At 45.1% G+C, this 70895-nt stretch overlaps 4 protein-coding genes and 1 long non-coding RNA gene across 12 annotated transcripts; 4 read left to right on the forward strand and 1 right to left on the reverse strand.

Moving 5' to 3' along the window:
• Positions 1-3389: 3389 nt before the first annotated feature.
• Positions 3390-21552, forward strand: LOC100191235 (uncharacterized). 6 transcript variants are annotated; one of them, XR_004853093.1, is made up of 11 exons: positions 3390-3611; positions 3709-3866; positions 16066-16353; positions 16568-16697; positions 19113-19220; positions 19324-19426; positions 19501-19626; positions 19978-20019; positions 20493-20686; positions 21024-21156; positions 21245-21498. XR_004853093.1 is itself a non-coding variant. In XM_020543828.2 (10 exons), exons 1-9 carry the CDS (start codon positions 3559-3561, stop codon positions 21112-21114), a joined length of 1251 nt encoding a protein of 416 aa, XP_020399417.1. In that variant the 5' UTR covers positions 3390-3558; the 3' UTR covers positions 21115-21156; positions 21245-21552.
• LOC118476147 (uncharacterized) lies at positions 9196-15755 on the forward strand. Its single transcript, XR_004855515.1, has 3 exons — positions 9196-9843; positions 10421-10423; positions 10873-15755. It is a non-coding gene; the product is annotated as an uncharacterized lncRNA (long non-coding RNA).
• Positions 21553-21586: 34 nt separating the features above from the next.
• Positions 21587-23054, reverse strand: LOC103643601 (SPX domain-containing protein 3). Of its 2 annotated transcripts, none has more exons than XM_008666765.4 (3): positions 22459-23054; positions 22283-22379; positions 21587-22120 (listed from the first exon to the last, which is right to left on the reverse strand). In XM_008666765.4, the coding sequence occupies exons 1-3, from the start codon at positions 22582-22584 to the stop codon at positions 21747-21749; spliced, it is 597 nt and encodes a 198-aa protein (XP_008664987.1). In that variant the 5' UTR covers positions 22585-23054; the 3' UTR covers positions 21587-21746. The 2 variants fall into 2 exon arrangements, with proteins under 2 accessions (XP_008664987.1, XP_008664986.1); XM_008666764.4 differs by having other exon boundaries at positions 22493-23053.
• Positions 23055-26794: 3740 nt separating this feature from the next.
• LOC103643602 (protein TIFY 11d) lies at positions 26795-35107 on the forward strand. 2 transcript variants are annotated; one of them, XM_020546797.3, is made up of 4 exons: positions 27558-27823; positions 27913-34040; positions 34133-34399; positions 34555-35107. In XM_020546797.3, the coding sequence occupies exons 2-4, from the start codon at positions 33793-33795 to the stop codon at positions 34688-34690; spliced, it is 651 nt and encodes a 216-aa protein (XP_020402386.1). In that variant the 5' UTR covers positions 27558-27823; positions 27913-33792; the 3' UTR covers positions 34691-35107. The 2 variants fall into 2 exon arrangements, with proteins under 2 accessions (XP_008664988.1, XP_020402386.1); XM_008666766.4 differs by having other exon boundaries at positions 26795-34040.
• A 16211-nt stretch (positions 35108-51318) lies between these two features.
• LOC100194094 (uncharacterized) lies at positions 51319-53001 on the forward strand. The gene has a single exon (NM_001139148.1). The coding sequence runs from the start codon at positions 52004-52006 to the stop codon at positions 52556-52558; it is 555 nt and encodes a 184-aa protein (NP_001132620.1). The 5' UTR covers positions 51319-52003; the 3' UTR covers positions 52559-53001.
• The last annotated feature ends 17894 nt before the right edge of the window (positions 53002-70895 follow it).

The following is a 70895-nucleotide window of genomic DNA, read 5'->3' on the forward strand; positions in this document are numbered from 1 at the left end:
AACCATGGTAGCCTATAAATACTTTGATTTACTATCCATTACAGACCTACCATGAAGAGAGTTGTGCTAGCAGAAAAGAAAGCAAGAAGGTGGATGCGGCATAAAATGAAGGCCCTGGCAATCTGCCCACTTCTTCTCATTGTATATACTTCAGCATCAAAAGTAGACATTGTGCTCAAGCAACTAAGGAAATCGGTTGTATTCCACTAAGAATAGTTGTCGATCGCTTTGTATCTACCTGTAAGAAAAATTAAATAAATCAGGTGTAAAGGCTGATGTATGGAAGAGTCAATATACCAATCGCAAACAGTGAATCTGTATGAAAAATTGTTCGCTCATACCACTTTGGATGTTATAGCAAGAACTGCCATTATGCTTGTAGCAAGAACATTGGCTACCAGGGTCCTAGTGGGCAACCATTTCAAGGATCTCTATTTGCTAATTCCCTGGCCATTTTCTCTTGTTTAGTATGAAATATCATGAAAGTATGAGCAAGTTATACTATAGTCACATAGTTGTCATGTGCAGGTGGATGTTCAAGCTCAGTGAATGGGCACATTTATCCACGTATGATGTTGGTTTGCACTCTGGCTCTACAGCTTCACATATTCTGGTGTGTTCAGTTACTCCATATGGTACATTAACTTAAAAATTTTGAGTGATACAATATATGGCAGTTGTACTGTTCCCTTCATTAAACAATGCTGTGATGTAAGGTTTTCGACCGACGAACAAAGAGGATAGTCGAAGAAGTTATTGACGGAAAAATTGTATTGTCCATGAGGGCTTTATACCAATCAAAAGTAGGACTCACTCTTATCAATACAGGTATGTTCGATCAAATAATATTAGCTTGTTTTATGTTTCCATTTTAATTTAGATAATCATATGCTGAGGTCGAATAGATAGACTCACCTAAAACAATCTGTATTATCCTCACTACTAAGGATGGAACCATGGAATCATACTAAAGAATGTTAGAGCAATCATACCTGTATTGATAAGAGTGATTTCTAGTTCCAAATTAACCTGGAAATTTCAGAGAATGGACATCACGAGACGCTAGAAGAGAAGGCAGAAACCATATTCTAATCAGTGTGAAGTACAATGCATCAAGAATAAATTACAGACACTTACATCTTCAGCTAGCTTCATGTTCTTAGTGTGAATACAGAGAACCTCGGATCCTTCTCTTTGCTGCAGATACAGTGCAAGGCCTAAAAATGAGAAAGGAGAGGTCAGGCGAGGAGGATCTGGGTGGCCGTCGCGGGGAAGAACAAGGACAGCGTAGGACTCAGCCATTAGATTCCAATAGCCTCCACCGATTGAGTGGTACAATAAGTCCTTAAACACCTTTATTCATGGTCAACTCACATCAACCAATGCATTTAACCCTTGACATGAGATGAGATATCAAAATCTCGTTCCGCGAGGCTGACTGCTTATCACATTAGTCATTACACAATTTATGCTCCCGAGTCAAAACATGGAATGTAAATATGGTCAAGAAGAGATTATGCTTGCTGTGACTACTACGCCATGAATACAAACTTCAATTAGATCTGAGTTTGGCCCTGGCTCGTTCTCACAAGTCAGATCCGAGAGAGGATGAGAACTAAATAATTCATGTTTTAGTCCCAACTATGTAAAGTCAATATTAGCTCATTTCGATGCACCCAGCACCGGGGAGCTCGGGAAGCTGAACAAAAAACACGATACAAACCAACCCCACCACCACTCAGTATAGAGAGCCACCCCGCTACCCAGACCCAAGCCCTGGCAGCTCCAGCCTCTAGGGAACCCAAGCACCGCCATCCGCCGTGCGACCCTAGCACGTACGACACGGGATCTCTCCGCAACCCCCAACCCCAGATGACCCAGATCCGGGACTTACTGGAGCGTGGGGACGATGCGGAGGGGTGCTTGACAGATCCACCGGCTGGCTGTCCTCGAGCCCCGGCTCCGCCATCCAAATCACGCACGCAACCTCGGCGGCTCCGTGCCACGAATCCGCGCCGAATCAGAGGCCTAAATGGTGGATCCCGCTGAAGAAGGATCCGTTGTGGTGCGGCATGTGTAAACTCACCCGATGTGGCCGTGCGGTTCGCGGCGGAAGAGGAAGAAGACATAATTCTTCCATTTCACCAGTCCCTGTACCATGTGTCAACATAATTCTTCCTTTCTTGGTATCCAAAAACCATAGATCTGGTGTATTGAGACTATTGTCATGCGCGGCGGAAGAGGAAGAAGATGCCCGCGAAGGCGAGGAAGGGGAAAAGGAGGTTGCCGATGAAGGCGACGAACCCGGCCGGGCCGGCAGACTCGCCCTCGGATACGGAGATGTCGACGTCGTTGGTGGCGAGGATGTCGATGTGGTCCGGGTCGTTGGGGACCACGACGGTGGCGTGGTGGCCGTCGATGACCGCGAGCTAGAGCAGGCCCCCGTCCTTGGAGAAGCACACTCGCTCGACCTTGCCGCGCTTGACGGCGGACAAGAACTCGCTGTAGCGCCACTGCACGCCCTCGGAGAGGTCGGAGGCAGACGCGGAGAGCTTCGGGGCCATGAGGAGGGAGTCGGAGAAGGGGTTGGCGGTCGGCGCGGGCGCCTCGGCCTGAAGCTCGGGCGCTGGCGTCGGCCGCGAGCGCAGGCGAAGCCGCCAGCGCCAGGAGCGCCGCCCCCGCGGGGAGGAGCTTGGTGACAGGGAGCCGCAGCGTGCGGAGGCTGGAAGGTTTGGGATTTGGAAAGTTAGCGAGCGGCGGGTATGCGGGCGCTTCGCGGAGGGCGTGCGGAGCGGTCGCGGCGAGCGCTTCGCGGCGGGGTTAGCGGCTGGTAGGCGGGGGTACGGAGACGGGGGCAGTCTACAATAAGCCCTTAATAGTTAGTAGAGATAAGGAAATAATCCGTTGACATGCTGTCATAGTGATATCATCAACGACCGAAGGAATAAAGAAAGGATAAAAAAGAACGAAAGGGGAGTTAGGCTTGCACCTGTGTTAGTTTTGGAGAGCAATGGGCCAAGCGGCCATGGGAGGTAATGGTGGAGCTTCTCCTTTTATTTTATTTTCAGTTTTCTTTCTATTTTTCAATTTCAAATCCACGCTTTGCAGTCAAGTGTAACAAAAAATACCCATAATTATGCAAAAATAAGTATTTATATGTATAAAATTTTATAAGCATGGAATTTACATAGTTATATAACCTAATAGAAGTAATTTATATAGAATAACTTACTATCCTATTTATTATAGTTTAAGTATATAGCCAATATTTTATATTTACTATTTATTAAATTTTTTAGAAGATAATCTCAATTTATAACTTTGTTATGATACGTTTAAAATTTTAAATTTTTAGAAATTAGTTATGGTAATTTCAAACTTATTCTTTTGCTCCACGCATCGAGGACCTAATTCTAAATTCGTAAAATCATCACGCGCCGTCTTCAGTCCTCTGCCTCCTCGTCGGAAAGCCCTAATCCCACTCAATCCTCTCGCTGCCGATCCGACCTCAATTCCGAATCCCTCCCCCATCTCCCGGCGTCCCCAACGCCCTCCGCCATGCCGGACGTGCAGCCGCTCGTCAGCGACTTCGTCCTCAAGCTTAAGCGCCGGTAAGCTGCTGCCTCTCTCCGTCCCTCCCCGTCCGATTCAATCACCGTTGCTGTAGCTGTAGTGTGCTTGGCGTTACGTGTCTGTGTTGGGTGGCAGGAAGGTGGAGGGGTCGCACGCGGTGGCCCGGCAGACGGCGGAACTGCTACGGTCGGTTGTGTCGCAGCATCGGATGGGTAGCAGCGCCAACCAGGCAGCCGCGCTTGCCGATGCTGTACGCGCTGTGGGGGAGCAGCTCATCTCCGCCAATCCCATTGGTAAATACTCCAACCTTCGTTTCATTGTGGTGTCATGCTATCTTGTTCAAGTTTGCCCATTTTGTGCATTCTTAAGCACATCTCGTTAATTAAGTCCTCAAAGGCTAATGGGATGGCAAATTCTGTATCGTAGCAATGTTTTGTTGGCTCTGTACAATGTTAATGTCCATGCACTGTGCCTGATTTGTAATTTTCGCATTTACTTTTCTTTTAGTGTCAGAATTCTATCAGGGTGACCTGAAAACTGTGTTGGTATCCAACTGGTATTTGGTATGTTCTAAATTATCTTCTCAAACCAGACTCCATGAAAATCGTACACAGTCATACCCTTGTTGCGGTAATATGTTAATATTACTTCTCTCTGTGTTTGTCCCCAAATCACAACTGAACCTTCTTATTCAAAGTTTCATTAGCTTTATCGAAGTTACATTATATTTACTGCTATTGAATTTATTTCGCTCTCAACTGTTGCTCTCTTAGACTGCCACCCCAGCTGCTCATGACTGTAGATGAGTATTGCCATCTGCTGCCATTACTTATTATTGTATACTCCATCCATTCCAAATATTAAGTTGCTCTGGCTTTTCTAGGTAGATAGCTTTTGCTATTCACCTAAATATGCATTATAGATACATAGTAAAAACCATGTGTATAGAAAAGCAAAAACGACTTACAAGGGTACATTATAGATACCTATGTATTTGTACTAGATTTGATGGCTTGAATGCCATGGATCTTGACTTTGATGTGACTTCTCAGCTTTTGACCTTGGATACACCACATTCAATAGTGTTGTATGGCACATTGCTATTGAGCTTTGTGTTTTGTGACCAAGAGTTGACCCATAGGTGTATTGCATAATTTAAGAGAAACAATATGAAGCTTTTAATTTTTCTCATGTTAGATACTTAGATCTTTACATGTTTACCTAGGTAGGTCAGTATATTATGTTTGCACTTGAGTGTAATGGGTGATAACAAGTAGGTTCTTAGCTGAACAAATGTAGGTTTGTTTGAATTTTGTGTTGGGGACTGTTCTTGTAATATTTTTAAATGAGGTATCTGATCAAGTTTGTGAGTAACATAGTTTAGGGGGTGTTTGGTGTAGGGACTAATTTTTAGCCCCTCCATTTTAGTCTCTCAATTTTATTCCCTAAATTGCCAAACACAAGGACTAAAATAGAGATAATTCCTCTTTTAATCCATGTGTTTGGCAATTTAGGGACTAAAAGGGACTAAAATGGAGGGACTAGATACCAAACACCCCCTTAAATGACTTGATAGAATTATCTATTCCTTCTTGCTCGCACATGCTGAGTGGAATAAATGCATTCCCATGGGCAAATACTCATCTAAGTGAATGGTGCATATGTTGATGCCCCAACTTCATCTGAAGTTCCTGGAAATAATCTTGGAGAGACCCATAAAAAAAGGAGCCCTTGTATTATGCCAAAGAAAGATTGAAGTAAAAAGATAAACTTCCAGTGGAGACAGATATTGCATGGACCCGATCCTATCGCTTGGTGACTCATCCTTGAATTGACTAGCCACACACCGGTTGAATTGAGATTAGACATATGTATCAAGCAACATATGGCAGAATTTCAGTTTCTTGCCATTTATACACCTAGGTGATATGTCTGGTGACTCATCCTTGAATTGACTAGCCACACACCGGTTGAATTGAGATTAGACATATGTATCAAGCAACATATGGCAGAATTTCAGTTTCTTGCCATTTATACACCTAGGTGATATGTCTCACTTGGGTCCTTGTGTCATCACCATGTCAAATTGTGATTGATGTTATCTTGTGTATCACTAAACTCATGTGAACATGGGGTTAGCTCCCAAGGCCCATGAACTTTTCCCACTTTCTTAACGTCTACTATGCCCCTGTTTGTTTCGGCTTTTCGTAGCTTCTGACCACCAAAAGCTGCTGCGGACTGCCAAACACTCAGCTTTTCAGTCAGCTTCTATAAAATTTGTTTGGGTAAAAACCATTCAAAATCAACATAAACATATAATCGGTTGAGTCGTCGCAATAGTAGTAATCCATCACTTTATAGATCATGAGCCCCATGGACAACTTTATCTTCCTTCACACGTAATTCTAATGATATTTAGATTCTCTACACAGCCAGATTCTCCCCACAACTAGATTTTCGGAAAAGCTAGTCAGAAAAAAGCTGAACCAAACAGGCCCTATATCAATTTCTTTTGCTGGGAGATTATTTTGCATTGTCATATCTCGTTGCGCTTATCCTTGATGAGCTTAACTTTGTCTACCACCTTGAAGGAGGCAACATCCAATCACTGCAAATTGCGTTATCCCTCTCCTTCAGTTGAGTCAATAAGCGTTGTCAACACCGACTTGGGTTTACTAATCCTCTACATGCATGGTTATTAAGGCGTCCGTGAAGCGTTGCCTTAGCGTCGTTTACGCGCTAAGGCGTGCAAGCAGGGTGAGGCTGTAACTAACCTTGATTAGGCGAGATGACTACCCCTGTGGGTACTGTAGCATATATATAGGCAGACAATAATATATGGGCCTTAACACCCCCTGTCAAACTCAAGGCGGAAGTGGAGGATTTGAAGCATTGAGTTTGATTAGATGAAACTGATGTTGTGCCCTAGTTTGTGCTTTTGTGAAGAAATCCGCAAGTTGTAATTCTGAGGGCACATATTGAAGATCAATGATCTTCTGATGACAATGAGATCTAGTGAATGAGACATCAACACCAATGTGTTTTGTGAGTTCACGCTTCACTGGATCATGACAAATTTGTATAGCTCCAGTGTTTGTCACAGCGAAGAAGTGTAGGCGAGTCACAAGAGACGCCTAGATCAGCCAAGAGCCAATGAATCCAGATAATCTCAGCAGTAGTAGTAGCCAGGGCTCGAAGTTCTGCTTCAGTACTAGATCTAGGTACAACGGCTTGCTTCTTGGATTTCCAAGCAACAGGGGATGATCCAAGAAGAATACAGTAACCAGTGGTGGAACGACGATCTGTAGGATCACTGGCCCAGGTAGCATCGGAGTAAGCATGAAGCTGAAGTGGGGAATTTGAGTCATAAAATAAACATTGTGTTTTTGTCCCCCTTAAATATCTAAGGACACGAAGTAAGTGCCCATAAGGAACTGATGTAGGAGCAGAGACAAACCGACTCAAGATGTGAACCGCATGAGCAATATCTGGCCTGGTGACAGTAAGATAAACTAAGCTGCCAACAAGATGTCTATATCGAGATGGATCCTCCAACGGTGTCCCATCAGTCGAACAAAGAGATAAGTGAAGATCCATAGGCGTGGCAACAGTGCGAGTATCACTAAGACCAGAACGATCAAGAAGGTCTTGTATGTACTTGGCCTGAGAAAGATAAATACCATTTTGAGTCTGCAAAACCTCAATACCCAAGAAATAACTGAGGTCCCCCAAGTCAGACATTTGAAATTCCTTACTCAGATACGCCTTCATATGAGCAATATGGTCTGGATCATCGCCTGTAATCAACATGTCATCAACATATAGTAATAGCAACGTGCGTCCTCGTGAAGAAACATGAATGAACAATGCAGGATCATGATCACTAGAATAGAAACCACAAGCCTTGATGACAGAAACAAATCTCTCAAACCAAGCATGAGGAGCTTGTTTGAGACCATACAAGGCTCGACGGAGACAACATACATGCCCTGATGGAACCTCTATCCCAGGAGGTGGATGCATATAGACTTCCTCATGTAGATCACCATGAAGAAAAGCATTTTTGACATCCATCTGAGAGATAGTCCAAGAAGATGAGGCTGCAACAGCAAGTAAAGCTCAGACAGTAGTCAGATGGGCCATAGGTGCAGAAGTCTCATCATAGTCAATACCCTGAGTCTGTTGAAAACCTCTGGCCACAAGACGAGCTTTATATCGCTCAATAGACCCATCAAATTTGGTTTTAACCTTGAAGACCCATTTGCACGTGATAGGTACAACACCAGCAGGTAACGGAACAACATCCCATGTACATGTGCGATGAAGAGCATTTAATTCATCAGTCATAGCAAGCTGCCACTCAGGTATACCAGAAGCCTCTTTATAAGATGATGGTTCAGCAATGACTGCACCAGCACGGGGAAACCCATAATGTTCTGGAGCTGCAATATTGCCACGATCACGAAGATGATACCCCTGATTCAAAACAACATGAGAGTCATCATTGTTAGTACAAGTATCAGTAACAGGATCATCATCAGGACTGGCCGTGGGAGTAGAGCGAGGACGACGAATGTAAGTCTGAGTGACAGGTGGTTTGGAAGCGTAAGACTGAGATGGTGTGGAAGTGGAAGGTGGTGTGATGGGAATAAGAACATCTGGGGTAGAAACAATAGGTGGTGATACTGATGAAGTTTCAGAAATGGGAGGAAGGCTCATGAAGGAGGTAGACTCTGTGGAATAAAAAGAAGAATGAGTGGAAGAGTTGTAAAAGAAGGGTCGGTTTTCATTAAAGCTCACATCTCGAGAAATACGCATGCGATGAGAAGATTAATCATAACACCGATAGCCTTTATGTTCAGGGCTGTATCCAAGAAAAACACACTCAACAGATTGAGCAGTCAATTTAGTACGTTCACGAGGTGATAATAGGACATAACACGTACATCCAAAAACTCGAAGGTGGTCATATCGTGGAGGAGTTCCGAAAAGAACTTCGCCAGGTGTTTTGCCAGAGAGTTTGGATGACGGTTATCTATTGATTAGGTAAACCGCAGTAGAAACTGCTTCACCTCAAAAGTGTGAAGGGACAAAAGAAGATATCAACAAAGTGCGAGCAGTTTCTATAATGTGACGGTGTTTGCGTTCAACCACACCGTTCTGTGCATGAGCACCAGGGCAAGAAAGCTGAGCAAGAGTACCCTCTGAAGTAAAAAACTAGCGAAAATTATCAGATAAATATTCACCACCAGAATCAGAACGAAAGGTTTTAATATGAGTGGAAAATTGAGTGTGAATCATGCAAGCAAAGGTTTTATAAATAGAAATCAGCTCAGAGCGGCGTTTCATGAAATAAATCCAAGTGTAGCGAGAATGATCATCAATGAAAATGGCATAGTATTTATAGCCACCTTTTGACACAAAAGGTGCAGGACCCCAAATATCAGAGTGAACCAAATCAAAGGGTTCAACAGAATGAGAATCACTAGTAAAATATGGAAGTTGTATTTGTTTTCCAAGATGACAACCCTTACAATGAAAATCAGACTCAACCGAAGTATGACCTAAGCAACCTGACTTTATTAGAGTAGACATTCTAGATCCACACAAATGACCTAGACGATGATGCCACTGGGCAAAAGACGCAACAGAAGCAAGGGTAGCTGGAAGCACATGCGCTGGAGATGTAGCCAAGGAAGGAAGCCGCAAAGAGTCCAAGATGTAGAGGCGAGGAGCGGCTCTACGGCGACGGCCAATCCCAATCACTTCCCCTGTGCGAAGGTCCTGTACAAAACAAGATGAGTCATCAAACCCGACAAAGCAATTATGATCCGTAATTTGACCTACTGAAAGAAGGTCCATAGATAGCTCAGGAACAAAGAAAATATTAGGTACTGTAAAGTGTGGATCAGAAAGAGAGCCCTTATGAGTAATGTGGCATACAGTACCATCAGCTGTCTGCACTGAAGCACCATCTGTGACAGGTGTAGTAGAAGCCAACTTTGACTGATCAGATGTGACATGAAAGGAGGCTCCTGAATCAAGTACCCAGGCCGACTCTGAAGTACAAGCGGACGAAGTGGCAACAACAGCAACTGAGCCTCTAGTAGATGGTCCTGGACCACGACCACGAGCAGCACGTCGTGCACGGAAATCAGTCAACTTCTCAGGAAACTTGACAAAACAAAGCTCGGATCGATGATTGGTCTTGCCACAATGATCACAAGGCTTAAAAATATTCTTAGGTTTCTGGGCAGCAGCCAACACACTGTGAGGATGTCATGGGCATCATAGGGAGCGAGAGGCAACAGCCAGGCTGGGATAAGGCTAGAGAATAAGATTGAGATGAGCTGGGATAAGGCTAGAGAATAAGATTGAGATGAGAGAATTGTGGAGAGTTGGTTAGCAGTAGATAAGTCCAAGAAAGTAGGAGTTAGTTGAGAGTTTGTAGGAGAAGTTGGTTAGCCATAGGGCTATTTATAAGCCGCATGGCAGCAGGGAATAAATCAAGCAAGATCATTATCAAACCAATCTCTCTCCCTTGCAATGACCCTCTCAAGCGCCTAGGGCTGCTACCCTAGAACCAAGCCTGCGGCAGAGGGGTATAACCTCGCCGGAGAAGACAGCTATCCCCATGGACCGAAGGTCCATGACACCAGGGACTGTACCTGGCGGCGTGCCAGGAACCCTCGCGCTGCCGCCTGAAGCCGCACCGCTGCTTGGAGTTCCTTCTCTGTCTTCTCCTTGTAGCGGTGGAACATCACAACGAATTGGTCCCACTTCTCTTCGAGCCGAGTGAATGCATCTAGAGTTGGAGAGGGCGGGTGGGAGGGCGTTGCGGCAGCAGATGGTGCGGCGGCTGGTGGTGGTGAGGGATGGGCGGCTGGTGGTGGTGAGGATAACCTGGAGCTGATACCAGGTGTCATGGACCTTCGGTCCATGGGGATAGCTGTCTTCTCCGGCGAGGTTATACCCCTCTGCCGCAGGCTTGGTTCTAGGGTAGCAGCCCTAGGCGCTTGAGAGGGTCATTGCAAGAGAGAGAGATTGGTTTGATAATGATCTTGCTTGATTTATTCCCTGCTGCCATGCGGCTTATAAATAGCCCTATGGCTAACCAACTTCTCCTACAAACTCTCAACTAACTCCTACTTTCTTGGACTTATCTACTGCTAACCAACTCTCCACAATTCTCTCATCTCAATCTTATTCTCTAGCCTTATCCCAGCTCATCTCAATCTTATTCTCTAGCCTTATCCCAGCCTGGCTGTTGCCTCTCGCTCCCTATGATGCCCATGACAGAGGATTACCACCAGTAGAGGACAGAGAATTAAGACGAGTCTTTTCAGCAAGTAAATCAGACAACGCCTTAGCCATAGTGAGAGTGTCAGAGCCCTGAAGTAAACGAGCACGAAGAGAATCAAACTCGACCCGAACACCCATAACAAATCTGTAAGTGAAGAACTTCTCAATAAACTTATGAGCCGGACATGGATCAGTAGTACAAGCAGGCACCATTGATGTCAAAGCACTCATCAGGCGATCAAAGGCTGAGTAGTACTCATCAATACTCATATCATTTTGCTCAATAACATGTGTCTGCTGCATGAGGGTGTGTAATAGAGCACCACTGTCCTGAACAAAACGCTCCTTCAAATGAGACCAGGTGGCTTTAGCAGTTTCAAATTTAGATAAACTCATAATCATAGACGGTTTGACGCTGTTCACCACAGCTGCCATCACTTTACCATCATTAAGTTGCCATGTTTTGATATCAGCAGCATTGCGACGATCATCAGCAAGAACGGGTGCCGCATCAGTCAAATGGAAGAGTAATCCATGTCCCCGGAGTGCAGTCTCAACACAGAAAGCCCACTCCGGATAATTTTGACCATCAAGAGTGATATTGACCACAATAGCATTTGTCGCCATATTGAATTGAATCAAAATCAAGGATAAGAAGAGACCTGAGACCAAACAAACCAGAGCACAGCGGCTGGCGGGAGCAGCGACGTCGCAGATCCGCGACCGGTGTAGATTTCCGGTGGGAGCAGCGGATCTGCAACCCTGCGTGCAACGACGGCAGGCGGGGATCCGCGGAACTTGTCCCAGGCGGTAGAACGGCGCAGGCAGAGATAGAAATCCGCCCCTGGCGCACTGCCTCTGGCAGCGGAAGGAGCCCTGCCCCTGGCGCACTGCCCTTGGCAGTGGAAGGCGCCCTGCCCCTGGAGTACAGCGGTGGCGGACGACGCTCTGCTCCAGGCGGCGGACACCCCTGGCGGCGGATCCAGGCGGTGGACACCCTTGGCGGCGGATCGCGGCGACTGAGAGATCCGCCCCTGGCGGCGGACGACGCTCTGCCCCAGGCGGCGGACGGCGCTGAGATGAGAGAGATCCGCCCTGGCGGCAGATCCATGGGAAAGCGAACAAGGAAGGCCGCGCGCCCCTGGCGGCGGGCAGCACACGACGGCGGACAGGAAGCTGGCCGGATCTCCTGGCGGCGGATCGAGGAAGAGGACCGCGATGGCGGACAGGAGGCTGGCCACGATTGGCAGCACAGCGACGGCGCCAAAAAATGGATCAGGGCCGGATTTAGACTATACCCTAACCCTAACCTGCTCTGTTACCATGTAACTAACCTTGATTAGGCGAGATGACTACCCTCGTGGGTACTGTAGCATATATATAGGCAGACAATAATATATGGGCCTTATGGGCCTTAACAGAGGCGTCTACCTCGCCTTGCTCAGGGGCGTAAGGCGTCCGCTGTGGCGTGAGGCGGCTACCTCGCCTTGCTCAGGGGCGTAAGGCGTCCGCTGTGGCGTGCGAGCAGCGTGGAGCGTCGTTAGGGCGTCGCCTTGGGGGAAATAAGGTTTTGAGGGGTTAAGTGCAGTGGAGGCGACAACGTATAGTCTACCTCCCGGCGGCGCGCAGTCGCGGCGACAGCCGTACGCAGCGCGCGGGTGGAGCAGCTCCGCTGGGGCGCGATAACTAGTAGGGCATGGCCTCGGCGGCGCTTGCTCCCTCTCAGGCGGTGGCGGCCCGCCCTCTTAGGCACGACGACGTGCAGGGAGAAGTAGAGATGCGGGGAGGGAGAAGGGAGGAGAAGCTGCTAGTGGCTGAGAGAGAATTGCTGGCGTCTGAGAGAGAGGGAGAAGAGGGAGAGAGAGATTGTGCTGGGTGAGGACGTGAGGTAACCCTAAATTTGTTGGGCTGGGCTGTGGGTTTCTTTATTTTTTCCTTTATCTTTTTTCTGTTTCTCTGTTCTATTAGGCTGAAATGGTCCTAGGCCTTACAGTTGTGCTAGCTTGTTTATTACCTCGAATTAGTGATATATAAATAATATTTGGTCTAATTTTTTATATTTATATATATAATTAAGGCATAGCCTCGCCTTACACCTTTTCGCTTAAAAGGTGAAAAGGGGGACACTCTCCTTAACTTGCCTTACCGCCTTAAGGCCAACTCCAACAATGCCATGCATGCAGGCGTGTATAACATTGTTTTGCACTGTAGATGCACTGTTTGCAGAGAGGAGTTTGAAATAGAGAGTGTGATAAGGAGTGGGATAAGGAGTTTGCTGGAGATAGTCTAATAACTATGTCTACATGCCCCCGCCAAGGCCTTCAAATGGGACATAAAATTAGATATACCAATCAGATTCAACACAACACCTTATAGCCATCGGTTCACTTATCCAAGATCTATTTTAACTTATTAATGAATTTGATTTTAATGAGTTGATTATTCCTTAGGTTACATAGCTCTAGCCTGACAGTTCTCATGAAACAATATACAAAATAGAGTTCAGGCAAGGAAGGTGCAATGTCGGGCCCATTAATTAGAGTTGGGATTCAAAATCTGAAGTGTTATATTTTTTCTGTTTTGACTACATATAAAATCTATTACTTAACATGTATAAACCATATATCACCATATTATGATATTAGTAAGTGTTTTGGCCTATTTAGCTTAATGTTTTTTGTTTTGGCTTCTAACTAGTGCTGCTTGTCGAAACTAGAAGCTAATTGACCTAAACCGTCCCAGGCCAAGCCGAGTGAAGAGTGCACGCGGCCTATAGCCCCAAAGGTTGAAGTAGTGCTGATGTATCGTTGCCTCACCACAGCTGACAGCTGGTTCGCCATCGCTGCCTCGAACCTAGAGTTTGGATTTTGAAATGGGAACATGGAGGAGAGAAACCGTGAAACGCCAAGCAACAGGAGCATGGTTTTTAAAGCGGTAAGGCGGTCCAAGGCGTTGGACCACCGCCTGGACGCCTAGCAAGGCGCCTAGGCGTTAGACCACCGCCCGGACGCCTAGGCGTCGCCTATGCGACGCCTAGGCGACGCCTTAAGAACAGAGAACAGGAGTCATGTGCTTGACTAGAGTCAAACGACGAGATAGGGGGAATTGGAGGGAAATTGAGCCACTGGGCCTTGTTGAGCTGATGAGAATAGAACGAAGAGTACCAGGAGGCTATTGTTTTGGGCTCAACTCATGAATACCCCCTATCATTTTAACTCTATTTTTAATTTTTACAATACATATTATATGTACGGTTTTTTTTGACAAAAAATAATGGGTATTCAGTTGAGTACCCTTGAACTTGGGAAGGTGTATGGAGATTTGGCAATAACGTAGGATCTGATAAGGAAGAATCTACTTGACAAGGTCAAAGTCATTGATCGGATTAAACACACCTTGATTGCATGAGCCGATGCCTGTAAAGTGCTACATCCTACTATTTTGAAGAAGTTGAAGTCCCATTTGAAGGCATTGGTGGAGCATTTAGAGTGAGTTAACACTAGTTGCTTTGGAGGTGAAGCCTATTGACTCAGTTGAAGAGGCACACGCCACACACATCCATTAGTGGCAACTTGGTGTGGCTTGCTTGAGTTGATAGCTGAATTGAAGCGTCTCTAGGATTGGCTTGCTGGCCTGGAGATGCGACACCAAAAATCTCCTAGTCGTGGTTTATGAGGTGACAAGGCGTGCCTAGGGTGTTGGGTGTTGGGGTCACCACAACATGTGTGCGCATGGTGTCCGCCATACGAGATTAGGTGTCGATTAGGCGTGGAAAGGTGTTGGCCGAGTGCCTAGAGGCCTGCGGTGTACGCCGGAGCAACAAATCGAAAGGAAGGCGGAATTGGGCGAGGAATCAAGCAGACGCGATGAAAACTGGTGGGAATTGACCGCAGGCGATGAAAACCTATGAGAATTGTCCACGACATAGAAATTGTGCGTGGTATTGGCTGCGTATAAAGCATATCAAGCGGCAAATTAAGTGCACACATGCATCTGTCGCGACCAGGCCTCTTCACGGTGAGATGGATTGGAAAGAGAGGGTGGGGGACCTGAAGCTCTCGGCGGCGGCGCCCCCACCAGTTCTATGGCTGCTGGGCTGCTATTCTGCACTGCCTAGCTATGATTTGCCTCTCCGCTGGCTGTCAGCTCCTCCCGCTCGACTCTGCCTGACTACTCTTGATTGAGTCATTGTCAGCCATCAGGTTTCTCTGCTCCTTGTCCGCTCCCTGCCTCCTTCCCTGCTCTCCTCCCCAACTTGCCCTCTGCTGCCTTTTCTCTCTGCTAGTTGCTATGCTGCTTATTTTATTGCTTTGCTCTATCTCTGCTCATGGATTTGTCAGTTTTCCCTCCCTTTATTGGATGCTCTGATGTGTATTGCTCTCTGCTCTGTCTGCACTGTCATCACCGTGAGCGTTCGTGGGGACAGGGATGGGAGAAAAATCTTCCCCGTGAGGGTTCACGGGGACAGGGACGGAGAATCTTTCTCCCCGCAAAGGTGGGGACCCATTCCCTGATGGGGAATTTCCCGCTGTCATCTCCACAGCATGTGTGTATGGCATCACCTAGTCGATGTGATGGGGGGGGCACACCTCGCCTCAACACCTAAAAAACCATGCTCATAGCAACAGAATTGGACATTCAACATGTGAACAGAAGGCACAGGCTGCTAGTGAGAAAAAACGTTAATGAACATGTAAGGTATATACTTCAAGAATGTTGTAACCTATGATGACAATTTCAAGCGAGATTCTAGTAGCATTGATAGGATGGTGAAGCATGCCGACGAGGGGCTAAGTTGGACTTATCAACTAGGAAGAGAAGTGCCAAGAAGCTGAAACACTTGATGTTGTCAGCATGTTGTCTTTATGTCAATTGTTCCCGTGCAAAGGGTTTGCATGTTCTGGGAGCAAAATGCTACCACCTTTCAAGTTGGAGGGTTGCAATGCATTTATTTTTTGGTAATTAGGTGCCAATTTGGAAGTTAGTTGAGTAATCTAGTAGCTGTATGCTGCTTGGATGTCAGATAATAAAGATGCTGTCATCACAGCATGTTTGTAGCTTTATTGGAGGGTGACGCTTTTAATTCAGCCACATGCAAGTGGGTGATATATAGCAGTAATAGACATAATACTTACCTATCCACTATCCTTTCACAATTGTAGTACTAGCTTTTAATCATTTTTTTTGCAGAGCTTGCTGTTGGAAACATTGTGAGACGTGTTTTACATATAATAAAGGAGGAGGATATATCTTCCACAGCAGTTGGAATTGAAGGTCTTTCTGTTACTGTTGACAGTGATGATGAATATGACAGTGAACATGATGATCGCCCTGCATTATCTGCTGCTGTTCTTGCTGCACATGCTAGAAATGCCCTTCGTGCACCTTCATTGCAGACTCTGCTAGAAGACATTCCTGTGAGTCCTGCAATTTCCGGCACTGCATCATCAACCGGTGACTCAGACGGAAAAAGTAAATGTATGTTTGCATCAGTTATTTCCTGCTTGTTGCCATAATGTTCTCTTTAACATCTAAATATTCCACCTGAACTGGTAGTCTTTGTTCTTTCTGTATAATTTGGAGAAACATGTTTTAGGAATAATAATACTGGAGTCATTTATGTTAACCTTGTAAGGGTTTTATGCCTTTTTATGTCTTTATTGGCACTGAAGTCATGTTTGTTTTACTATAGCAGCTGGAGATAAAAGCTCAACTAGGAAACTGAAGCATGATGTCATCGCAGCCATTGGTGACCTTATTGATGAGATTGACTCATGCTATGAGCCGATCTCTGAGCAAGCTGTGGAACTTATTCACCAAAAGTATGATCTTGCTTTGGCTAAGATACATGAGTATTGCTTTAAGCTAGTATCAACTGCCTTTTTTTATTTAAGCTGCTTCAATGGTGGTAGACTGGTAGTGTTTTCGAGTCGATAAGTCTGAGTAGAGTCTTGCAGCTATCGACTAGTAGACTAGTCGAATATAAGTCAATGATTATATTTTTATAATTTTCTATATATACTAAGACCAAAAAACATACTGAAATACAAAAAAAGGGTGAAAGAAGGGCATTGAACCTGGAATATGCAGATATTCCTGCTCCTGTCCTTGTAGCACCCTGAAAAGGACAAAATCACAAAATTATTAAGTGTTTTCTGTTGAGTATTAAATAAAAAACAGTAGTATGTCACCTCAATCGTTTACTCTCAGATGCTTTGTCATTCCCTTTTTTTAAATTCTAGTCATTCTTATTCCTATGCGAGAGAGAATTCTTGGTGACATGACGAATTTTTTTCCTTTTTAGTATATGAAGCAAAAAGAAAGAAAAGATGGATAAAGATTATATTCTTTAATTATTTCTCTATGTTTTATTACTTAATCTATGCATCTCCAAAATTTTGTGTTCTATTGGATTGGATTTGTTCGAGAAGCAAGTCATAATGCATATTAAAACAACAAATTCAGATAGCATATATCAACAAATTAAGGTGGTGTTTGGTTTCTAGGGACTAATTTTTAGTCCATTTATTTTATTCCATTGTAGTCCCTAAATTACCAAATACGGAAACTAGAGGCTAAAATGGAATAAAAATATAAAATGGAGGGACTATAATATTAGTCCCTAGAAACCAAACACCCCCTAATACAACAACATCTAGATCTCAATGTCATGTTACAATCATCCAAAATTCGGTAATAATCCTTATGCTCCAGTAATTTCAGTCGGTAATCTTTATTTTGAGTCTCCATGGTCACGGGTCTAGATGTTTTTTGTTGTTGGTGTTAATTTTCTCCTTTTTTCCCTATAGCCTAGTGTATGTGGGTTTGTGTGGAGTTGTACGAGGTTTCTTCTTGCCTCACCTTTTCTTCTTAATATATTGATACACAGCTCTCCTGCGTTTTTGATTTTTTTTTGATAATAAGCAACATCTAAACTCAAGTTCCAACTTCTAAATAGAACATCTCTTTTATTAAAACCTCAACCGGTCAACCCTTTTGAGGGCACCTCCGTGCTCCACGTGCTTTCGGAGGCTTCTGTGGCCTGACGCGTGGCTGACGCTTGCGATTTGCGAAATGCCAACGCTGCTCGCATGTCCGCTTTTTTCATTGAAGATTAGCCTGTACAACGGTCAGGCTACGGCCCACGAGACAACTTGAGAAATTCATCCCGTATCCTTCTCTCTTCCATGGTTCCCACCTCGGCTACTGATGCTTTCTCTCGCGCGAGACACGACACTCATCGATTTCACAAAACCCTAGGCCCCAACCACCACCTAGACACGGTGACGCTGGCGTCGTCTGTCCTCGACAGGGTGACCCTCTGGTCCAAGAATCCTCTCAGCCAAAGGCAGCTGCCCCCGGAGGAACCAGCTGCCGCCGTGGAGGAACCAGTGGCCACCGCGACCGAATTGGCAGGGGCATCCAATCCATCTCCTGTCGCGGCGGCAGCCACTGGAGATGCCTCGTCTGGTCCTGCGCTCGCCACCACTCCTCCCGCTTCTCCTGCCATGTCCACAACGCCTTCTCTCGTCAAAATAAAATCTAGAGAGTGACCAGCATTACACATTCCATGTCACAAAATAAAGTCTGGACTCTGGACATTGGACAAACACCATAAAATAACCTAAGTTTTGTTCTTATCTTAAACATCCAATTCATCAGACATATGAAACCCAAGGCTTGCTGCGCTAGAGGTCTTCATATCATCATCACTGCTGTTCATCTCATCATATGTAGCTTCTCCAACTTGAGTAGTGGTGTCAATGATATTTCGGTTCCTTCACTGGCAGCTGTAAGTTAGCCTCATTCCTTTGGAAGGACCATCACCATGAGCTTGCCTTGGGAATATCCATATGGTTTATCATGTAAATTACTGTTACATCTAGAAAAAGCATTGGTGAAAAGTACTGCATCCAGTTATTAAAAGAAAATTTATTTCATGCAATAAGCTAATAAGTTTTTCAATAATTTATTGATTTTATAATGCAAATAAAACTTCATTATCCATGAGTAACCCATTGCAATATCCTTTGCATATTGCTTGAGATTAATGTGCCTAAAAAACGTTTGCCTTTGGATATGTAAGCATTATATGATTGACCGGTATCTGAAACACAATGGTGTGAAGTCTTAAATATTCTGTTAATTAGATATGGAGGTTCTCTATAGATACCTTAGTGCCAGCTGAAATATATTGCTTTCTTACTGACACATTAAGTGTTTATCACTTGCCACAGTGAGGTAATCCTAACTCTAGGTCGTTCGAGAACTGTCAAGGAGTTTCTGTATGCTGCGAAAGAGAAGAAGCGATCTTTCCGTGTATTTGTTGCTGAAGGTGCTCCAAGGTTTGTGCATTATTTGAACTTTACTGTAACCTAATTGTTTCTCGTGCACGGTATACTCTTGTCTGACACAGTGACAGTGTCGAAATGTTTATGCTGGGATCAGATATCAGGGCCATGTTCTTGCAAAAGAGTTGGTTGAGAAAGGTGTACAAACTACAGTTATAACAGATTCAGCAGTTTTTGCAATGATCTCTCGAGTTAACATGGTATGTTTGTAGTCGTTGTTGATTTGCAAATTCTGTCTTTGCATTATAATTCCAATCCCTGATTTTATTTGAAGGTCATAATTGGAGCGCATGCTATCATGGCAAATGGTGGAGTCATTGCACCAGTAGGGATGAACATGGTTGCACTTGCTGCTCAAAGGCATGCTGTGCCTTTTGTTGTGGTTGCTGGTAGTCACAAGGTTGATTTCTACACATCCCCCAGTTCTTTTGCAACCTAAGTAGCCAAATAAGAATCAGGGTCTACATCTACATTTTACTGTTATTTCTAATGTATGTGTCCATAATTTAATGTTCAATACTTCAATAGTGCATTGTCCCGAGTTAGCCCACTTGTTACATCGTCCTAATTTAATGAAGAAAAAGTGGACTTGCAGCACTTATGAGGATGCTGTCAAATTTCATATTGTGATGATTCCCATCATAGTATTTTAACTTAATGTTTTCTTATTTCTGGCTTTCTGCGATGTACTGTTATCTACAGATATTTCACTCATCTCGCGAAATCTCTTTGTTGCTTCCATTTTCCACAGGTGTCATGCTTAACTAGACGCTTGATATACAGAGTAGCATAGGTATATATCATAAAGTGCATTTTACTGTTATCATTTCTTTTTCAGCAAACATGATTAATTCTGAGGCCTCTCATCAAGAGCACTATTTACTTGCAAGTGAATTATTTATCAGCTTATAATTTTTTGTAATTTCTTAATTAATGCTCCCTCCGTACTCCAATTCACATTTTTTGTCATAAATTTTTTTCCAGTTATTCATTGGCAAAAAGTTAGCATATGTTTATTGATATCGAAGTACATTTGATGAAAAACCTGCTAGTAGCTTTCTTCCCTAGAAGTCTAAATACTTGTGTGCATAGTAGGGATCAGTTTGGTAATGTTGACTGAACACATATGAGAACCAAGGGTAAATAATATTGGAATAAGGTGGCATTCACAATTTTTGAATGCCCACACAACCCAGAGGTATCTGATGGATTTGAAGCACAGAATATTTTTCTAACCAATTTAATTGTTTTCTTCCTCATGCGCAGCTGTGTCCTCTGTATCCACACAACCCACAAGTGTTGCTGAATGAACTCAAATCGCCATCTGATTTGCTCGATTTTGGCGAGTTCTCAGATTGCATGAATTTCAGTACTCAGGATGGCAGCCCCTTGCTAAATGTTGCCAACCCAACATTTGACTATGTGCCACCGAAGCTTGTGAGCCTATTCATCACTGACACGTAAGTTCCGTGGGCATTTTCTATGATCTGGTAATAGAAGAGAATGGTTATATGCACTTGGTGCTGCATGTTTCAGCAGTTTTATTTTTTTGCTGTCTGATGTGCCGGTTCCATGCAAGTTTCCTTATGAGAGAACTATATCGACATAAACCTCTTTTTTTTAGAGTGTGCATAATCGTATGTATCTGAACTTCTGATTAAGAATTGTGAGTACATTTAGGACACCTTAGTTTCCTACCTCACATGGACATACACTATTATCATATCCATAGACTTCAAGCACCTACATTCAAATCATTCAGTTCGTTTTCCTGATATAGTTGTATTTGCCTGGCAGCGGGGGGCACAGTCCGTCTTATATGTATCGGCTTATTGCTGAGTATTACTCAGCTGATGATCTGGTAGTGAGACGGAAGGCAACATCTTGAAAGAAGACGAAAGCACTGCAAAGTCTCCTTGGTGGTCTGATGGTAGGATTTTCCATCTTTGTTTGAATCCGAGTGTTGTTCTTGTACTCATCATGATCTGTTGCCTAAAGATCGACATTGCTGCCTTCAGTGCAGTCATGGAATTGTTGGTGGGTCCAGTCACTGTCAAACAGCAGGAGATCGATGGAAGCATTCTCGCGTTTGGGCGTAAACTGTCGAGGGAATGGGATGTGACGTCATGGAATTGTTGTCGTACTACAGGAGAGGTTCATATACATGAATATATGATTGACTGGTTGTGTAGAGGGTCGCTGTTTCTGATCTGGGCCTTGGCTGGCCCAAATTTTGTCTTATAAATTCCAGCAAGCTGTTCGGTGTCACGTATTCGCTGAGCCCCTTTTCTATTTCTATATACTGTATATGGTATTACGCCTGTCATGCTTCTTTTTTGGCGATTCAACTGCGTAGATGCTGGAAAAGTAAAAAAAGAAGAATTCGACAGAATTTCTAGGCTTATACAAATAGGTGAATTTGTAGTAGGAAGCGAAAGTATACATGTCTCTTATAGTATGACAATCTAGCATGAGTAGTAACTGGCCGTCGAAGAGCACAGCGGAAAATCTCTCGGATAGTCAGATGGACACTTGACCGGCGACCTGGACGCACACGCGCCGCAGGAGATCGGACTCCGGCGGGGCCATCGGTGGCAGCGAGAAGTGACCGTACGTGGAACTCCCGCTGCGGAGCTCGCCCATGGTCACCAGCGCGGCCACGGTGTTCCGGAAGATGCCCTGCCTGGCTGAGGCCACGGGGGCCGTCCCCGCCGACGAGCGGGCGTGGCCTGTGCTGGCCTCGAACACGGCCTCCATGGTGGCCTCGCAGTCGCGGACGAGCCTGGAGATGAGCTCCGTGGCGAAGAAGGGCTGCCGGAGCACCTTTCCGATGAAGGGCAGCCGCAGCAGCCGCCCGGTGCGTTTGTCGTACTTCTTGAGGATCTTGGCCAGCCCTGCGATGTTTAACTCCACAATTATTGTCCATCTTGCATAAGAATAAACCACAATCCTAACGCACAGCTAGCATAGTTGAGTTTACTGTTTTGCTGCTACAGCGCCACAAGACAGAGAGGGGGCACCGGGCAAATTATGCTGGGTAGATAGGTGGAAGCAACCTGTGTAGTTGATGGCGCTATAGTTGAGCAGCAGCACCATCTCCCCGTGCAGGTCGACGATCGCCTTGCGCGCGTCCTCGGCCGTCTCCTTCAGCTCCTGCGCGGTAGCAGAGACGGTGGTGGTCAAGACGACGCGCAATAAATAGCGCGCGCACTCGCATTGGCACCACACGCACGTATGATAGGAGGGACGTCAGGACGTGCACGTGCCCTGTGCCGTATGACGAAGTCCTCCTCCCGCTCCAGGAAGAAGGCGTTGAACCGGTCGACCTCGGCGTGGAGGAGGCGCAGGAAGGCGGCATCGGCTGCGCGGCCGCCCCTCCTGCTGGGCGAGGAGGCCGGGACGAGGCGGACGAGCCTCTTGAGGCGCTTGTACGCTAGGAACTTGTCTCTCCAGTCCGGGAGGCTCTCCTCCACCTGCTTCTTGAGCCTCTTGCCAAACTTCATCTCTTCTTGTTCCCTCGATCACAATGCTAGCTGGTGGTGGCTCGATCAACGCATGCAACAGCTAGCTCTAGGATGTTCTAGCTGGACAGAAGATATCTTATGCAAGAGCGAGGCGAATGGGCAGTGGGGGGAAGATGCAGTCGAGACTGAATGAATGGAGAATTAATGAGTGCAACTGCAAGGTGGGTTTAGTACGCCGGAATGGAATATCTCACGGCATATGCCATGCATGGAGGTCGGGTCGGTGAGGGGGAAGGGAAGGTGAGCGGATTGATGGTACGGCGCGCAACGTCAACGTGACTGAACAAGGTTTGTTAGTCTCCAGCCTGAAGTCTGAACCAACCGTGGCCCGGTGACACAGGGGAGAATCATTCTTCAGACAAGGAGTAAAAGTAAAGCGTCAGAGACGGCTATGAGCTATATCTCCGAAAACATCCAAGAATATGTGCAAGGCATATTCCATACATGCTTGCCAGGACGTACGAGGGTGCCTTCGAGGGGGGTCGCTGTCCCGTTGATCAAGCTTACATACTACTCTCTTGCATTGCATGCGTGGAAGGCCATGGGATCTTCAAAAGTGCACACATGGCATTCAACGGAACCTTCCTATTATATTGTCACTCTCATGGAGTCATAGCTAGTAGTAGTATTAATTGCTTCCATCGATCCTCTAGATATTTTCTTCCAAACTAATGCTAGTAGTACTGTGGTGCTTCGTTCTACACACATACTATTGCCTTCACGTGCTCCTCTAGCTCCTTTTTAAGATAATAACAAGAATATATTCAGTCTCATCCTCTAGTAGATCGAGGAATCAGATCATATTATTATAAATAGTCACACCACACTGATTGGAACAATTATACGTACTAAAATTCGAACCATTCCATTTTTTAAATAAAAAAAGGCTATCTAAAAGTTGCAAATAAATGCACAACCGCATCCTTCGTTATGTTCTTCAAACCATTATATTATATTTCTTTCTTGAACACGCACGGGAGCTACGTATCATTTCAAAGAAAGAAAGAAATAACACATTCCAAAATAGACCAACACAACCCCCCACACACACTCACACACAACACTCAACACAACACAACACGACACAACATGCATGCCACATCCCCAAGAACTCCCCAACTTGTGTCAACCACATTATCTGAGAGCAAGGACAAACATTTTCCTCCAACCATACACCACAACCTAAAATAATCATCGGCCAGAATGAGGGCCTTGGAGATACTAGGCCGCACACTCTTGAACACATTCATTACGGTGGCGCCAAATACACCAAGCACCTAACACCACTAAGGAATTCAAACTAGCTTTAAAATCGCCATGCACCATCCCAACCGCTTTGCTCCACCACTCATCAAAGTTAGTTTCATCATTGCCAGGGGAGAGGGTTGGTAGCCCCCAACTTTTGCAGCAACAAGAACAAGGATTGTATTGAAAAAGACACATGATACTAAGAGGTGGTGGATGATTTCCCCTTATTGATCACAGAAGGGGTCAACACACAGGGTGAGGGAGGCCCCCTTTTGGCCAAACGGTCCACTGTCCAACACCTATTATACATGACCAACCATAAGAAGAAGCTGCACTTGGCCAGAGCCCAGGTCTTCCAAATTCTCTCATGGCCCCCAAGGAAGTTGAGCCACTAAATAACAAGTCATATGCTGACTTAGCCAAATAATGACTAAAGCTAGAAAACCTCCAAACATGTTTATCAGGGGTTCCTGCATGACGCACCACATAAGAAATAGCAGCCCACAAGGTCAAAAAATATGAAATGACCTCCTAGGTGACTAAACCTCTCAAATCTCTGATCCAAGCCATGTCATCAAAGGACTCTGCACCGTTCTCTTATTAGAGATCCTATGTGGAACAAGCACATGAACATGGAGAGCCATATCCTCCAACCTCTAACCCATGAGCCACCTGTCTCGCCAAAAGAGGGTACTACGACTGTTGGGGGCCTCCTATGTCGAAGATCACTCATTTAACATGTTGCTTCGGCACAAACAAGTGTATTTCAGGAACAGTTTCACTAGCGGATGAAGCTAACCTTCGACCAAAGCAGAGTACAAAGAAGCTTCGTCTGTGCGCAAGTAGCGAAGATGGCAGCCGAAGTCTATAACTTCGGACACGAGCTAGCCAGAGGGGAAGCTACCAGACAATGAAGGTCAAAACCTGCATAACCAAGGACAGAGAAAATACGTTATTTTCCTAATATCATTTGTAAACAGTGTGTGTAAAACCTTAATGTGCATTATTGTAATTCTGTATAAAGGCGGTTCATCTCCCCTATAAATAGATGAACAATGCCCTGCATAAAGTACCTTTTCGAGAGCCATAGCTTCGTGTTGGTTAGCTTTCGAAGAACCTTCGTACCCTCTTCTGTCAAGGAGTCGAAGGTATGCTTGTAAATTTATCTAGTATTATGGGAGATGGAATGAAAATGCTAAGGCAAGGAAGATGAGTTCCCATACATCATTGTATTGTGCTATACACATCATTTCAGTTTACATTTCCACCTGAAGACCTTCGTCCTCCTCATTAACACTCTAAAGAAGTGTTAAGCTCAGGACGAAGGTCCATGTTCCTAACTTGTGTTGTCTTGATTCTCAATGCCTCTAGAGGATTGAAATCAAGTATCCAACATTGGCGTCCTCCTCCGGTGATCTCATGACCACGACGAGCCATCAAGCTTCGTCAGCTTCCATGGAGAAGCTTTTTCTCCCCATCACAAAATACCAAAATAATAAAGATGACATAATGATGAATGTCTTATTGATGAGATTTAACTTTTATATAATGACTCTAGTATTATTGATGCAGCCAACAAATTTTTAAGAGAATTCGAATATCCAACTAGCCTTGAAGATCCATGAAAATTTGTTAACTTGTGCAGGTACATGTCAAATCCATCGTGTACACGGCAACTATCAGGTGGCAAATTTAGTTGAAATTCGTAGATTTTATTACTAACGACAAATTTAATATTTTAAAAAAATCCATCGATTTTTTGAACAAATTATTTTATTTTAATGAACAAAAACTCTATAATTGATGTGTTCTCTATCTCTCTATATACCCACATATAGTAGGGACCAAGGCCGCATGTCCCCTCGTGCACTCAACCCGTTGGCGCGCGCGGTATTACGTACACTGACCTACCGACAAATGACGTCACTCTGCATACAGTATTTGTCTATATACCAACCATAGAACGACAAACCTAAAGCTGTCAAATAATACAGTCGATTAGTTAGTTGCAGCTATATCTATATATGTACAATAAATCATCATTACCCAAGCTACTTTCTGTTTGATGTATAATAATCGCCGATATCACACGAGGAGAAGAGAAGTTTGATGGAGATGACTTCCTGGACTCGCCTGGCCGGTGCGCCCCTAGCTACGTACGCACTCGACGCTCCACGGCATGTATTCTTTGTCGCGCGCGGCACGTTATCCGTCACGACAAACTACGCTACGTGTGCGTGTGCTCGCTGTGGAGCCAAGCGCTGTTCCACGTCACTGATCCCGGCTTTTGCTAACAAGATACATGTGTGTTTTTCTTATTATTATCAACCACGTCATGCCTGCATGGATGGATATATATGCATGGGATGGGAACCAGCTGATCGGCCATCATCAGCGACACAACGTGATCCGAGGAGGGGTTGCGCTTGTTGGCAGCATGTGAGTGAAGCACTACTGCCTGGCAGTGAGTGCGAGGCGCCGATCGAGAGTGAGGTATCTATAAAAGTGGCTAACTGAAAAAAAATATACAAGAGACGGACTTTTCATGAAGAGCCCGTCTCTTGCACTCAGGAAAGACTCGTTTTCCGGTAGTGTTCAGACTTTCTATACATGTTGTATCAAAATTATATCATGTAGTCTCTTATTTATCTCTTGTATTTTGAAAACTGAACCAGAGTCTTAGGGTTGTATATGCTCTATGGACTAGCTTTTGGGAGACGTTAGCATATATATACTCTGTTAGTTGAGTATATAAGACGAAGGGCAACGCCGCTTAACTCATCCATTCACACCAAAGTAAGCAGTGTTTTATGGCTTTTTTTCTTCTAAAAAGAGACAACTTTGCGCGTATCATCTACGCGGGTCTGTTTCTCTGCCTTGTACTGCACCGAGTATTTATCATTGAAAAGTTAGTTAACACCGGGACCACAGTTTGTAACATGTGTCCAACAGGAGTACTCCATCTTTGCTTCGCGCACCCCATCGTCGTCCATCTCCCACTCCCCAAATGCACCTTCCTGTTTCTTTAACTCTACAACAACTTTTTTTTACAAATATACTCTCTCACAAATAGTAATCGTATTTTATCAGAAGAAAAGTCACTTTTTATATAATTCTGGATAAACAACTAGTCGAATTGCACGAAAGCTTAGAGCATGGAACTTGTATGAGTTGATTTATGTTAAAAGTATCTATATAAGATGATATTGAAATTTAAGCCGCCGATTTTATATTATAAGAGAAATTAATGCTTAAAATCTATTTTGTAGGACTTTTCTCTAGTCTAATACAATTACTATTCTTAAACGGATTCGTAAACATAGGAAGTATGCGTCAACTTACCATACACACACATGCAATTCCAAACTTTTAACTCAGTAGTTTAGTTTTTCATATACCGAAAATTAGGCACAACCTACTCAGGCTTTTGAGGTTTATGGAAGGATTTCCATATTTTGCAAGTGGATACATGCTATGGTTGTTTGGTAAGTTCTAGCTTCATATTCAAGATGGAGTTGCCTTATATATACATGTGATGGCAAAGGGGTTGCACTATGTTTGCAGTGGCAGAGCCAGACCAAATCGAAGCCTAGGCACCACTGGTGGGGGGGGGGGGGGGAGGGGTGGCGATGCCGGGCCTAGGCCAGATGATGCAGGCGACCATAGCTGGCTCACATCCCCTCTCCATCGACCATGCTCAAGTTCGTAGACAGGTGCCTTTCACCCATCGCCACCGTCCCTAGCACTCGGGAGCCTATCATCGGTACCCTCCCCACTCACGACGACCACAAGTCCAAGGGGGTGAGACAACAACATGCCACCAAGGTAATTGTTCTAGAGGTACACAACCACTTCTTGCGTGGCCATTTCTGATGCAAATCATAGCTTCCCTCGCTGTTGTCAATCGAGAGTAGGACCTTGGTATCAAGGTGATGCACGAGCGGATGCCCTTGTTTAGACACTTCTAGCCGCACGACGAGAGATTGTAGTGATCTACAAGGTTCAAGTCTGGTGTCTGGCCCTTGCTAAACTTGAAGACGAAGGCGAGGATGACGAACTTGTAGTTCCTGGATACACACATATTTAACAGGCACCAATGGAGCCAATCTTAGGCACATGCCTAGATAGGGCAAGCCCTGCCTCCACCTATGTGTGTTTGAACTTGTTGTCTTGGTTGTTCGCTGGTACACAAACATTATCACCATTGGCTCCCACTGCAGCCAAGGATGAAAGTGGGTGGTGATGATCATATTTAGAACCTCCAGATGGAAACCGGAGGTGGAAATCAATTGAAAAGTGGAAAATAAAGCCATCTCCAACAACTATAATCGTCACCTATGCCTTATATCGGTTGTGCCTACGTCACTAGTAACTAAAGCTAAAATCGACACTAGGAGAGGAATGGGTGGACCTCCACCTGATCCACCACACATGATGTTGCATGTCCGTCCAATGCACTTCTGCTAGATTCCATCATGCAAGGCGGTCATCATGCATAGGGGTCATCGTGTCAGGCATTCTATTGGGCCAATGTCATAGGGAGGAAGAGAGACGCCATGATAGGGAGAGTTCGTCCTTCATATGAGAGAGAAATGTGGGGAACACAGAGGATAGAGAGAAGGTGGTATGACCAAGGATCTACATGCTTCACACACATACATTTTCAATGTGACACGCAAGCGCTTGCACATGTTTCACCCCCTATTAGCCACCTAAAGAGAACACAGACATTGAGGGGAGATACATACACATGCTTCTTTGAGCACATCTTTTCATTGTAAACTCTTTTCATGAACTAGATTTTGATGACTGATTGTATTCCAAACAAGTGATCATATATTATTAAAATGTTTTTATAAAACAACGGTGAAAATGCTATTAAAGAAATACTATTTATGTAGTAGTGTTTGTAGAAGTTAGAAGAAAATAAGCATTGGTGTACATATCTTTGCAAGAGGTATGAGGCAGAAGTTAGAAAATGATGGGCTTGCAAGAGAACCACACATGTCGAACTTCTTTATCGAGTGCTTCTTATGGAAGTAAATGTTATCCTTTGTTGTTATGTATATATGTCTTGCCTTATAAAACACGTGAGCATTTAACCATCTTAATTTATGCTTGGCCTTGTCGTGGGGATGTGTCAACAAGATACACATCACGACATTCTCATGGGCCTAGTTTGTGAGGGTGCATGAAGCCCACTTTTATCATTGGACACTTACCACAACATGAGACCAACAAAATTATGATATACTTAACAAGGCTCCCATCATGGGATAAGAAACCATAAAATATTATGGCCACTTTGTATATATTTAGTGATCTCGATTAATTTACTATGTTGACCAAACATAGACTTATGCACAAAACCTAACTATTAACCCAGCCGCTAGATAGTTAAGTAGAAAACATTTGCGAAATAGGGAGAAATAATATTAGTAAATGAAATTAGATTTAAAATGACGCGGAACTGGATTTGGTGGAGTATGAATTGTTGTACTCAAAATTAGGACGGAAGGAGGGGTGGAATAGGAATAATCTCATGAATTTTAGATTACTAATGCTTCCTATATATAAAAAAATGGAAAAGAGATCATGTCTATAAACTTATGGTCAAAGGTGATATCAATCAAGAATTTGAAATAGTTGCATTAATAGATCTAATTTACATTTTGTTGAATTTCAATCTATCACTTATTACTTTAGATGAGCTCCTGCCATCGATTCTGAAAGAAAATTTTATTTTCGTCCATATAAAGTGTGTGGAATCAAATTTTGACCAATAAGCTAGAATCATTGAAGCCTACTTTGATGCATCGTTCGATGGCGATTCAGAAAACTTTGCTCCATGTACATGTCTGCTTGTAGTATCAAGATGAACTATTTGTTTTTTCTCTTGCCATTTTAAATGTTAATACTTTTATTTCACTTTACATCACATGTTCTTGGCATTAACAATTTAATGGAAGGTGTTAACATATCAACCTACTTCAGATGTAGCTTGCCTATACCATTCTTTGAGAAGATACCCATAATATCCATTGATAATTTAGCAGTTTATTTACTTAATAGGGCTATGTTTTCTTTATTCTAATGGGTTCTACCTTCTAGACAACAAAGAAGATCCTCCAAATACAATGAGGGAATGACAATACATAATTTTAAAAATGGAACATTTTTGTGTTTTATTAATGACATATTTTTGATTACTTTGAAAGCACATTATTAATTGTGCAACATAATCATAACACACTCCTTGTTGCTCTTGCTTTTATCAAGTTCAAGGAAGCATTAGTAAATAATATGTTACACCAAGGCACCCTAATGAGGACAATATTCGCTCATAAGTTTGTGGAAAGAGGTGGGGATTATGTTGATATAGTTCCTCCAATCCACTATAAGTATACAAATTGGGGTATTTCATTCATCAAGAATAACCCAAAAATAAGTTATTAAATACTCTTGATAGCACATGAGCACGATGTCCATTAATCGTCAACGCAATAAGAATTCGAGTGACAATGTTGCTTATGTGGACTCGAGTATAACCTATTTACACTAAGTTAACTATTTACTGATTTAGTACTTTTAATTCTGGTCTACGCCAAGCCTCGATACATAATATGATATACTTAGACAACTGTGTAAGATGTTGTACAAGCATATGTACAATTCCAGTAGTAGTGTTATGTGTAAGGGAGGCTCTAGGACACACATATTGAGTATGTTTTACTCCTAGGTGTGTGTGTGTGTGTGGAAGTTGTAGAAAAAGAGATCTCTTATATTAGACGACACCAACAAACCAATATTGTATGTGGTATGTGATGACACAAGCATTATATCTACAAAATAGGGTGTTTTTCTTTCCTTGACTAGCAAAAGAATGCTAATAATAAGCCACCAAACAAATATATTGCTTTGTTCATAATGAAAATAAAGGATACCATAAATTTGCCAACATTGTATTCCTTCTAGTAAGCAATATTGTTCATAATTAACCTTGAATGTAAATTTGGAAATTCCTTTCAACATTTAGAGTGTAGCTACTCCTTTGTCTATATCTCAAATTTTAGGTTGCATGTAACCAGATGAAATGTATACATAAGGACTATGTGACAATACTAGATCATTGATGGTGCATGTATATATACTACTATGACAACACTATAACAATAAACTAAAACAATATAGTCTCCATTATTTTTTCACATAGTAAGATTAATTTGGAGTATCACAAAATGACTATATAAACATGCTCAATGTGATAAATGAGTACACAATATGCATCCATACACAATATGTCACTCTCCAAGGGCATGCACAAACACTAACCATAACATAATTAGTTTCCTATTTTGAAACATATAGATCACAAACCTGCATATTACAATTATTATAGATCTTCATCGGTATCAATTTCACCCCTCTTTAGTGAAAGTGGGCATGTAATGAGGTGAGATATTATCACTAGTTCAAATTGTAGTGAAAAATAGTCATCACTATTGAACCCTTTTACGACGGTTGTGACCATCAGAAAAATAAGAAAAAGCATTGACCGAGCCCACTAACTTAACTTATCTGCCACTGTTATAGAGGGTGTATCCTTGAGTCATTGCCAAAGGGGCCACACCGCTCTCGCTACTATTAGGATGAGGGTTAGGTGGGAGGAGGCAGAGGGGAAGCGAGAGAGTAAATATAGAGAGAGATATAAAGAAGAAAGGTGCATGCAAAACTTATGATAATAAAGGAATGTGACCAAGATGAGGTTGAAAGGGAAGGCTAGAGTTTCCTATTATATATTCTACTAGAGATGGTGGTCCTACCCGCTTGTATTTTTTTCTAACAAGTGAGTGCATGGGTTCAAAATTTCACCACATGAATGCGGATTTGTCACACCACCCATTAGCGCAAAAATACATATATTTCTATCTATTAGAGTGATATTGTAACTCATAGGCGCGAGTACCGACGAGTATTATAACGACCTGATGTGCATACGATCCCGACAAGGGCATCTATGAGCATAACATCTTACCCCTCGCAGGTAGTGAATGGAAGTGCATGTATAAATTTTTACAGAATAGATAATTTGTTGTGGGTGTGTATTTAGTCCACTCGCACCTTACTTAACATATCGCCATCACTATACTTAGGCTATCCTTGAGCCAAGAATGAAAAATGGAATAGACGACCAGAGAGGGGGTGAATGGAAGCTAATAAAAAAATATTTACACTTAAGCAATCTTAGCTTATTTCCGTAAAGTTCAGACCAAACCTCTAAGACACCAAAACTGCACAAAGGTCCGAGATAAAAAAACAATTCAACCAAGTGATGGTTGGATGCCTTGAATAAGTTTTCCAGCAAGAATATCAATCTACCGAAACAAGCACCGGAAAGACTGAGAAGAGGCAAATCAAAGACTTTCTCTAAATAGCCCAGTAGTGTCGCTCTCCTCGCTGTCATTGCCATGGCCTGACAGTGTTGCTCGTTATCTGACTAGTAGTGTCGCTCACGCTGTGTGGTAGTGTCACTCGACCAAAACTTCCTAAAATTAGAGGAACCTTTGTAGACAACAACAACGAGAGGATTGAAGACAATTCCAAAATTTGAACTTCAAAAGATCAACCCTTAGATAGATCAGGAATTACGAACTTGAGTTTGGGTTTTCACAAAAAGCTCAAAATTATCGGGGACTTAATGCTTAAGTTGATTTGCCAATACCAGAGGTGGTAATGGTTTTAGAAAAGATTTCTCAAGGCCTTAATCAGCCCAAATGCCCTAACCTTATATTGTAGCTCATTGGTGCGAGTACGATCCCCCACGAGTACATCTTTAGTGCTAGTTTGGAAACTCAAATCCCCTTGGGGATTGAAGGGGATTGGAGAGGAAATTAGTTTATTTCCACCTTAACCCCCTCCAATCCCGAAGGGGATATGAGGTTCCCAAAGTAGCCCTCAAGTATAACATTCTCGTGGGTGTAAGTGCGAGTATTAAATTTTACATAAGAGGAAATTTGTTGCGGGTGTGTATTTAGTCTACCCATGCACACCTTGCCCAACTTATTGTCATCCATATACTTCCAGGCTTGCCTTTGAGACAGATAACAACAGTGTAAATATTATCACCAATATTTGTTATACCAAACTGTTGGTGCAAATTGTTCTCACCGTTAGGGTGGTAATGGATCACGATCCAAATGCTTCTTCACAAATGTTAGGAATCTAAATAAATTTTAGTTAAAAAATGAATAGAAATAAAACCTGATTCTAATCTGATTTGGTCCTTAAATAAATTTAAAGCCTATTGTCACCCCTAAGGACTTGTTTAGGATCGGAGCAAGAGTAATGTAGGGGATTGAGAGAGTTAGTGATTGCCCCCACATGAAAGCCGATCATCTCAGTCGTCAACTCTTGGCCCTAAAAATGACACAACACATTAGATTAACCGGTACAAAATTAGAGGATAGAGAGGTGAGGGAAGTAAATGCATGCAAAATAACCCACGGAGCAAAAGAAGGGACTACAGAAATAGAGCAGTGTGTACGTTGTTGCACACCAGTGGCTGTGGCTCTAGCCAGGGTCCTCCCACGCTCTCGTCGGCCCTCCACTAGCATGGCCTCGCATTTCACGTGCTCCCTCGCGCGCCCCGAGGCGACGCACAAACAAACGAAGGCTACCCGGGCCTCGCGGCTATAATAGCAGGCGCCCGCCCACGCGAGAGCGAGAGAGAGAGAGACCGAAGCACCAGCACCACCAGTGCCATACATACCAAACGAGGACGGTGAGGAGAGGAGATGGCCGCCTCCGGGAACAACAGATTCTCCCTTACGTGCGCTCGCTTGCGCAAGTTCATGATGGAGCAGAACAGGAAGGTGCGGATGGATGACCTCGTCGGCTCCTCCTCGTTCCAGCGGCCGCTCCAACTGACACCGGTCCCTGTAGCCACGGGGCCGGCGGCGGCGGCGGCCTGGGAGACCGGCACGAGCAGGACGACCTTGCCGCTGTTCCCCGTCCGCACTGCTGGCACCGCCGAGATCACCAGGTGAACCGTAGTTATTATGTATTAATTGATCTGCTGGCTGACGTGTTCTTGGGCTAGCTGGTTTAATTTCTCGATCGGTTTGTTCGTTGCAGGCCAGAGGAGGGCAAGGCCACCCTGACCATCTTCTACCAGGGGCAGGTGTCCACGTTCCACCACTTCCCAGCAGACAGAGCCAAGGTCCTGATGCAAATGGCAAGTTCTGTGACCGGGAACACGCCGGAGAAAGGGGTGGCGGTGGCGACCGCCGTGCCAAAGAAGGCGCAGACCAGCGATGACCAGCCATCGCCTGCAGGGGCAGGCATGCCGCCCATCGCAAGGAAGCTGACGCTGCAGAACTTTCTCAGGAAAAGGAAGAACAGGTGAGGAAGATCACATGCACTTTCACATCTCTGAGATCCACTATCTATCTATCTATATATATGTGTCCTATATATATATATATATCAGTAATTTGGAATTTTGGGTAGAACAGTGTGGATCGTAATGCACACGTGTGTGTTATTATTACTCGCAGGATCGCAGGCACCGACGACGCTGACCGCAACGAGGATGCTTCGCCGTGGAAGAAGAGAGACTCCGCCGCCGGCGCCGGCGGCACCCCCGCGGGAGACGTGCCCGACGATGCCTCGTGGCTCGCGCTCAGGCTCTGAAACAGTGAAACCCTTCACCGCTTATTACATGAGAATAATAATATGGAAGAGAAGGATACATCCTCCGAGATGATACAATAATAATAATGCCGTGTCTGTCCCAGGATTCTTAGGACCTCCGAAGAATTCTTAGGCACTGTGTCTGTCGTCGAGAGCCGTAGCTTATCAAAAAGGGGAAGCATATCTTTAGAAAGCTCTCTTTCGAAAAACTTGAGAAGCTGTTCTAAGTGAGCTTACCTACTTGTAGTACAAAATGTAGTTTTTATTTGTCAATTTGAACTTTGAAGAAGCAGAGACCCTACCTGCTGGGGCGGAGCTTTTGGCCTTTCAATAGCTTTTTGGAGAAGCAGAAGCTTCCCCAAATAGAGCTTAATTACATTACTGTTGGCAGGACTAATAATAATGCGGCGTCAAGCAGTTATAAACTATGCCATCGATTGCTAGTTTTTTTTTTATCGAAATAGAGAGATTCAAACAATGTTGGTGATTACAATGACCAAGTGATTAAATACACTCTTTAAATCTCATGGTCTAAATTTTAGTTGGCTAAAATGTAAGACTAAATTTTTTATCACTTTAGCTAACTGTATACGGTCTAATAAAATTATAGAATTTTTTACTAAGTTTGGTAAACACAGCTTTAAAAACATTCATTTGAACTCTTGTTAAAGCTAAAATGACATAAAGTTTATCTACTAATCCATCCGTTCTTTTTTTATTTGTCGTATTTTAGTTCAGAAATAAACTAACGGGTGATAAACATTTGAGAACGGATGTAGTATTAAATAATCAGAAAGATGAAATATGTTTTATACCAAAAAAAATGAATTTTTTTTGTCTTTGGCCGTTCTATTTCACGAAGTAAAATGTTGACTCGCTACATGTTTATATGGCTTGGTAGTGATACCTCTGGGAAAAATATTAGGGATGCTATTTGTTTTTCGTATGATGGTGAGGGTCTAGATCTGGGTGTGGATGTTTGGTTTGAAGAATCACATATAATAGTTCATCATATTTTCACTTTTAGATTTTTTTATTTGATTCCTAGAATGGAATCAATTGATCAATGCTACCTCCATTCATTACAAGCTACTACACTACTGCAGGTTTGATCTTCACTGCAGGTTCATCACTGTCAGCTGCTTTGAAACCGAAAATAATAACCCTTTTGTTAACTTGAAAACCTTAAAACGACCGTTCTTAAAAATTGGTAGTGAAGGTCCATATCATTACTTGCTCATGCCACAAATCATAGTGGAATATCTCACTACCGGTTCAATCCATACACTGGCGGCTGGTGGCTTGAGCTGGCAGGGCCATATAGTTTATCAATGCCATCATTTGTCTTGAGCCCACGGTGCTGATTGTACAATACAAAACCCAATGTACTCCTTCCTCACCCTTCCACACTCATTCAAGGACACACCTTTCCCCCACTTCTCCTTCCATTGTTGCATCAATTTTCCCATAAAACGCTCATGAAAGCACTTGGATATTTAAGTTTGAGCATGACCCTCTTGCTTTAAGGTTGGTAACGGACATCCCACTCCTTTGAATTCGTACATTTTTAGTTATTTTTATGGCTAGATTGTTTGATTCTCATGCTAGTTATTTCTCAGTTTTGGTGAGCACTTTTCTATTTGATCTTGAGGAAGGCATTCAAATTTTTTGCGAATCCATCTTGAAAAAGGTTGCTGTCACACCCGGTTTTGGAAGGTAAACCGAATGCAAACCATGTACGTGCCAGGATCAGAAATTCACGTACACAGCGATTACATAAATGACTCATCATAGCACAATGTTTCGAATACAATAAAGAGTAAGTAATAATAGTAAAGACTAGAGTCGTTTACATAATATAAATCAAAGTGCACATAACAGAAACGTAGCCAACGTAGATAAACCCACCACAGGCAGCTGACTCGGGGAGGTCGCTAGCCTAATCCTCCAACTCGTCGAAGTCCTGAACTCCTGGAGATCCGCCTCGACGCCTTCTTCTTCTTCTTTACCTGAGCATAGATTGCACCAAAGGCAACCTGGTGTTTTGTGAAAGCAAGGGTGAGTACACATCAACGTACTCAGTAAATGTCTCGTTTGGCTGAGGTGGACTAGCTTTATATGGGGTTAGGGTCAAAGCAGTTGCTTTTAGTTTGTCAGATATTCATTATTAGTAGAAGCCAAGTTTTAGCAATAACCATCCCATGAATCATTTCCTCATCAAGGAACATTATTATCATCATCGTAACCAAAACCATAAATAAAACCATAGCATCTCGAACCATCTGTATCTCTAATCAAAGAGGATCACAAGGCCGCTCATAACCGTGAGCACAGCTAACATATCAGTTTCTAATCCTCTGCAGAGGTCGCACACTTTACCCACGAGCCGTGATTCCCTTTGTGCCCGGGGTTCTAGCCTCCCCATTGATCACTTCCGAGGTGATCCTATAGGGTTTCACTACGTGCCTTTACAAAGATTCCCCAGAGTTCATAGTCGCCCATTAGGTTTCTCCAGTTTGATAAACATAGTACTTCTCCCCACATGAAGGGTGACTAACAAAACCAAATCGAAAGAACCTCGACAACCAGCCTTGGCAAAGCAAGTATTGTGCCCGGACCCCATTGACGACCCTACGGCGAAGCCAACTACACTTCAAGTTCCTCTAATTAATCAACTAAGGGCGTCTCATTCCACCCTCATGATTGCACTGTTATCCCGGGTGGTCACTCAACGAACAGGTCCTTACGGAGTGGTACTCAGAAAACAGCCTGAGTCCTCTAAAGTATCACAAGATCATCATCGGGATAACATCATCGTATCATAAATGTTCACATCATGTTCGTTGATTAAGGTAAAGCAATAACATAAAGCTAATCATGATAACCCAAAAGGTAAACAAGGATAAGGTAAATGCAGACTAGTCAATCCTTAGGTTTCAATTAAGTGATGCGGGGCAGTGAATTATAAAGTCAACATGACATAATGGGTCAGAGGACACTTGCCTTCACCAAACAGATGTTCAGGGTCTTCAACCTCGTAGGCCTCGAAGAACTTGATCTCGGGACCAGTGGTTCACCCAATCTAGATCGTCGATTCCTTGAAGCTTAGTAATAGATCGCAATCTATTCATGATGCGTAACGAATACAAACAAGAACAAGCAAACATATACTTGCATAAGAACATTACACCATATAAGATAAAATATTATCAAAACGAGCAATAAAAAAATAGAGAGCGCTTCTACGGTTACGCGAGGATAAGAAACGCGACGGTCGAAGCTACGATCGAGAAGTTTTAACGTTTACGCTACGCAAGTAATAGTTAGGACATTTAATTCGACATTATCAAATATAAATTGTATCTACCATTTAGTATCGATTAATCTGCCACACTAACAACTTCTAGTTAAATAAGTAATTTAATTAACACGAGATATTCTAAGTGAGGCGAATTTATGACGCGCGAAACAGTACGATAGCATGCGAACGACACCCAGACACGCGCGACATAGCGCGCGGACGACGCACGAAAATTGCGCGTGACCGAAGCGAATGACGCACGATTCAACATACGACAACGCGCACATCACACGCGAACAGCGCGCAGACTATGCGACGACGTGTGATAATCGCTAGCAAATAACGCGATTACACTAAACAAGTATTGATTAGAACATTAGTTTGGCATAATTATATTAATTGACATTTATCGAGTTTCCAAAATTTTATAGTTTTCGCAAATTCTAAATTTTAGGTATTTAATTAATATTAGAAAAATTAAAATTCATACTTAATACTCGAAGAAACGTTCCGAAGATTCCAAAAACTCTTGGGAACATCTTCGAGATACTTTAACCTGTTATGATAATATTTTGCACTCATACACACTATGCATCGTCATGAATGCAACAATCAAGGTTCCTCTAATATTTTAATTTACTAGGATTACACATTGATACAAAACAAAATAACTCTGTTGGGGACTTGTTGTCAAATGCTTTGAATTAAGAACAAGACAACATAAAATGTTAAATATCAATGTCCTTCGTCCGCTGAAACATTATTTCCCAAAGGATTTAATGTACTTCGGACGAAGGTTATAATGACACAATTACGAAGGTTATATCTTCGTAATTGAACTCTCAAAGATAATATAAAATAACACGAGACATAAAGCATTAAAGACAAATAAATTAGAAGTAAACAATATCATTTACACATTATATAAACTTAAGATATTCAAATATAATGTTTAGGTACATTTATACCTCTGCCTTGGCAAAGAATAATTTCCGAGCGATGTGATTGCAATTACAGGAATCCGTGAACAGTAAAGAAATACTGTTCACTATTTATAGGCACAGGACACATCCTATGAGCAATTACAATCATGCCCCTCATAAAAGTTTACAACAACGACTCAAACTCTTATGGACTAAAAGGTCATTCTATCTTTAAGTCGGTTTGTAATTCCGAAGCTTCATGATCGGCACCCTTCGGCATCACGTACAGACAGCTTCAGCGAAGCTGTTTCTTCCTGCAGGACCTTCGGCGACGAAGCATGGTCCCAACAGTAGCCCCTTCGCGGTACTAGATCGTTTTTTCGTAACGAGCTTGATCCGTGAAAAAAGTCTCTTAGGCTTCAGGAAGCCAAAGGTCCGAAAAACACCTTCCCTGAGCTCGTTGTCGAGAAACGATACAGTTTCCGAGCGCGTAGCGGTCCCACCATGCAGGTTCACTATTTTGGTCTTTGCGGCCCACCGCGCAGCGGGTGCGAGCAGCTGTTTGCCTGGTGTAAAAATCATGACGATTCACCTTCTTACCTGCAGCACTATATAAACAGACAGGTAGGTGTGAAGTTACCACAGCATTCATTGCTATTGCACTGTTTTGCTGCCAAAAATTTTAACCATAGCCGAAGCTTAACTCTCGCATTCAGACGAAGCTCCAGTTTGGTGCCTACTTCGTCAGAAGAAAAGCTTCGGGAGAAAAGGTTATTTAATTCCCAAGAAATCTTTTAAGAAATTCAAAATTAAATGGCCAGAGTGCGCTCTACTGCTAGAGTTGAGCGTGAGGGAGACGAAGCCGAAGGAGCGGAGACTGTTCCTATCTCCGAAGCAATGCAGCGATCCGGATTGGTGACCTCGGAAAGAATCCCCACTGCCGAAACAGAACAAGCTGCTGCTGAAGCGGAACAAGGAGATATTGAGGAAGCTGATTCTGACGGTGATTACCATATCGCAGTTCCGAGCAAGCCTAGCCATTTGGACTTCGGAAAGTCGACTATCTCCAAGGCCGATTTTTCCAAAATGGTGAAGTCGGACTATTTCAGTGAAGATGAGAAGAAGCTGATTCGCTTCGGGGGAGAGGAAACTACCCCGAAGCCAGAAAAGGATGAAATAGTTATTTTCAAGAGTTTTCTAAAAGTTGGGTTGAGATTTCCTTTAAATAGAATGATTTCTGATGTGCTGCAAAAGTTTGGGATCTATTTTCACCAACTGACTCCTAACGCCATTGTCAGGATTAGTGTTTATATCTGGGCTCTCCGAAGCCAGGCAGTGGAGCCGTTTGCCGACAGCTTCTGTCGAGTACATGAGCTGTATTACCAGACTAAGGCCAGAAAGGATGGGTTGCATGAAAATTTTGGTTGTTATAATTTTGCCTATCGGAAAACCACAAAATTTCCTGTGATCAGCTACCGAAGCAAATGGCCGGCAGGCTGGAAGTCAGAATGGTTTTATGTCAAAGTTGACGAAGACAAAGAGAAGCTGGTACAGAGCCCTCTTGAACTGATCTTCGGAGAAACCAGACCCCAATGCAATATGACAGCAGAAGGTCCAACTTGGACCGCACTGGCTGAATTCAAAATTATTGCAGAACATATTGGCACTAGAGATTTAGTGCAGGAATTTCTGGCCTTCAGAGTATTTCCAACTATGAAAGAGTGGACTATGCCGAAGCTTAAAGGAGAAAAGAAAGAGGAGGAGCTTGTCCGACTACCCTATTATTATAAGTTTAAGAAATATTTTAAAGCACCCTGCCAAGAATGGCTCGATACAATCAAAGTAATGAGTAATGAAATTCTTGGAAATTACTCCAAAAAAGAGGACCAGCTGATGACAGCAGCCTTCGGCACTCGGCCGAAGCGAAGGCTGAACAGGGTGCTTGATGCTATAGGATTTGAATATGTTGATTATGGTCGACTGGGAGGAGATGCCGGAGGCCCGAAGCGAAAAAGAATTGCCAGCGCTGCTGACGAAGAGGTCGCCAAGGTAGCCAAAAAGAAAAGGGAAGATTCTGAAAAACTTAGCCCTGAAGAGTTGAACCCTGAGCCGAAGGTGGCCACTACAAGAAAGAGGAAAACTGCATCTCCAGAACCAAAAACGTTGGTTCAAGAAGAAGGTACTCCTGCAACGCCTTCTGCTGTTGAAGTAGAAGAGATTATGAAGGTAATGACTGAACCCTTGCCTGTCAAGCTAAGTCCGCTGGCGCTGGAACTGACGAAGTTTTTTCAGAAGGACAAGGCAGCCTCGGCAGAAGAAGGTCCCGCACTGCCGAAAAAACGAAGGATTATTCAAATAGCAGATGTAATTCATGGGACACCGTCACCGACACCGGCATCAAGAATTGCTATTGACCAGACTGTCGAAACTAAAGGCGCCACAGCCGAAGCCACCAGAGCGAAAACCTTCGAAGCTGAAACTGGCGCAGCCGAAGCTGTCGGGGCTGAAACCGGGGCCACAGAAGATCCGAACCTGGAAGACACACTTGAAGTTATTGATAACATACTCCTAAAAATGACTGAGGAAGAATCTGTTGTGGCCGCGGCGAGCACAACTACTGAAAAGGGGAAAAAGCAAGCTGAAGACATTTTGGAAGAAGAAGATTTTGAATTTCAAGATTTACTTGGGCAAGAACTGACAGACGCTGAAAAAGCAGAGCTTAAAAAATGTGCCATAGCCTGCGGATATAAGCCAGGGGCTACACTGTTCGGTGGGGTTAACGAAGGAAAGCTGAGGTGCCTTCGAAACCGCAGCGAAGCTAAGATTGTTAGAACTCTCTGCAAAAACATTGGCTTGCCGAAGCTAGAATTGGACCTCTGCCGTTACCAACGACACCATATCGCCGGAAGCTTGCTTTATGCTAACTTCAAGGTAACAAATATTTTTGTTATTTTATTATTATTATTATTATCTTTTAGGTCGTTTTCTAACGAAGATCGTTTCGACAGAGCATATTATTAAGTAAGGTTCTAAAAATGCAACAAGATCTCGACGAAGAGAAGAACAAAGCCGTCATCCAAGATTTAGCTGAAAAAGTTGAAAATTACGAAGCTAATTTGAAAAAGAAAGACTTCATCATCCAGGACCTTGAAATCATGGTTAAAGAGCACGAGGGTGCATTAGAAAAGAAAGATTTTGTTATTCAGACTATGGAGGGTTCTTTGGCTGAAGTCCAAACTGAGAATAACAATTTAAAGAATGAATTGCTCCAACAGTCAGAAAAATTTGAGCAAGAAAAGAAATATCTTGAAGCAAGCCTGAAAACTGAGGTGGATAAAAATTCAAATTTGCAGAAATCCTTTAAAGAACTTCAAGAGAAATGCCTAAACTTCGGCAGCCGATGCGTGCAGCGGCTGAAGGATGTGTTTCATTCTATCGGAGCTAGCTCTGAAAAGTTTACACCTTCAGCTGACAACCTGCCCAGTACATTAGAATATATTGAAGGCGAAGTTGATGCTCTTGACGAGGTTATTGGTGGACACGCCGACTTCTGCGCCCTGGTAGCTTCTCGGGGCACATCTACTGCTTTTCTGAAGGCTGGCTGCACGCATGGAAATAATGTGAATAGACCAAACTTCAGCTTGTCAGCATCAGATCTGATAGACATCCCAAGCCTGGCCAAAGCATTGGAAATAGATTCATGACTCAAATCTGAGTAAATGGCGGGCGAAAAATGGCGGGTGACGAAGCTCGAAGTCATCTTAAATCGGATGACGAAACTGAAGAATGACGAAGCCTAGCCTGAAGCTTGACTGTTGCTGTAATATAATTTCCTGCAAAAATTCTGAAGAAACTTTTGTAGTATAGTTATGGAACAACTCATGTAAATTTGTACATACCTTGTAATATATTTTGTTTCTGCTATACGTGCACAATCTGCTTTGTTGTGGACGAAACTTCTCTTTTGAGCCGGAGGCGAAAAACACCTTCCCTTCTTTTCGTTCATAACGAAGCATAAAAAAATTTTCTCCTTCGAGTTTTTCCTCATTGCCGAAGCATCTGTGTTTTTTGTGCGGTATAATGATGATTCTATATATGTCTAAATGCATGTTTATGAATGCAAATGACATGATGAAATGTATTGTGCAAATGAATATCAAAACACATATTAAAAAAACCATAGTCATAGCCCTTCAGCGTTGACTTTTCGCTGTAAGCCTCCCTTAGGAGCTTCTTCGCCTTTTACTTTTAGCGGAATCAGCGCTTATTTTTCGCTGCAAGCCTCCCTTAGGAGCTTCTTCGCCTTTTACTTTCAGCGGAATCAGCGCTTATTTTTCGCTGTAAGCCTCCCTTAGGAGCTTCTTTGCCTTTTACTTTCGGCGGAATCAGCGCTTATTTTTCGCTGTAAGCCTCCCTTAGGAGCTTCTTCGCCTTTTACTTTCGGCGGAATCAGCGCTTATTTTTCGCTGTAAGCCTCCCTTAGGAGCTTCTTCGCCTTTTACTTTCGGCGGAATCAGCGCTTATTTTTCGCTGTAAGCTCTGCATTCCCTTAGGAACGACTTTTGAGCTTCTTCCTGTTTTCTTTTCTTTTTTTTCCTTAGCATTTACATTTACATTTTTGGGGGATATCACTCTCATAGGATTGAAATGAAGAAAATTACATGTTATGGCCCCATTAAAAACCTTTCTCCCCCTTTGGAAAGGAAAAGGGTGCCACAAAAAAGAATAGAAAAAATTACATCAAGCTAAACATAATATCGCCGAAGCTCATCTGCATTCCATGATCTTGGAATGTCGTTGCCGTCCATATCCTTCAATCTGTAGGAACCGGGTCTTGACGAAGATACTACCAAAAAGGGGCCTTCCCACTTCAGCTGTAATTTGCCTACTGTCTCAGGGTTGGCTACTCTTCGAAGCACCAAATGTCCTGGTTCAATGTTTTTCAGCTTAACTTTTCTGTCACGCCATTTTATTGTTTCGGCTTGATACTTATTAATGTTTTCCACAGCTTGAAGTCTGAACCCTTCAATAGCATCTTTTTCTACAGAGCAATCAGCTTCGTCTTCGCCTTCTGCCGAAGCTACTGTCCTTATTGATCCTGCTTTGGCCTCTTTCGGGGTTATTGCTTCGTCACCGAACAATAGTTTAAAGGGCGTAAAGTCTGTTGACCTTGACATGGTTGTGTTATGGCTCCACACCACTTTGATTAACTCGTCTGGCCACTTTCCCCTGGGCTGATTGAAGATTGACTTCATTATTCCTGTCATTATGATCTCATTAGCTCTTTCGACAAGTCCATTTGACTCTGGGTGTCGGACTGATGCAAAATGGATCTTCGTGCCAATTTGATCACAAAACTCTCTGAAGGCTTCAGAATCAAACTGTGTCCCATTGTCCACAGTAATAGCCTTCGGCACTCCGAAGCGACAAACAATGTTTTGCCAGAAAAACTTTTGAATAGTAAATGAAGTTATTGTGGCTAAGGGCTTTGCCTCAATCCACTTGGAAAAATATTCCACTGCCACTACTACATATCTTAGGTTCCCCTGTGCTGGTGGTAATGGGCCTAGTAAATCGAGGCCCCACCTTTGCAACGGCCAAGTGGGTTGTATTAATTGGGTTAAAGACGAAGGTTGTTTTTGATCTTTTGCACATTTCTGACAACCTTCGCACTTTTGGACCAGATCCGCTGCATCCGAGGCTGCCTTTGGCCAATAAAATCCTTGGCGAAAAACTTTCCCAAGCAAGGGCCTAGATCCAATGTGAGATCCACATAGGCCTGCATGTATTTCCTTCATTAATTATATACCTTCGGATCTGGATAAACACTTGAGCAATGGAGAACAGACCCCACGCTTGTATAACTCCCCTTCTATTATGACATATGGTCGAGCTCTTGCTTCTATTCTCCTGTTATAAGCTTCGTCGTCTGAAAGAAAATTACCCTGAAGGAAAGAGATGATCTTAGTTCTCCAATCTTCGCTGTAAACAGGGGATATATTAAGGATTGCTCTTTCAAGAAGCTCGACCGAGGGTGCTTTTATTGTTTCGAAAAATACTTCCGAAGGTATAGGCAGCCCCTGGGCTGCTGACTTGGCCAATAGATCAGCATATTCATTTTCTCCACGAGGAATATTTTTGACAGAAAAACCTTCGAAGGAGGCCTCAATCCTTCAGACTGTATCTAGATATTTTTCAAGCTTCGGGTCTCTTGCTTTATAGCTCTTGTCAACATGACCAGAAATAACTTGGGAATCAGTTTTAAGAATGGCCCTTCTGATTCCCATTGCCTTTAACTTCCGAAGACCCAAGAGCAGAGCTTCGTACTCAGCAATATTATTTGTGCAACTGAAATTGAGTCTTGCCGCATAACATGTTTTAACTTTAGAAGGTGAAACCAACACAGCAGCTGCTCCTGCTCCGAAGGTTCCCCAAGACCCATCGCAAAACACTGTCTATGTTTCGGCATCTTTATTCGTTTCTTCCTCCTGAGCCCCTGGCGTCCAGTCAGCAATGAAGTCTGCCAACGCTTGAGACTGAATCGAAGATCTATGAACATAATCAATACAAAATTCATTGAGCTCTGCAGCCCATTTTCCAATCCTTCCAGTAGCTTCTCGATTTCTCATAATATCCTTCAAAGGTTGTGAAGAAGGAACAATTATGTTATAAGCTTGAAAATAATGCCGAAGCTTCCTGGAGGCCATCAAAACAGCATACAGTACTTTCTCCAATTATGTATAATTTTTCTTTGATAAACTAAGAACTTCGGATACGAAATATATTGGAGCCTGTTTTTTGACTTGGCCTTCAAGCTTCTCCTGGACAAGTGCTGCACTTACCGCTGAGTGCGAAGCTGCCACATATAATAACAAAGGAGCCCCTGGCATTGGTGGACTTAATGTTGTTAGATCTATCAAATATTGCTTCAGCTCTTCGAAGGCTTTCTGCTGGATTGGTCCCCATTGAAAGATTTCGGCTGACTTCAGCACTTCGAAGAATGGTAAGTTTCTCTCTGCTGATCTGGATATGAATCTGTTGAGAGATGCCAGCCTTCCTGTCAATCTTTGAGCCCCCTTTTTTGTACTTGGTGGTTCCATTCGATGTATAGCTTCGATTTTGCTTGGATTAGCCTCAATTCCCTTTGTTGAAACTAGGCAACCAAGAAATTTCCCCTTCTTTACTCCGAAGACACATTTTTCTGGATTCAGCTTAAACCAGCCTGTCTAAAATTAGCGAAGGTCTCCTGTAAATCAGCAATGTGATTATCTTGCTTCGTGCTTTTTACAATGATATCATCAACATAAGTTAGCACATTCCTGCCTATCTGAGAATGGAGGACCTTCGCTGTCATTCTGCTGAAACTTCCTCCGGCATTCTTAAGCCCCTCAGGCATCCGGAGGTAACAATATGTTCCACTGGGGGTTATGAAGCTGGTTTTTGGTTCATCCTCTTTCTTCATCCAGATTTGATGATAGCCTGAATAGCAATCCAGCAGACTCATAAGCTCTGATGAAGCTGCTGCATCGACTAAGGAATCTATCCTTGGCAATGGAAACTCGTCCTTCGGACAGGCCTTGTTGAGATCAGTAAAATCGATACACATTCTCCATTTACCATTGGCCTTCTTTACCATAACAGTGTTAGCCAGCCATTCTGGATATTTTACCTCTCTGATAACTCCAGCGCTGAGAAGTCTTTTCACTTCGTTGCGAGCCCCTTCGGCCTTGTCGTCAGACATCTTCCGAAGCCTTTGCTTTCTTGGCCTGAAGGATGGATCAACATTGAGCGAGTGCTCAATGACATCCCTGTTTACTCCGCAAAGATCATTAGCTGACCAAGCAAAAACATCTTTGTTGTTGAACAAAAACCTTATCAAGGTTTTCTCCTGCTCTTCGGACAGTTGAGATCCCAGTAGCACCTTCTGTTCTGCTATATCCTCACATAAGAGCATGGGCTTCGGCTGATCAGCCGAAGCAGCTTTTTCCCTTCTGAACTTGTATTGCTCACAAGCTTCAGCTCCGTCTATGTTATGGATTGCTTTCGAGTCTGTCCAATTTCCTTCGGCCCTTCTGGCAGCTTCCTGACTTCCATGAATAGCAATGGGCCCTTGGTCCGAAGGTATCTTCATGCAAAGATAAGCTGGGTGAAGAATTGCTTCGAAGGCATTGAGAGTACCACGACCAATGATTGCATTGTAAGGGTATTCCATATCAACAATATCAAATACAACTTGTTCAGCCCTTGTGTTGTTAATGAATCCGAAGGTTATTGGCATTGTGATTTTTCCAAGTGCTACGATCTGCCTTCCACCGAAGCCACAAAGGGGATGTGTGGCATCATGAATTTTGTCCTCGGGCTCTTGCATCTGCCTGAAGGCCTTAGCAAATATGATATCAGTTGCGCTGCCTATATCAACCAAAACATTGTGGACCAGAAATCCTTTGATCACACAAGAGATAACCATAGCATCATTGTGTGGGTAATCCTTGAGTTGGAGATCCTCTTGAGAGAAGGTGATTGGAATGTGAGACCATCTTGACTTGATGAAGGGTCCTTGCACCCCGACATGCTGTACTCTTCTCTGTGCTTCCTTCTTCTGCCTCTTATTGGCTGGTTCTGAGCTTGAACCGCCTGTTATCGGGAGTACCAGCTTCGGAGCCGAAGCAGCTCCAGCTTGATCGTTGAACGAAGCCATAAGCTCAAAAAAGTGGAAGTGAGTTCACCGGAGGTGGGCGCCAATGTTGGGGACTTGTTCTCAAATGCTATGAATTAAGAACAAGACAACATAAAATGTTAAATATCAATGTCCTTCGTCTGCTGAAACATTATTTCCCCAAGGATTTAATGTACTTCGGACGAAGGTTATAATGACACAATTACGAAGGTTATATCTTCGTAATTGAACTCTCAAAGATAATATAAAATAACACGAGCCATAAAGCATTAAAGACAAATAAATTAGAAGTAAACAACATCATTTACACATTATATAAACTTAATATATTCAAATATAATGTTTAGGTACATTTATACCTCTGCCTTGGCAAAGAATAATTTTCGAGCGATGTGATTGCAATTACAGGAATCCGTGAACAGTAAAGGAATACTGTTCACTATTTATAGGCACAGGACACAGCCTGTGAGCAATTACAATCATGCCCCTCATAAAAGTTTACAACAACGACTCAAACTCTTATGGACTAAAAGGTCATTCTATCTTTAAGTCGGTTTGTAATTCCGAAGCTTCATGATCGGCACCCTTCGGCATCACATACAGACAGCTTCAGCCGAAGCTGTTTCTTCCTGCAGGACCTTCGGCGACGAAGCATGGTCCCAACAAACTCTTCACTATTTAGGAAAAAGAAAAGAAAAACAAGGAAAAGAGAGGGTAACACCTGAATTTGGTGAATATTAGAAAAGAAATTTTATACCTCCATATTCAGGGTGTTACATATCTAACCCGCTTAACAGAATCTCGCCCCCGAGATTCAAGAAGAGGCTAGCAAGAAAAGCAAGGCTGGTTCATCGGTTGTTCACAAGACCTTACAACAAATCTGCCAACTTTAACTTGCGGACTGGTGCTTTGGCCTTCATATGTTCACGACCAATTGAGACAATTCTTGAGGATCCTAGGACATGTGGGTTAGGACCCACACACACTTCTGCTGCACCACTCTGATCTTGTTGGTTGATGTTGATCATATTGTCTTCATTGGGGTCAGCGACTAACCCCCTTAATAGGAGCGTTGATACGCACTTGATGAAGATGCTGCAAACTCTGATCTTAACTGATTAAGAGAGGTTGGAGGTTGCCAACCGAACAGGTGCAATAGAAAAGGGTATATATAGAAAAGGTGAGCATAGATGGATTCAAGAGAGCAGGGGAGAGAACCCAACTACCTAACTATATGGCACTCACCTAGTAAATTGATGTCATTGTGAATCAAGGGCCACAACACATCAACACTCATCACAAAGAAGCAAATGGTTGAATGAATCAGGAGATAACAAGATTGGTTATAAGGTGAAAGTTCCATTCAAGATTGGAGAGTATATTGACACAGTGGAGTGCGATGTTGCACCCATGTCTATGTATCACTTCCTGTTGGGAAGACCTTAGCAATATGACTGCTATTCTCAGCATTGTGGAAGAAAAATCAGTACACACTAGATCTGAAAGGGAGAAAGTTTGTACTCAAGCCTATGACCCCTCAACAAATCATGGCTGAACACTTATAAAAGAAAACTGAAATTAGTGCAGCAAGTAGAGGAGGATAAGAGCCATATCAAATGAGTGAGTGCTACAAGCCAAATTCAAGAGACAAAAAGAAAGAAGAGGGAGAACATCTAGTTATGCTAGCCACAGAATCTGAGATGAAAGAAGCGAGGAACAACCCATATCAAGTGCTCTTTGTACTTGTGAGAAAAGATGTTTTGATTTCTCCTAACGACATAACATCTCTTCCTAGTGTTGTGGTTGATCTTTTGCAGGAATATGAAGATGTGTTTCCACAAGAAACACTAGCTAGACTACCTCCAATTCGTGGGATTGAGCATCAAATTGATCTCATTCTAGGGGCTACACTTCCTAACCGTCCACCATATCGAACCAATCCTGAAGAAACTAAGGAGATACAAACGCAAGTGCAAGAACTTCTTGATAAATGTTTTGTTCATGAAAGTTTAAGCCCTTGTGTTGTTCCAGTGATTTTAGTACCTAAGAAAGATGGATCTTGGAGGATGTGTGTTGATTGTAGAGCTATAAATAATATTACCATTCACTATCATCATCCTATTCCACGGCTAGATGAGGTTTCTGGAAGGTGCTTTGCGCACGTCCGCTCGAGGTCCTCACCATCACTCGTGGAAGTCACTTTAAGTAAATCTGCATTTTTAGTTTATTGCGATGATGGTTTTATGGTTAGATCCGTCATCGATTCTTCTTTTATGTGTTAATCTTGTTGAGTTAGTTCAGATCTGTTCTGTTCTAATGTTATGTATACTATCTGACAGTAGATCTGAGTTTTATGTTTTATGCTGCATTATCAAATTAATCTTAATTAGGTCTTGTTAATTTTCCAACAGGTCATCACCTACAATTTCTAAATGAATTCTTATTGTCCAAATTATCTTTTTGATCTTCCTGTAGTTTGTCTCGTCATAGTATCATGATGAGGGCCTTGTTTTCTATTCATCGCGCCAAAATAATGTATTAGATTGAATAAGAATATTGGTTAATAGATTTAGGGCCTGTTTGGTTTACTACCTAACTTGCCACACTTTGCCTAACTTTTCTGCCTAAGGTTAGTTCTTCAATTTGAATGACTAACCTTAGGCAAAGTGTGACACAGTTAGCCGTGAACCAAACAGGCCCTTAATAACTGAAACATGTGGTGAGCTACAATTGGTGAAGATAAATAGCTTTATATTTTTCATAGGATTCCTCTTCATTTTGGCAATTTATCTGATCTGAAATGATTTATGGTGTTGTATTTACATTCAATATTGAAATATATGGTGTTGTTAATGTACCTATTACGGTTAGACATTTGCAAATTATTTAACTCATGTTGTGAATGAAAACATATCAAGTGTACATGAGTCTTTGGTGCACATATGCAGCACATAAACTAACAAAGTTCAAAAACAATTGTAAAAAATCATACATATTTTTCCATCTTACTCCTATTATATACAAAAATTCAAGTTCAAATTCGTTATATTTTAGATGTAATAAAAAAGAGAACATTCTAGCCGATTTTCTAATTTAAACAAATTTTATCTTTTTATTACAGCTAAATTATAACAAATTTGAACTTGAAATTTTGTATATAATTGAAGTAAGATAAAAAGAACATACATGATTTTCTTCAGATTTTTTTGTGAACTTTATTAGCTCATGTGCACTATATGTACATTAAAGGCTCATGTGCACCATATATGTTCCATTGTGAATAGTGCCTCTATATTTTTTATATTTTTATTAGTATATCTGAAGCATAGATATATAGCAATAGTTGCTTTGAGTTTAACAGTTGTCTTCTTTCTGTTTGGTGCTATTTACGTGATGCTAGCAAGTGACAATTCTTAATCATCTATGCTTCATAGTGTTCCTATCGTTTTCTTGGTCTTGCAACTGGTCCCTCTTGTTATTTCATCCTGCACAAATTAGCTTTCTATTTTTTAGCCCATGGACATTTTTTTAGCTGTGTGTGTTTTTTGTTGTGATTGATGCTTTGTACCGGCCATCCTCCTGATAGTTTGTCTTTGGTTACTGCACCCCTGGGCACTTCAGGTCCTGCTGCGAATCTTGAGAATGGAGATGTGTTTCCCTTCCACCTGGAAGACGCCTTGAATATCTGTGTTGTTGTAACGCATTTCCTCACTGTAGTCTCTAGCGAACGAGACAGAGCCAGCCCCCGCGTGGTCCTCCGCTCGGGCGACACGGGAGGCCCCTCCCCCAGCCCTAGCGCCGCCACTCTCTCCTCCTCTATTTCCCCCTCGTCGTCGCCGGAGGAGACTGCCGAAGGCCGGCGCGACCGGCGGCGGAGCGTTTCTCCGGCATTTCTTCTTCGTTTGCTCTCCCGGTGTTCAGATTTGAGCGGGTTCTATGTCGGGCGGCTCAAGTTCCAGCCGCGGGGTTACTGGGGCGGGTGCAGTCCCCCGCGCCGTCGTCTTCCTTGTCTCCGGCGTCGTCGGGGGCTGTGCTCGGCGGTTCAACATCTGGTCCTACAGGTGCAGCCAGGCGATGGATTGGCGGCATCTGCTGGTGGTGGCGGGGCTGCACCGTTTCGGCGGTAGACGCACGGCGTGGTGGGTCTAGAGCTGGCCGGCGGACGTGCTCCTCGTGGTGTTGGGTTTGTGGCGTGTGGGCCGGATCTGCCCTGAACAGCTGGCGCTGGCGGCCGGTGGCGGCTGCGTCGATGGTGGTTTGGGGCTCGAGCAGGCGCTGTGGTGCGGCGCTCTCTTCTTTGCCACCCTCCCCTCCCCTCACGGCCTTGTCTACTGCTGTGGGCGGGGCGTCAGCCGTGCGACGGTGAGGAGCGGAGGATCTGACTCCTCAGTGGTGGTGTGTGGCGTCGACATATGGGCAGCAACGGCTCCGGCAGCATTTGCGGTGGTGTACATGCCAGCGGATCTGGCGCGTCGCAACGGCTGCTGCCAGGGTTGGTCGACGGGAGGTGCGGCGCGTGGTGCTGCCGCTGCTCGGCCGGGACCGTGGGCTCAGCCGGAGGTGGTGGCGGTCCGCGCTGCTTTGCGACTGTTGTGGCAACCGACGCGTCATTGGCCCTCTGGATGGGTCTGTGTGGGTTGGTTGGGCGGCGGCGGCGGCTGTGGAGGTGTGCTTTGTCCCGGGGTCCTGGCCGGATGTTGTGCTGGGGGTTTTCTTGGGCGAAAGCCTTAGCGACGGCGACGCTCCTGGGCGCCGCTTCCCCTGTTGAGGGCGTCGTGTTCCCTAGCTTTGTCTTCCATGGGCGAAAGCCCGGTCCACCTCGGATTGGCGACGATGGCATCCCCGACGTCACTCCCTTCCTGAAGGTGTCGCTACTGAAGTTCGTCTCGGCCACGTCGTCGCCTTCGGTGGTTGCTTTCGTCTTTTGGGTCCCGGTTTGCGTGTGGAGGTGGAGACTTGCACCGTGAAATCGAAGTTGCTACGTCAGGGGATGTGGCTTGGCAACGATGACGTGGAGCGACCCCCTTCTTCGTGGGCTTGTTTGCTTCGAAGATGAGGCATTTGGCAGAGGCGGGGCGGTGGATCAAGGTTTTGGAAGTCTCGCTGGTGAAGAATCGGAGCTGTCTCGAGTATGGTATCTCGTGGCTTGGCCACAGTCTTCCTTCCTTCTCTTCTGTCGGTGTTTGTAGTCATCGTCGTGTTTCCTTCGGCCTTGTGGTGCCTGTCTTGGGGAGTCGAGCTGCTCGTCACTTGTATTGAACTCGGCAACGATGACTCACGATGGACATTGTGTGTGTGGGGTTGTTGTTGTCTGGTTTGTTTGTAGTATAGGTTTTAGGTCCGGTTTTTTTTAAAATTAGGTTAATTCCTTTCTTCTTAATTGAGAGACAGAGCTTCTGCTATTACGTTCAAAAAAAAATCTGTGTTGTGCAAGGCATGCGTCTTGTAAGAGCACGCCTGTTGTCCATGGAAATACATACTTCATCTGAGACTAAGCTCAAGCAGAGAAGAAAGCCCAGAAGCGCGCGCCTTGCCACCCGTAGGTTTCTCGACGGTTATCCTTTTGTTGGTTTGACGTTGTCTGTCCGCTAGTTATATATCTGCTAATATTTACTCAGTGGTGTTTTATCTGCTAATAATTACTTGGTGATTTGCACGGGTAAGTACTTGAGCTGCTCTTGGCACCGTCGTCGATCGGCTTTAGTTCCTGTTTTTGACCTGCCACCCTGTGCTCCTGCATGCAGAGTGCTTCCTCCAGATGAAGTCGCCCACCTCATGCTGTCGTGCAGAAGGCGCTAAGCGTTAGCAGCATCGCTTCTGTGGACACAATAATCTAGAGTTATTGATTGCACCTATACTTCCCTTTTTTTAGTTTTTTCAAGTAATTTCATATGCAATCTATTGACTTCACTACCGGAATCCGGGCCTTTGCCGAGTGCCGGAGGCTTTGCCGAGCGCCGCACTCGGCAAAGTCCTGCGCTCGGTAAAGAGCTTATTTACCGAGTGCAGGACACTCGGCAAAGTCTGCTTTGCCGAGAGTCAAACACTCGGCAAAGATGGCTCTCCGCAAAGGGCCGTTAGCGGCCGTCTACAGCTGACGGCCGTCAGTCTTTGCCGAGGGCCGAAAGCCGGCACTCGGCAAAGTCTTCTCTTTGCCGAGTGTCAAATATCTGGCACTCGGCAAAGAGAGTCTTTGCCGAGTGTCTTCTGTGGAGTGTTGCAGCCCGTTCACTTGACATTAATCTGTACCGACTTCTACTGCAACTACAATATTTTTGTCTCTATAGATTGTATCTGTAGCAGTCCAAACAACCGTCTTTAATTTGAAGGAATCGAATTTAAGTTTTCAATTGCAATCTCATTAATTCATTATGCAGTTGCATTTGTTCTAACTAGAATAAAGAGCGCCCTATCGGGCGCTATAGCGGTCGTATGCTAATATTCAATTAGCACAAAAAACAGAAACAACACTTCTTGCTGGACATAAGGAATAATGCTAACCCCGGTTAGAACAAGTATACAAAAAGGCACCTCCAGGTAGGTTTAAGGTATATAAAGAATTCCATATAAGAGCAGACAGGTAGAGTAGAGTCACGCAGCAGGGGTTAACATCGAATAAAGAAATTTAGTCGATGTAGCAGAAGACCTAGCTAAATGCAGAAATAACTCCATATAAGAGTAGACATGTAGAGTCACGTAGCAAAGGTCGATGTAGCAGGAGACCTAGCTAAATGAAGATAGTGGTAGCTTAGAAGTGAGTTTTGGAATAAAATATACTTCTGGGTTGCCAAAACATGTTGCTTACACAGATACTTTGAGAACACAGTTTGCAGTCGTGCGATCTAGAGCCAGCAGGCGATTTATATACACAAAAGAGTGAATTTTTCCTACTCACACATAGTAAAGTTGCATAGGTTGAACATCAGGGACGGAGGAAAGGTCACATCTGCAATCCTAAGCGAGGTGCATTGCTGTTGGCTGGCAATTCTTGAAAGCGTAGCACCATGATCCAAGCTAGTCTGAGATACATTCAGATAACATTATTAGAACATATATTAAGAAAAGGATATACAAGTTTCAGATTCATGTACCCACTAAAGGTTACTGTCGGAGAGGAAATCTCCGGCCGGGTGGCAGAGTGCACCCGCCCTAAATCCTAAGATGAGGAGGGGCCTAAGCGTTTTGCTTGTTGTGAGATGAAGGAATGAACACAAGAACACGCAAGGGTTTAGAGTGGTTCGGGCCGCTGGAGCGTAATACCCTACTCCACTGTGTGTTATATTGCTTGAGAGCTTGAGTTGTCTTGGATGACTTGGGTCTAAGCCTCTAGATTGAGCATGCTTTGTAACGTCGCATGCCTCCCCTTTTATAGCAAAGGGGGGACATGTACAAGAGTACTGAGCCCCGACATGTGGGCCCAGGAACACAGCGGTTGTAGCTACTAATACTTGCTGCTGGAGTGATCTTCTTGCGCCCTGACACCCAAGATCTGTATAGCCTCGGCGTGCAGGGGGAAGCTTCTCGTACAAGGGATGAGTACAGTGCACCGCGCAGCACGGGTGTACTGTTTCGGCAACGGACTAGACAGGTGCGCCGTCTGCAGGGCGGCCCTGTCGCCGCCTGCCTGCGGAATGGACATGACAATAAATGCCGTGGGGGCACATCGCCTGTCAGAAGGGTGGGAAGGCGGCGTGTCCTCTCCGCAATAAATGCGGAGGCCGCGCGGCCCAGAGCCCTTACGTCATGCTCCGCCCGCTGGCCTACGTCATGGACAATAAGCCATGTGGCAGCATTAGACCCTTGACTGGGTGGGGAGCGGAGGCGCTCCGGATAGAGCCTGGACACGCGTCAATACCGGACCTATGCCTAGGTCACGGTACTTCCTCTCCCGGGACCTTGTTATGGGTGGTCTGGAGCTCACTTGGTGGGGTCCGGACCCTATCCAACGGCTCCAGGCTGCTTTACTTCTGGGGTCCGGGTTGTGCGCCCAGGGGTCATGTGTCTTCTGGGCCCGATGGCGTTGTCTCCGAGAACGCCACCTCAACCGCTCACGAGATACTCCTGGGTCTGTTCTCCGTGCGGCTAAGGGTAGCCGCACAGGTATCGTGTCTTCATACCGTAGCAAGGGGTACCCCTAATCCAGGGTACCGACAGTGGCCCCCAGGCCCGCCTCAGGGGAGGATGCGAGCCTACAGGTGGGGCCAGAGTTTGACCAGCGATCGGCTCGCTGCTTCTTTGCACCCGTTGATGCAGTTACTGTCGGCCCGCCTATGGTCACGCCGACTGCCACGCCTGCCCCCGCGGCTGACTGGCCCGTGACCTCCGTACTTAATGTCTTTGTTGGGCCATGCGCGGGGTGCCTCGAGTTGCTACGTCGATTTTGAAAATTTATCTTCTTAGTCTTCTGCGACGGCCTCGAGGAGGTGCAGTATTAGCGCGAGTGGCGGTGTGACCTCCCTGCACTTAGGAACCGGCGCGCCGGGTGTATGACATGTGGGCCTGGGCCCCCATGCCAGAGGTTGGACCACCGGTTGTAGTGAAGTTGAGGGGGCGCGCAACCGCGGGGCGGTTGCATGCTCCTTGTGCGGCGGTTCGCTCCTTGACCGCTGGTTGTGGTGAAGATGGAAGGGCGAATAACCGCAGGATGGTTGCACGCTCCTTGTGCGGCGGTTCGCCTTCTTGACCGCTGGTTGTGGCGAAGGTGGAAGGGCGTGTAACCGCAGGGCGGTTTGCACGCTCCCTGTGCGACGATTCGCCTTCTTCGCGCTTCGGGCCAGCTTGTACGATGTGTGAGGACTGGCCCCCATGTCATAGAATGGGAACCCTGGTGCGCATCAGGGGAGACCTTGCCTGTGACGCTTCGGGGCACGGGCGGGGAAATCTGCCTTTAAAAAGGGGCTCATCCCCCGGGCAGTAGCCTTGCCTCGCTCCTCTTGCATTCACCGCGCCCTTCCGTCTTCCGAGCCTCTAGATGGGGCGCGCCGGTGTGGGGGTTGGCGCTCTTCTGCCATCGCTCGGCTTCAAGAATTTTCATCATGCAGCCCGGCTGCAGTCTCCCGCCAGTGGTCATCTACAAGGATGACCACCAGCCTCGTGGTGGAGAGAAGCGAGCCGGGCTGCGGCCTCCCCCCTGCCCTCAGTTTCAAGGATGTTCATCATCCTCGCTGGGGTGGAAGGCGAGCCGAGTTGGGGTCCTGCCTTCCGCATGGGCTGGTGACCCGCTTCTTCCTCCAGCATTTGGAGGAGAAGGATGTTCACCAGCCTTGTGGAGGAGGCGAACTTCGGCTATGCGGGGCCGGCCGGCTGCAGGCTCCGTCAGCTGCCGCGTGTCTGGCTCCTTGGCTTGGATGGCTTTGGCGCCGCCTCCCGCTGCCAAACGGGGCACGGCTGTTTGTCCACCATACGGGCGACGGTCGCGCCGTGCGCAGGTCTGCCGCATCCATGGCGTTCCCTACGCAACCGGCCGCACTGCTCTGGCGCCGCCCAAGGGGTTGTACAAGACGTCGTACGCCGCGGCGGTGGCAGCTGCGTTCTTCGATGGTCTTGTCCTTACTCCGTAGGAGGGCAGGAGCGAGGACCTCTTCGTGTGCGGTGAGGCGGCCACCGTCGCCGGTAAGCCACCGGAGCGGACGTGGCTGCTGCCGTCGGTGCTGAGGCGGTCGCCGCCGCTGGTGAGGCTGCCCGCTGCAGAGGTGGTTGCCTCCGCTGGCGAGACTGCCAGCACCACCTGCCACCGAGCCTCCAACTCTTTGGCTTTAATGGCCTCGTTGTCGTCCCCTGTAGGAGGACGGGGGCGAGGACCTCTTCGCAATGGCGCCCGTATTGAGGCGGCCAACATCGTTGTTACGCCGTCCTGGAGGATTCTGCAAGGACACTGGCCGCGAACTTCCAGCGTGACTCTGCTGGCGTCGGGTAGTTTATACCTGCAGAGTAGAGATGGAACTAGGATTCCGCTTGAAGGCAGATGTAATACTTTTGCTTTTTTGTAAGGTACTTTTGAGCACTATTTATTAAGCAGTTTTAGCACTTATTTGTGTACCACCTGTTCCTGCTGTGTGTGATGTTATGTTGTTGACTCCTCCCTGGTACCTGCCCCCCGCCTGGGATGCAGGCTTGATGTGTCGAGGTTGGATACCAGCGTATCTGAAAGGGTTGTCAACAACTCTCGGGAGGCAGCCTCGCCGGGCTCTGGACTTGTACACAGCTTCAGCTAGGGAGCGTTAGTAGTACACTCATAGGGTTCCCTGTATGATATTAGCCATCCTTTGATACATGCTCGGGACTCGCAGGGTTTAGTCCGGGTGGCCAAGTTGTGTGTCCGGACTCCCTTGGATCGCGGCTCTAGATACTAGGACTCTCGGCGTAGGGTGGTGGAGTGTGTAGGCTTACGGTACGGGACCAGGCTAAGCAGCTACACGGCCATGGACCACCCCAGGAGACAAGTGCCCATTTTCCTGAGCTGGACCCCAGGTTGTCGGACCCACAGAACTATAGTTCCAAATACTAAGGTACCCGTCACAAAATGCTGGGCCGTGCAGGCTTACGGTACGGGACCAGGCTAAGCGGCTACACTGCTCTAGACCATTCCATGGAACGAGCTCCCGTTCTTTGGAACCGGCCGCCAGGCTGTCGGACCTCCTTGCTTTTGTAAAGGAGGTCCTAAACTGCAAGCCTGGCTGCTCAATTCGGATGTCGTCATGTCAGGACAGATGGGAACTATGCGGGTGGGTTAGATAAAAGGTATTATCTGAAAACTGTAGGCCAAATCCATGGAGCAAGAAGATAAATTTGTCATAGAAACGCGTCCGAGGGGGTGAATTTCCTCTTTATAACTTGATATGCATGGGTGTAAACCATCAGGCCAGGTTTATGTGGGCAGACCTCACCGGGCTGGTGTACACATATGCGAAATTTAATTATGAAAGGAGAAAAATTTAACCCCTCAGAGTTGCTTCTATGGACTGAACTTACTGAGATAGGAAGGGGTACTTCTTTAGCTATAGCAAAGTAGGCATCCCTCGGGTTGGCATATTTCCATCGCCTTGAGGGGTTCCTCCCTGCTGAGGGAGAGGTTACGGATCCCCTCTTGGTTCAGTACTTCGCCGCAGGATTAGGTCCCGACCCTGGGTTCCCTACTATGCACGAACCGTCGGCCATAGTACTTGGGCGCCTGGTTACGATGTGCATTTCGAGTTGCAACTTGACACCTGAGTCCGTTGCTTGAGTCCACGTCCTCGCGTTGTAGTGGCCCCTACACAAACTCATCGAAAGGTTGGACCCATGGGGAGTCCAGAAGGGTTTCTGGGGGAAGGCAGGCTTCGGCCCCATAGGCCAGGTAGCACGGGCCCCCTTGGTGGTCTGTCTAGTTGCCTTCACCGGAATTGCAGTCTCCAGTGAAGACATCCTTCAGGACCCCCTCGGGTGACTGATACCCAAGGTCCGGTTCGGCCACGACCACCTCTTCGTCGTTGGCCTTTTCCTTGCCGGGTCGGCGACGAGGTGGGGAGCCATCCCCGGAAGACTGCTCGCACCGCGCGCTGACACGTTTCGCGAGGTCGATGATCTCGCGGCATTCTGCAGCGCTGTGGCGACCATTGGGGTGCACGGGGCATGTGCCGCCGTTACCCCTCGATGGCCGTGGGCGTTTGCTGCGGTCGCCCCGGCCCCCAGTCGCAGCTGCCACGACCAGAGTGGCGGTGTTGGGGACTTGTTCTCAAATACTATAAATTAAGAACAAGGCAACACCAGATATTAAATGTTAATGCCCTTCGTCCTTCGAAGCATTATTCCCCTTAGGATATAAAGATCTTCAGACGAAGGTCATGAAGGACATCCCTTCATCATTGCAGTATATATATTAATAAAAGGAGAAGCATGTGAAATATAAGAGACAACATAAACAATCATATAACATTGTTAATTCATTCTTATTATATTATCATGGAAAGACAGGAACAATATTGAATTACAAAAATACCTTCGGCTTGATAGAAGACAAAAAGTACACGCGTGACGCAAAAGCAAGTACAAGTCAGCATGAACAGTACAGGATATTGTTCATCTATTTATAGGCACATGACATAACCTATAAGATATTACAATTATGCCCTTTACATTTACTATTGGCTTATAGAAAAATCTATGAGGACTGAACAACCTTTTCCCTTTTAAGTCGGTTCCCTTTTCTACGATTTAGCCGAAGCTCCCTTTCGCACAGCTTCGGAGCAACGACAACCTTCGTCACGATTAGGCTCCTCATCGTGTATGCTTTTATCATGAATCCGAAGATACCTATATATAAACCATACTTGGAAGACATTGTTAAATTATGTTTTTGAGGACCTTCGGAGGACGAAGGCCCCCAACAGTAGCCCCTCGCAGTATTAATTTGTTTAAGAACGAATTCAGACTGCAACATGGACGAAGGCCTTAAGCCGAAGGTCCGAAAAAACACCTTCCCTTTGCTAGAATAGCAACAGTCAATGACAGACGGGACCCTCCAATTTGGAGCGCGTTGATCATATAAATAAGAACTCACCCTGACCACATTTGGTACGCTACTTGCCGCTTGCTTTGTTTGCTCAGTTTTTTAGCTCTTGTCTACCAACGCTCGCTTAGTTTCTCAGACTTCCTAAGCTTTGGTTTTAAGGACGCATTTTGGTCATTTCCGAAGAAAAGATGTCTCAAGACAAAAAAGTTGCTGCTGAGACGAAGCTGATCGAAGAGGAGAAGCTTCTTGAGGAGAAGACTGCTGGATTTGTTGAGTCAATAGCAAAAACAAATACAGAGAAGATTACTAAAGAGATACTAGAAGGCTTGTCTGAAGATACTGATGATAGCGACAACTATGATGTGGAGAGTGGAGGCGAAGACTCTGAAGATCGACCCTGGTGACCAAGTCATGCTGTCTTCGGGAAATCAACTATCAAACAGAATCATCTTGATAATATGAGAGGAAGGTATTTTCGAGAGATGTCTATTGTGAGGGCTGACATAGACAGAGCCGTTCCTGCTCCCGAAGAAAATGAAGTTATGATCTTCCGAAGCTTCTTCAAAGCTGGACTTCAGTTCCCATTGAGCAGATTTGTGGTTGAAGTTTTAAAGACATACCAGATTTTCCTTCACCAGATTACTCCCGAAGAAGTTATTAGAATGGGGATCTTCGTCTGGGCTGTGAGAAGTCAATGTCTAAAGCCAAGTGCAAGATGTTTTTGTAGTATGCATGAACTTTCGTATGAGACAAAGGCCTGGGGTAAAGAACAATATCATAACAATTTCAGTTGCTATAGCTTCGTTGCTCGCTCTGGCGCAAGCTACCCAGTGCCAACATTTCGGAAGAGATGGCCCGGGGCCTGGATGGAAGAGTGGTTTTATGTGAAAAATGATTTGAAGGCGAGAGAAGACATTAAAGAGATCATCATGCGCCCCATTTGGTCCCGCTTCGGCCTCCGAAAGCCGAAGGTAGAAATTGATGAGGCAGCCGAAGCATGCCGAAGGGCCTTTAGCACAGTTTGCTCTTTTATCGGGACAAGAGACTTAGTTCAAGAACATGTAGCCTATAGGATATGGCCACTGATAGACAGCTGGGAAATGCCAAAAGAAACCATCACTAACCCTAGCGAAGGCGACCTAGTTCGATTGAAATACACCTTCAGGTTTGGAGACCAGTTTGCCGAACCAGATGATGACTGGTTGAAGTGTGTTGAAAATACTAGCGATGAGTTACTTGGAGCATATTCCAAGTTCGAAGATAATGCACTATCTGTAGCCTTCGGGGGCCGAAAAAAGAAAAGATTGAATAGGGTTTTTGATGCTATTGGATTTGTGTACCTGACTATCGCTACCCACCACAGGGGCAGAAAAGAAAGGGTGCAATCTCTGGAAAGGTTGCTGCTTCGGCTGCTCCAAGCGAGCCTGCGCCGAAGAGTAAAAAGTTGAAAGTCCTCACCCACCGGCCCCATTATATTGAGCTGGCTGTGGTGCCCGAGTTTGGCGGGAAGACTTCTTCAGCTGCTGATCCGAAGGAGCCAATTCTTCCTACGCAGAAGGCTGAAGAACCGGCTACCATGTCGAAGCTACCCTCAGCCGAGCAAGCTGAGGCAAAGACTAGTAAAGATAAGGCCGAAAAGCCAAAGGCTGAAGGAACAAAAATGTTAGAAGTTTTAAGCCCTTCGGCGAAAGTAACAATGCCGAAGATACAAAAAGATCTTGCGGCCACTCCCAAAAGAAGGATGGCAAGTGTTCTAGATGTGCTAGAAATGGTAAAGGCTTCAAGCTCTACTCCAGGGAAATTTGCCAAGGCTTCGAAAATGCAAATTGAAGCCAAAACAAAACTGACCGAAGCCGAAGCTGCAATGAGCCAAGCTAGTGCCGAAGCTGGGCCTTCAGAGCCTGCTAAGAAAAATCCCTCGGAAATTGGAGAGAAGGCGGCAGATGAAGAGGCTATAGAACAGACTTTGCCTGAAAAAGCTGCCGCTCCTACTCCCGAAGCACCTTCCGAAGACCTTGATTATGTTATTCGACATGCTTCGGGAAAAAGATTATCTGAGGAAGAAATTTTTGAAGCTAAACACTGTGCCCGAGAACTGAAGTACCCGAAAGGGGCCTTAGTGTTTAATGGTACAGATGAAGGTGATTTCTTGTATTGCCTCCCAGACAACAAAGAATTATCCGTCTGCCGGGAGATGGCCAGAAGTATGGGTTTTCCGAAGCTTGAAGCTGGCCTCTGTGCCATGACGAAGGACGATCTTGCGGATAGCCTTGCATACAACAGTCTGAAGGTACAAAAGTTGTGAATTTTGAAGTTTATGGATTTTGTAATACAGTCTTTTGTTCTCATGTTAATCCATTCATTCTTTCTTGTAGGGCTTAATACTTAGCAACGCCTTAAGGGCGTAAAAGAATGCTGAAGACGAGAGTTGCACTATTGCTCTCAACAACCTTCGAACTGAGGTTATCAAGCTGAGGAACGTAGCCACGGAAAAGACAAAATTCTACTTACATTGGTGGACAAAGTAAAGGGGGATGAAGCTAACTTCAAGGCTCAGTCTGAAATTCAAAAGAATGAGATTGAAGACCTTCGAAAACAACTAGCTGAGGCCAAATTAAAATGCGTCGTTGCCGAAGCTGACCGAGATGCCAGTGAGTACTAGAAAAGTTATTTTGAAAAAACAGTTGCAGAGCTTCGCGCATCAAAAGAAAGATGTTTTGAAAAATATGTGGAATGTGTAAAAAAGATAAAGACTAGCTTCGCCAACGTGGGCGCCTACTCAAACGAAGACAACTTCATACGGGGCGACCCTGAGGGCGTCATCGAGTGGATCAGTACTGAAGCCGAAGCTTTTGAGGAGATTTTGAGTGACCGCGGGGACGTCTGTGCATTCTCTGGTGCGAGGGGAGTTGCAACCATTTTGGAGAAGGCAGGTTGTGAACATGTTAAAACCTTGGCCCAGGCCGAAGCTGCCTTCTCCGTCGATGATACGAAGGACCCCTCGGCCGAAGCGAGTTCAATAGGTGGAAAAATTTTCACTGATATCTGGGAAAATGGTGGCCGAGGGATGGCTCATGAAATAATGAAGAAGAGCAAAAAAGATATTCATGACGCTCGAGAAGCAGCAAAAGAAGTTGAAAAAGCTGCGGAACTTGAAAGACGGATAAGTATCAATTAATGGCTTTTAGCTTTGTTGTTTATTTTTGTGACTTCGAACTAATTTATGTCTTCTACCGCAACTGAACTATCTCCTCCCCTAGAGCCATTCGACCCACTGGTCGACCCAGAGACAAAGAAAACAATAGAAATTATTAATATAGTCGAAGCTATTGTAGATGAAGTTGTTACCAAGCTGCTAACCGAAGCTGCAGAAAAAGTACTAAAGGAAGAAGAGTAGCTATTGTAAAAACATTTTCTAGAATATTAATGTAACATTCGCTGAACTATGTTTGTAATATTCAGTGCTTATAGATTTGAATGTAATATATGAATTGTTTGTAATTCAGTTCTTTGCGATGCATGAAACTTTATGTACATACCGTTTTGAGCCTTCGGCGAAAAAACACCTTCCCTTCTTTTCATGCTTCGTAAAGAAGAGTTTTTATGCCTCGTAAGAATCATCCACCCTTTATAAAATCATCAATGCTTCGTAAAGAATAGATCCCTCTTTCCACATCAGAACTGGTGAAGCTGTAACTCTCAGCTTACTTTGTGCCTTGGCATCTTTTCATTTTTTGTAAAGCATTCTCCGAAGATCGGCCTCGCTTCCAATTGATGTCATTGATGTGGTATGATGTATGATGTGATGCTATGCGATATGATGCGATGATATGATGCAAAGAATGATGCTAATGCCGAAGACACATACCCACACTGAAACACAATATCTGTGTCCCCTTAGGAACCATCAAAAATCTCTTTGCCGTTTATTTTTCGGCTTCACCGCTTATTTTTCGGTGTAAGTTCAGCATCCCCTGAGGAACGTCTTTTGAACTTCTTCGCCTTCTATTTTGTTGGTATTCACGTTGACTTTTCACGCTTCGCCTTATATTTCGGCGGTATTTGGCTCTGCATTCCCTTTGGAACGACTTTTGAGCAGAAAACTTACACTTCGTTCCCTTGGGAACGACTTTTTGAAGCTTCAGGAAACTTACGCTGTGCTCTTTAAGAATGACTTTTTGTGGCTTCGGTGGAACTTTCACTACGATTTTTGGGTCTGTACTCCCGAAGGAATATCTCTTTGTAGCTTCGGCGTTCTTGTAAGTCTGTGACGAAGGTATATTTCATTTTGACATGAACGAAGCTAGTACAAGAAATTAAAAATGACAAGAAAGCTAGGTTTACATTGATTGTTCCTTATTTAAAAATAAAATGACAGTGAATGTAAAACTATGCCAGAGGTAGGATATCTCTCAATATATGTGTTTTGATTCTGGCACAGTACTATTAACTGTGCGAGCTTCGGACCCCTCCCTGAAATCTCGCTGCTGATGGGTCTGTTGGCTCCCTTCTGGCTGCTGACCTCGTGAGTAGGCAGGTTGTAGTGGCGGCGGAGGTGGAAGTTGTGGCCAAGAAACTTGCGACTGACTAGCCGAAGCAACAGAAGCTGTGAGATGATTACCCACATATTCTGGTATGTAGGGTGAATGACACGAAGTAGTGTGCGAGACCTGCTTCGGTTGACTTTGCCGGGCTTCGGCCTCTGCAATATCTTTTTGCTTTTGGATGGTGATTTGACACGTTCTTGTATTGTGGCCCTTGTCTTCACCACAAAATAAGTAGTAGATCTTCCTGGGCTGGTCCCCATATCTTCCTCCAAAGCCCCTGGCGCCACTGCCTCTTGGAGCTGGCGGCCGGAAAGAGCTTTGTTGCTGCCCCGAAGCTTGCGAAGAATACTGTGGCCTCTGTTCACTCTGGGTGGAGTTGTGAATTGACCTGACGTGTCTCGGATGGATTCTTCCTCCGAAGCCTCTGGTCATTTCAGAGAACCTGTATGCTTCCTCCCTTCTTTGGCGGAAGTCATTGTCAGCCCGGATGTATTCATCCATCTTCTGAAGCAGCTTCTCCAGAGTCTGTGGGGGCTTTCTAGCGAAATACTGAGCAGTAGGTCCTGGACAAAGCCCCTTAATCATGGCCTCAATGACAATTTCATTGGGTACTGTAGGTGCTTGTGCTCTAAGACGCAAGAACCTTCGGACATATGCCTGAAGGTACTCTTCATGATCTTGCGTGCATTGAAACAAGGCCCGAGCTGTGACTGGCTTCGTCTGGAAGCCTTGGAAACTTGTCACCAGCATATCCTTGAGCTTCTACCACGAAGTAATGGTTCCTGGCCGAAGAGAAGAATACCATGTTTGGGCCACATTCCGAACTGCCATGACGAAGGACTTGGCCATGACAGCTGCATTGCCTCCATATGAAGATATAGTTGCTTCATAACTCATCAAAAACGGCTTCGGGTCTGAGTGCCCATCATACATGGGAAGCTGAGGTGGCTTGTATGATGGGGGCCATGGGATGGCCTGCAGAGCTGCTGCCAAGGGAGAAGCATCATCAAAAGTAAAGGTATCATGATTAAAATCATCATACCATCCATCGTCGTTAAACAAGCCTTCTTGATGAAGCTCCCTACGTTGGGGCCTTCGATCTTGTTCGTCTTGAACAAAATGGCGTACTTCTTCAGTGGCTTTGTCGATCTACCTTTGAAGATCAGCCAGTCGGGCCATCTTCTCCTTCTTTCTTTGCACTTGCTGATGGATTATCTCCATGTTTCTGATTTCTTGGTCCAACTCCTCCTCCTGGAGTGTTGGACTAGTGGCCTTCCTCTTCTAGCTTCGGACCTCTCAAAGAGAAAGGGTCTCCTGGTTCGGGTCCAGTGGCTGCAGTGCGGCAGCCCCTGGCGCTGAAGCTTTCTTCGGTGGCATGACGAAGTCAGTGCTTGCCGAAGGTGGTCGAAAAAGGGTTCACCGGAGGTGGGCGCCAATGTTGGGGACTTGTTCTCAAATACTATGAATTAAGAACAAGGCAACACAAGATATTAAATGTTAATGCCCTTCGTCCTTCGAAGCATTACTCCCCTTAGGATATAATGATCTTCAGACGAAGGTCATGAAGGACATCCCTTCATCATTGCAGTATATATATTAATAAAAGGAGAAGCATGTGAAATATAAGAGACAACATAAACAATCATATAACATTGTTAATTCATTCTTATTATATTATCATGGAAAGACAGGAACAATATTGAATTACAAAAATACCTTCGGCTTGATAGAAGGCAAAAAGTACAAGCGTGACGCAAAAGCCAGTACAAGTCAGCGTGAACAGTACAGGGGTACTGTTCATCTATTTATAGGCACAGGACATAACCTATGAGAGATTACAATTATGCCCTTTACATTTACTATTGGCTTATAGAAAAATCTATGAGGACTGAACAACCTTTTCCCTTTTAAGTCGGTTCCCTTTTCTGCGATTTAGCCGAAGCTCCCTTTCGCACAGCTTCGGAGCAACGGCAACCTTCGTCACGATCAAGCTCCTCATCGTGTATGCTTTTATCATGAATCCAAAGATACCTGTATATAAACCATACTTGGAAGACATTATTAAATTACGTTTTTGAGGACCTTCGGAGGACGAAGGCCCCCAACAGGCGGAGTGCGGCTTCTCGTTGCCGTGGTTCTTTTTCTTCTTTTTCTTGCCGTCCTGAGCGACGACACCTGAGCCGCCTGCTTGGGCAGCCCCGGTCTGTGGCGCTGAGTGCCACGCACGGCCCTCAGCAGCCATGGCGCACTTGTCGGCCAGAGCAAAGAGAGTGGGGACCGTTTCCACGTCATGCGTGGCCAAATTCTCGAATATCTTTTTATCACGTACCCCCTGGCGGAAGGTCGTGATGATAGAAGCATCAGAGATTCGAGGTATAGTACCTCGCACCTTGGTGAAGCGGGAGATAAATGTTCGGAGAGTTTCTCTGGGCTCTTGCCTTACTGCGTGCAGGTGGGCCTCCACGCTGTGTTGTTGGTAAGCACTGGTGAAGTTCGCAACGAACCGCGTGCAGAGCTCTTCCTAGGAGTAGATTGACCCAGGGGCGAGGTTCATGAGCCAAGTTCGGGCTGGTCCGGACAAGGCGACATGAAAATATGTCGCCATCACAGCGGTGTTTCCACCTGCTGTCGTGATGGCGGTGACATACACCTGCAGGAACTCCGACGGGTTTGACGTTCCATCGTACTTTTCTAGCAGGTGCGGCCGGAACTTGGGCGGCCACGACGCCGTGCAGAGATGATCCGCGAGGGCGGCGCAGCCCATTCCGGCCAAGGGGACACCCACTTGGGACCAGGTGCCCATTGGTGTCTACGGCGCTACCGCAGCGAAGTCTTGATCGAGGTTGCGACCCTCGATGTTCTGGCGGCGCTCGCGTGCCCTCTCCAAAGAGACCCGGGCATCCTCTCTCGCACGCCTGCGGTCGAGTTCTGCCCAAATGTCGTTGGTCTGTGCGCCCCTCACTGAGGGTGAGTGCACAGATGCCGACGCCTCATGTTGGCACCGGGATGACCGTGGCCTCGACCTGGTCGAGGTAGAATGTGCCATGCCGAGCAGTCGGTCGACGTCGTCCCGCCATTGCTTCATGGCCCCTGGTGAGGCTGTGGAGCTTGGAGGGTGTCACAGCAACTCCCTGGCTGCTGACAATGCTCCCGGAGTCGCCCTCGATGGAGTTCGAGATGTCTATGCAGCTGTATGCTGCCGTGCGGTGTGCACAGCAGCAGTGCCTAGGACAGGGTGGTTGGGAACCTGTGGTGTGGAAGAAGCAGCTTCTTCCTCCACCACGAAATCCACCAAAGTCTCGGCGCGATGCTCAACGATTTGCACCATCATGCTGAGCGAGGAAACAAGCAAAAACCTAAAGCCTAGCCCCCTACCTGGCGCGCCAAATGTTGGAGAGGAAATCTCCGGTCGGGTGATGGAGTGCACCCGCCCTAAATCCTAAGATGAGGAGGGGCCTAAGCGTTTTGCTTGTTGCGAGATGAAGGAATGAACACAAGAACACGTAAGGGTTTAGAGTGGTTCGGGCCGCCGGAGCGTAATACTCTACTCCACTGTGTGTTATATTGCTTGAGAGCTTGAGTTGTCTAGGATGACTTGGGTCTAAGCCTCTAGATTGAGCCTCTAGATTGAGCTTGCTTTGTAACATCGCATGCCTCCCCTTTTATAGCAAAAGGGGGACATGTACAAGAGTACTGAGCCCCGACCTGTGGGCCCAGGAACACAGCGGATGTAGCTACTAATACTTGCTGCTGGAGCGATCTTCTTGCGCCCTGACACCCAAGATCTGTATAGCCTCGGCGTGCAGGGGGAAGCTTCTCGTACAAGGGATGAGTACAATGCACCGCGCAACATGGGCGTACTGTTTCGGCAACGGACTGGACAGGTGCACCGTCTGCAGGGTGGCCCTGTCGCCGCCTGCCAGCGGAATGGACAGGACGCAATAAATGCCATGGGGGCACATCGCCTGTCAGAAGGGTGGGCAGGCATCGTGTCCTCTCCGCAATAAATGCGGAGGCTGCGCGGCCCAGAGCCCTTACGTCATGCTCCGCCCGCTGGCCTACGTCACGGACAATAAGGCATGTGGCAACATTAGACCCTTGACTGGGTGGGGAGCGGAGGCGCTCCGGATAGAGCCTGGACACGCGTCAATACCGGACCTATGCCTAGGTCACGGTACTTCCTCTCCGGGGACCTTGTTATGGGTGGTCCGGAGCTCACTTGGTGGGGTCCAGACTCTATCCAACGGCTCCGGGCTGCTTTACTTCGGGGGTCCGGGTTGTGCGCCCGGGGGTCCTGTGTCTTCTGGGCCCGATGGCGTTGTCTCCGAGAACGCCACCTCAACCGCTCACGAGATACTCCTAGGGCTGTTCTCCGTGCAGCTAAGGGTAGCCGCACAGGCATCGTGTCTTCATACCGTAGCAAGGGGTACCCCTAATCCAGGGTACCGACAGTTACTAAAAAAAGAATTTACACCCAGCGTCTTCAGTAGCAGCAGTGTCCTGCATCAAGGTAGAGAATAAACCACACACCTTGCTGCATACCATTAGGCAGGTAGTTGGAATACATACCATATACTTTGTAGTGGTGACGCTACTCTGAGGTGAAAGTCGCCTAGAGGGGGGGTGGATAGGCGAAACCTGAAAATTATAATTCTAAAACCAAACTAGATCCCTTGATTAGTAGTTAGAACAAGATTCACAATTATCGGAGTATAAAACTAACTCCTTTGCTTGCAACGAGTATTGTTTTCAAAGACTGCGGAATTTAATCAATAGCAATACTACTAGAAATGTTAGAGGAGAATAATGCAAGAGGGCATAGATAAGAAGAAGAGAAACACAAGTTCTTTCTTGCAAGGAGTTGCTTCTCTAAATGTGAATTTAACTTGAAGCAACACAAAATAATATTAGCAAAGAGTAGCGCAAGAGAACTTAGAAAGGGAGAGAACAAACAAATCACAAGCAATAAACACAAGAGACACGGGTGATTTGTTTTACCGAGGTTCGGCCCTCGAAGGCCTAGTCCCCATTGAGGAGTCCACTAAGGACGGGTCTCTTTCAACTATTTCCCTCTTCTCCACCGATCACCAAGACCGGCGAGCTCTTCTTCTTCTCAAGGATCACTTAAGATCCCGCAAGGATCACCACACTCTTAGGTGTCTCTTGCTAGCTTTACAAGCCTCCAAAACTTTGAAGGAAGTTCAATGGGAGTCAATACTCCACGCACAAATGATCACAAGATGTAGCACACACTTTCTCTCAATGAATCTCACAAGGCACTAGTGCTAAACTCACACCCGTAGCTCTCTTTTGCTTGATCTCTCTTTTGTGGCACTTGTGTAGGTTGTAGTGGTTTTAATCTTGTGTATAGGATGGATCAATGAATAGAGGTTGTTGGGAGGGCTTGGATATGTCAACTATATGACTTGGAATGTTGCTTGGGCTCCCACACCTTGAAGTAGCCGGTTGGGGTGGTATTTATAGCCACCAACCAAATTGTAGCCGTTGGTGAAGTCTGCTAGTGATGGGCGCACCGGATAGTCCAGTGTGCCACCGGACAGTGTCCGGTGCGCCGCCACGTCATCCTGTCGTTAGGGCTTGGAGCTGGTTGACCGTTGTAGGCTTTGTCCTCATGCGACATCGGACATTCCGGTGCCCCTCTGACCTTCTGCTCTGACTTATGCCGTGTTATTGTGCTGCACTGTTCACCCGTTAGAGTCGACCGTTGCGCGCAGATAGTCGTTGCTCCGCTGGTGCACCGGACAGTCTAGTGGTACACCGGACAGTCTGATGGTACACCGGACAGTCCGGTGAATTATAGCGGAGCTGCGTCTGGAAAACCCGAAGCTGAAGAGTTTGGAGTGTACGACCCCTAGTGCACCGGACAGTCCGGTGCGCCATACCAGGGAACACTTCAGTTTCCTTTTTGCTCCTTTCTTTTGAACTCTAACTTGTTCTTTTTATTGGTTTGTGTTGAACCTTTGGCACCTGTAGAATGTATATTCTAGAGCAAACTAGTTAGTCCAATTATTTGTGTTGGGCAATTCAACCACCAAAATCATTTAGGAAAAGGTTTGAACCTATTTCCCTTTCAATCTCCCCCTTTTTGGTGATTGATGCCAACACAAACCAAGGCAAATATATAAGTGCCGAATTGAACTAGTTTGCATAAAGTAAGTGCAAAGGTTGCTTGGAATTAAACCAATTTATACTGTCATTATATATGCATGGATTGCTTTCTTTCTTTTTAACATTTTGGACCACACT

The sequence above is a fragment of the Zea mays genome, chromosome 1 (genome assembly GCF_902167145.1).
Source record: "Zea mays cultivar B73 chromosome 1, Zm-B73-REFERENCE-NAM-5.0, whole genome shotgun sequence".
NCBI lineage: Eukaryota > Viridiplantae > Streptophyta > Magnoliopsida > Poales > Poaceae > Zea > Zea mays.

Excerpts from the sequence above, each read along its gene's own strand:
- LOC100194094 (NM_001139148.1), top strand. The coding sequence starts at position 52,004 with ATGGGCAGCAACGGCTCCGGCAGCATTTGCGGTGGTGTACATGCCAGC.
- LOC103643602 (XM_008666766.4), top strand. The coding sequence starts at position 33,793 with ATGGCCGCCTCCGGGAACAACAGATTCTCCCTTACGTGCGCTCGCTTG. Across the intron at positions 34,041-34,132 it reads GGCACCGCCGAGATCACCAG|GCCAGAGGAGGGCAAGGCCA; the intron begins GTGAACCGTAGT and ends TGTTCGTTGCAG. Across the intron at positions 34,400-34,554 it reads CTCAGGAAAAGGAAGAACAG|GATCGCAGGCACCGACGACG; the intron begins GTGAGGAAGATC and ends TATTACTCGCAG.
- LOC103643601 (XM_008666764.4), bottom strand. The coding sequence starts at position 22,729 with ATGAAGTTTGGCAAGAGGCTCAAGAAGCAGGTGGAGGAGAGCCTCCCG. Across the intron at positions 22,380-22,492 it reads ACTTCGTCATACGGCACAGG|GAGCTGAAGGAGACGGCCGA; the intron begins GCACGTGCACGT and ends GCTACCGCGCAG. Across the intron at positions 22,121-22,282 it reads TAGCGCCATCAACTACACAG|GGCTGGCCAAGATCCTCAAG; the intron begins GTTGCTTCCACC and ends TAAACATCGCAG.
- LOC100191235 (XM_020543828.2), top strand. The coding sequence starts at position 3,559 with ATGCCGGACGTGCAGCCGCTCGTCAGCGACTTCGTCCTCAAGCTTAAG. Across the intron at positions 19,221-19,323 it reads GTTGCTGAAGGTGCTCCAAG|ATATCAGGGCCATGTTCTTG; the intron begins GTTTGTGCATTA and ends TGCTGGGATCAG. Across the intron at positions 19,627-20,492 it reads TGGTTGCTGGTAGTCACAAG|CTGTGTCCTCTGTATCCACA; the intron begins GTTGATTTCTAC and ends CCTCATGCGCAG.